Consider the following 53,606-nt stretch of genomic DNA (forward strand, 5'->3'; position numbering starts at 1 on the left):
AATGAGGTAATACATTTGCTAAACATTTATTTTGACTGGTTTTCACTTTGTCTTTATGTGGTATTGTGTGTAGATTGATGAGGTAAACATTTTATTTAATCAATTTTATAAACGTAACAAAATGTGACGAAAAGGGAAGGGGTCTGAATACTTTCCCGAATGCTCTGTATGATCTTACATTCAAAGTTTTCATGAGATTTCTGTTATTTGTAAGGTGGAAGCATAACGATCAATAGAGCCAACTATGGAAAGACCGATCATTGGATCTGCTCAGGTGGCATCTGGGTATATAATACCAACTGCTACACTGGGATATTATGTCTTCCAGGTAAGGCTTTTCTCTTGTGTCCATCTTCCCTTGAGATGTATTTATACAGTAGCCTACAATATCCTTATATGTATTAATGATGATTTTTTAAATGTGTACAAGTGTTGCTATATTAGTACCATTTTGTAATGATAACACAACTAACACAATTGAAAATGTATTACTTGGATGTTGGATGCTGTTGTGTGATAACCAGCAAGCAAAATAGCTTTGAAAAGATGAATAAAAGACGACTTTTAAATGTATTTTATAAATACAGCAAAAAAAGAAACAGCCCTTTTTCAGGATCCTGTCTTGCAAGGATAATTTGTAAAAATCCAAATAACTTCACAGATTTTCATTGTAAAGGGTTTAAACACTGTTTCCCATGCTTGTTTAATGAACAGTTGTGAAAACTTAGGACACTAAAGAGGCCTTTCTACGGACTCTGAAAAACACACACAAAAAGATGCACAGGGTCCCTGCTCATCTGTGTGAATGTGCCTTAGGCATGCTGCAAGGAGGCATGAGGACTGCAGATGTGACCAGGGCAATAAATTGCAATGTTCATACCGTGAGACGCCCAAGACAGCGCTACAGGGAGACAGGGCGGACAGCTGATCGACCTCGCAGTGGCAGACCATGTGTAACAACACCTGCACAGGATCGGTGCAGGATTACAACAACAACTGCCCGAGTTACACCAGGAATGCACAATCCCTTCATCAGTGCTCAGACAGTCTGCAATAGGTTGAGAGAGGCTGGACTGAGGGCTTGTAGGCCTATTGTATGGCAGGTCCTCACCAGACATCACCGGCAACAACGTCGCCTATGGGCACAAACCCAACGTCGCTGGACCAGACAGGACTGGCAAAAAGTGCTCTTCTCTTACGAGTCGTGGTTTTGTCTCACCAGGGGTGATGGTCGGATTCACGTTCATCGTCAAAGGAATGAGCGTTACACCGAGGCCTGTACTCTGGAGCGGGATCGATTTGGAGGTGTTGGGTCCGTCATAGTCTGGGGCGGTGTGTCACAGCATCATCGGACTGAGCTTGTTGTCATTGCAGGCAATCTCAACACTGTGCGTTACAGGGAAGACATCCTCCTCCCTCATGTGGTACCGTTCTTGCAGGCTCATCCTGACATGACCCTCCAGCACGACAATGCCACCAGCCATACTGCTCATTCTGTGCGTGATTTCCTGCAAGACAGGAATGTCAGTGTTCTGCCATGGCCAGCGAAGAGCCCGGATCTCAATTGAGCATGTCTGGGACCTGTTGAATCGGAGGGTGAGGGCTAGGGCCATTCCCCCCAGAAATGTCTGGGAACTTGCAGATACCTTGGTAGAAGAGTGGGTTAACATCTCACAGCAATAACTGGCAAATCTGGTGCAGTCTATGAGGAGGAGATGCACTGCAGCACTTAATGCAGCTGGTGGCCACACCAGATACTGACTGTTACTTTTGATTTTGACCCCCCTTTGTTCAGGGACACATTATTCCATTTCTGTTAGTCACATGTCTGTGGAACTTGTTCAGTTTATGTCTCAATTGTTGAATCTTATGTTCACACAAATATTTACACATGTTAAGTTTGCTGAAAATAAACGCAGTTGACAGTGAGAGGACGTTCCTTTTTTTTTGCTGAGTTTAGATATCAAATCATGGCCTCGGATGGCCAGCCCAATAATCAACTTCTGTGGACATTCAGACCATCCACATTTCAATCCATGATTAATGTCCATGGAGGTCACGTGTCAGTTCGTACACACTGGGTAACAGTCTGGCAGTTGTACATAGCAGCTCGTTTTTAAAATGTATCATAGGTGTCATGGCCACAACCAATGTGCAGTCTCTCCAACAACCTCTGTCTTCGGTGATCCATGTACGGCAATTTGGAAATATTTAGAAGTGAGGTACGAATGCAGCTATCCTGCCAGTGAGTCTCTTTTCTCCTACCAAAAATATCTGTAAGAACATTAACCTACATAATTCACAGTGACGGTATCATTGTTTCAGAAATAATTTGTATTTCAAAAGATCCTGCTGCAGAGACTCCACAACAGAAGCAGTCGGCCCCTCCAGCCACCTCCTCCTTTGATTTAATGTCTTTAATAGAGTTAATTAAAAATAGATATTTTTTTACAACAAAGGCACACAACTCATTGGAAATGGTTTCGGCATATTATTAAACCTTACAGGCATTTTATTCAAGTTCTACAAAAAGTAGTAGTTTGTAGCTGAGATGTTAGAGAACAATGTACAGAAAATAAAGACCATTAAAGTGTGGAAACACCCATCCACTACTTTCTTTATCAAACAAACAGAATAATTATGAACTGATTTTCATCCAAGTAAAATGTGTTGCCAAATATAATCATTTTAAACACAGCTATTGAAGAATTATTACATATTGATGCATATAGGCAGTATATTGTACTTTTAGTCCCTGAGTTTGCATAACGTGTAACACATTGTAAACATTTAAGTACTATAAATCAAACTATTTGCAGTGACTTCTTTAAAGTTGAAATGAAAAAACTACTTATTCTCAGTCGTCATTCATCTATAAAGGAACCCAACAGTTCTGAGATACAAATTAAATAAATGTTTAATACCTGACGAGAAACTCCTATTTTTTATTTTTTTATTTTACACCAAACAAACTCATATTATTGAGCTGTGCTGTGGTAGCCTGAGTCCCAGATGTCTTTGTACTGTCTTGCTAAGTCCAATGTCGTACAGTTGACAAGACAGCTTCCAATGTCATAGAGTTGGCAAGAGAGCTTCTAATGTCATAGAGTTGGCAAGAGAGCTTCTAATGTCATAGAGTTGGCAAGAGAGCTTCTAATGTCATAGAGTTGGCAAGAGAGCTTCTAATGTCATAGAGTTGGCAAGAGAGCTTCTAATGTCATAGAGTTGGCAAGACAGCTTCTAATGTCATAGAGTTGGCAAGAGAGCTTCTAATGTCATAGAGTTGGCAAGAGAGCTTCCAATGTCATAGAGTTGGCAAGACAGCTTCCAATGTCATAGAGTTGGCAAGAGAGCTTCCAATGTCATAGAGTTGGCAAGACAGCTTCCAATGTCATAGAGTTGGCTAGAGAGCTTCCAATGTCATAGAGTTGGCTAGAGAGTTTCCAATGTCATAGAGTTGGCAAGACAGCTTCCAATGTCATAGAGTTGGCTAGATAGCTTCTAATGTCATAGAGTTGGCAAGACAGCTTCTAATGTCATAGAGTTGGCTAGAGAGCTTCCAATGTCATAGAGTTGGCAAGACAGCTTCCAATGTCATAGAGTTGGCAAGAGAGCTTCTAATGTCATAGAGTTGGCAAGACAGCTTCTAATGTCATAGAGTTGGCAAGACAGCTTCCAATGTCATAGAGTTGGCAAGACAGCTTCCAATGTCATAGAGTTGGCAAGACAGTTTCTAATGTCATAGAGTTGGCAAGACAGCTTCTAATGTCATAGAGTTGGCAAGACAGCTTCCAATGTCATAGAGTTGGCTAGAGAGCTTCCAATGTCATAGAGTTGACAAGACAGCTTCCAATGTCATAGAGTTGGCTAGAGAGCTTCCAATGTCATAGAGTTGGCTAGAGAGTTTCCAATGTCATAGAGTTGGCAAGACAGCTTCCAATGTCATAGAGTTGGCTAGATAGCTTCCAATGTCATAGAGTTTAAAGACAGCTTCCAATGTCACAGAGTTGGCTAGAGAGCCTCCTATTTCATAGAGCTGGAAAGATAGCCTCGTCTGTAATTGAGTTGGCAAGAGAGCATCCACCAACCTGGGACTCAGGCTAGTGTTATGGCCAGATAGGCCTGAAACAGCCAGAGAGCTGTGGTCAGATAGGCTTGAAACAGCCAGAGTATTGTGCTGAAGCTGTATAGCCCTCTATGTGTTCCTCTACAGCCGAGTACAGGTCCTGGACCTGCTCCCTGAGAGGATGGAGCCACACCCACAAGGTGGCACCCATCACCAGGGACAGGTGCAGCAGCAGGAGCACACACACAGTCAGCCACAAGACACAGGGCTTCTAGAAACATCTTTAAAACATTAACCTGTACTGAAACACAGCAATAAAAAACATTTACTTCACAGTGGAGGTAACTGGGCCGTCAGGGGCATATTTGAGATTAATTTCATAGGTCATGGGGCCAATAGATAGAGGGAGATGGTCACTGTACTGCTGCATCAGACGGATCTGACACTCTGCCCCCACGGCCTCCAGCTCGTTCTGCAGCTCCTCACACACACACACACTGTTTTCACCTTCCTCGTGTATAAATTATTCATTTCGTAACTGAATTGAAACATCTGTACATTCTATTCACGGTTATTGGACCATTTCAGATGATGATTTGAGGTGATCAATGAACATGTAATAACTAATTTTCCTCATGCTTTCACAATCAGGCTTAGCACAGTAAAGAGGGTTTATTATGAGCCCCTGCTCCCTCACCTCTCTCTCCTCCTCCACTAGCCCCTCCTCCCTCCTTTAGCCCCTCCTTCCCTAGCCCCTCACCTCTCTCTTCCTCCACTAGCCCCTCCTCCTTTAGCCCCTCCTCCCTCGCCTCCTCCACTAGCCCTGCCTCCTACACTAGCCCGTCCTCCCTCACCTCTCTCCCCTCCTCCACTAGCCCCTCCTCCTCCACTAGCCCCCCCTCCCTCACCTCTCTCCCCTCTTCCACTAGCCCCTCCTCCTCCACTAGCAACTCCTCCCTCACCTATTTCTCCTCCTCCTCTTGCCCCTCCCCCCTCTCTCTCCTTCTCCTCGAGCACGTCCTCCTCCACTAGCCCCTCCTCCCTCATTTCCTCCTTTAGCCCCTCCTCCAGCCCTTCCTCCTCTAGCCTCTCCTCCAGCCTCTCCTTCTCTAGCCCCTCCTCCCTCACCCCTCTCCTTCAGCTGTGGTTTTTCCTGAGTCCCTCCTCCACCTCTCTCCTCCAGCTGTGGTTGGTCCTGAGTCCCTCCTCCACCTCTCTTCTTCAGCTGTGGTTGGTCCTGAGTCCCTCCATTAGTCCCTCCTCCACCTCTCTCCTCCAGCTGTGGTTGGTCCTGAGTCCCTCCTCCACCTCTCTTCTTCAGCTGTGGTTGGTCCTGAGTCCCTCCATTAGTCCCTCCTCCACCTCTCTCCTCCAGCTGTGGTTGGTCCTGAGTCCCTCCTCCACCTCTCTTCTTCAGCTGTGGTTGGTCCTGAGTCCCTCCATTAGTCCCTCCTCCACCTCTCTCCTCCAGCTGTGGTTGGTCCTGAGTCCCTCCTCCACCTCTCTCCTTCAGCTGTGGTCCTGAGTGTGACGGAGCTGCTCCTGAACTTGATTTTCTTCTCCCCATGAGAACTGCTTCTGCTGTGATGAGACAATCAGCTCCTCCTCCACTAGCACGTCCTCCAACACAGCCAACTGCACCAGGGTCTCGTCCAAGTCTTCTGACTGCTCTGACAATACATCCAGCTCCTCCTTTGCTTCTGGTACCTCTAGCAGCACACTCATGTGCTCCTCCTCTTCCACAAACACAGCCAACTGAGCCAGGGACTCCCCAAGGGAGTCCTCCTCAGCGCTGGGATCTAGGAGTCAGGGTATCCAGGGTTAAAGTGGAGGTACTGCCTCTAGTTTTCTGGTAGTGTTCTTCTCATTTTTCTCCATACTGAGGCCTGGTAAGAAAGGAAAAGCAACAAAGGGACTCTGTAATTAAGCTATAATAACAGTGCCTTAATAAATGAGCTCAGGATCGTCCGAATAAGAGGATAAAAAGGTATAATATCAACTAGATAAACTTCAAATATATTGATAGAGACAATAGACAGTAGACGGTGTCACTGGTGTAGAGAGGAGTAGACAGGAGGCAGTCACAGGTTTAGAACTGCTAAATTGATTTAAGAGCCATAGATCAAAGTGGGACGAAACCCAAACGCTGTTGTTCTCAAAAATATATCTTCATGAATTGAAAGGCATAGGGCGAACCCAAAGCGCAAAATATAAAGTACTCAGGGAATAGTAGGAGAGACAAGTAACATTTACAATGATCGACAAAGACAAATGGCAGAGGGAGTATGTATACAGTGATAGAGTAGGGATTGGAACCAGGTGTGTGTAATGATGACGAGACAAGTCCGGGGTTGATGAGTGAAGGGCGTTTGCCAGCAGTAGGTATGCAGCAGCTTGAAGGCCCGGCGACGAACACCTGAGCTGGACAGGAGGGGGAGCCAAAGGGAAGGCTGTAAGCTAAGGAATTCCATTTCTCTTTTCTTACCAATTCACTGCTGTCCAGTGAGTGTCCTGTCTTTAGTTATTATTGTCCTTCAAGCCAGAATTAACAGACATTCATTGGAAGTAGTTCCGAGAAGTAGGCCAACCCACAGGGTTGGTCATCGTAATTCCATTTAAAAGACGTGGCTTCGTTGCAGATGACACAACTGTCGTCCTTGACCTTTGCAGAGTCTTTCACCCTTTGTGACCCAGGCAGATTTGACTTAACGGTCACCCTGAACTCAGCCCACAACGCACCTGACTTGGATGTGTCACTGATATCACAACCGTTATCCTTTCCAGAGTCTTTTGACATTTTTGGGGGGCTGACTGATCTTCTCCTAATAAGTTCCTGCTTAAATTACAATTTAAGGAGTTTATTTTTGGGTATCTATACTTTACTATTTATATTTTTGACAACTTTTTACTCCATACATTTTCCCTGACACCCAAAAGTACTCGCTACATTTTGAATGCTGAGCACGACAGGAAAATGTTACAATTCACACACTTATCTCGAGAACATAACTGGTCATCCCTACTACCTCTGATCTAGGGGACTCACTAAACACTCATGCTTCCTTTGTAAATTATGTCTGAGTGTTGGACTGTGCCCCTGGCTATCCATACATTTTTTTTTTAAAGAAAATGGTTCAGTCTGGTTTGCTTAATATAAGAAATTGTATACTTTTTATTCTTAAGTACATTTTAGCATTTGCATTTACTTTTGATACTTAAGTATATTTAAAAGCAAATACTTTTAGACTTTAACTCAAGTAGTATTTCACTGGGTGACTTTCACTTTTACTTGACTCATTGTCTATTAAGGTATCTTTACTTTTATTCAAGTATGATAATTGGGTACCTTTCCCATTATTGACTGCAATTATATTTAGGATCTTTACTAATATCCCGTGCAGCAAAAGGTCAAATATATGTTTGTTGTGTGCCACCTAGTGAATAAAACATTGAACCTGACAATTTGATTTGACCCGGACACACAAATCCCGTTTACGAAGGCATAGAGTCTCGCGACGTTTGACGAGGATTTCTCGTTCGTCGGCCATTCTTGTGGCTCTTTGCAGTAGAAGGGCACGAAGAGAGCAGTGCCCAGTAAACCAAGGACTTGGCACTTTTCTCGTTCAACCATGCTGTCTCGGGTCGTTTTCGTTTCAGGTATGCAATGCCAGCCTTTTATACGTAAGATTGAGTTGAAATAGCAGTAGTAATGCCGCGAAGTGTGGCTGACTTGAATGTGAATCTGAAGGGTAAAGTCAGGGGAAGAAGGCCGCAGTCACATTGAATGAACAACATGCAAACCTAGCAAAGCTAACGACAGCTAGTAAATGTGACTTGCAAAATGTTATTAATTTGTCCAATTTGGGTAGGTATTGCACAGGGTTCGAAATAGTTAGCTAAATGTCAAGGTAAGTAATTGTTTTTGCGATATTAGTTAAATAACTAAAGTTAGCCACAAACGAACTGTCGTAAACCAGACGAGCCTCTGATCTCTGCCCTTGGCTAGCCAGGACATCTGACCCGCTTGTTTACAACTGCACTAGGGTCAGACCACATTTCTGTTTATTAAGACACTGGAGCCGAAGCGACATATGGCTCAGAAAACATACTTTAATCCGGGGAGGAGAAATGCGTTGCACTCTGAATCGCCCCATTATCCCAACTGTTACACTGAGAAGGTTGAACGACAGGTAGTTTAATTAAAATGACGTTTTTGACCTCATTCTAGCTAGCAGTAGCCATTATGGAATGAACAACAAAGGAACTGATTGGCTGACACTTCCAAATTGGCTGCTGATTAGGATCTGTGCTTATCTATTCAATATTTATATACATTTTTAATCAGATAGCATGCATTTTCAAAAAATACCAAATAATGTACGTTTTTGAAAAAGTCAGTTTACGTAAAGTACATCGTCGATTTTTTTCTTGTCTCCCTAGCAACTAGAGACTATTGAATTCTGGAAGCTTGCAAACAAGCTGTCATGGTAACGCTTGCGGATGTCATGGCAATTGCTCTTTACGGCCGACTAACGTTGGCTAGCTAAAGCTTGTCAGTGTGTACAGTTCACACGCACATTCTCTTTGTTTGATTGCATAAGTAAATGTCCATATTAATCTCTACCATTATGTTCAAAATTGAGCAACAGGTCACTCTTTCAAGCAGCCACAGTCTCCACATGTTTACTTTCATTGACTCTTTCGTGACGTTCAAAACATTTGTACATTTGTCTTTTCAATTCTATTGACTGTTCTTTTATCCTCTTCCAGCCAATGCTGTAAAAAGCAGTGGTCCCCTCGGAGCTGGGTATGCACCTCTTTATTATGACTTCTAACCTTTAACTGAAGCTAGATCATCTGCTTGTTTTACATGCAGGAAATCAATAAATGCCAATTCACAACACTAGATGTCATTTATGGTCCAGTAGTTTTATTATGATTTTGCAAACATTGGTATTTGATAAATATACATGTAAATGGAAATAAGGGTGACAAAATGATAATGGTCACTCTACGTTGAAGATCTACATGCCCGTCTTCTCTGTAGTTCCTATAATAAGTTGTCTGTCTGTGTCCTCCCAGGCTGGTCCAGCTGGCCCATCTCCACACATCCCCCAACAGCCAGGCCCCAGTCCCCGCTCTGCCAGAGAAGGGAGGCAAGACGCGCCACGGTATCATCCCTGAGGAGCTCTTCCAGATCCTGTACCCAAAGACTGGAGTTACAGGTCAGCAGGACTTCCCCAAACCTGGAGCAATGTTCAGATAGAAATATGACATGTAGAACAAACTTGCCTCATGTAGAATAATAACTATTTTATTCATTCCATTCTGTCGACATGATCAACGATTTTTGCCTGAATGTGGCCATAAACGTTCACTCCCCTCACCTTTCCTCTTCCTCTTCTTTCCCTTCTCTTCTCCCCTCATCTCCTCCCCTCATCTCCTCTTCTCCTCCCCTCATCTCCTCTTCTCCTCCCCTCATCTCCTCTTCTCCTCCCCTCATCTCCTCTTCTCCTCCCCTCATCTCCTCTTCTCTTCCCCTCATCTCCTCTTCTCCTCCCCTCATCTCCTCCCCTCTTCTCCTCCTTTCCTCTTTCCCTCATCTCTCTTTCTCCTCTTCTCTCTTTCTCCTCTTCTTCTCCTCTTCTCTACTCCTTTCCTTCTCACCTCCTCTTTTCCTCCTACCCTCATCTCCTCTTCCTCCCATCTACTCTTCCCTCACTCCTGTCCTGTTATCTCCAGGGCCCTACGTGCTGGGTGCTGGGCTGCTCACATACATCCTTTCCAAGGAGATCTACATCATCAACCACGAGACCTTTGCTGCTGCCTGCATGGGTACGGTCATCATCTATGGTGTCAGGAAGTTCGGCCCCGACGTCGCGGCTTTCGCTGACAAACTGAACGAGGTGGGGAATTTATTCTCCTGAGTATGTTTGGCTTATTTCATCATCACTTGCAGAAATTCTTATCATACATGTTGTGCTCTGGACTGCTTAAAAGATACACTGTGTCAACACACAGCCACGTTTCCACTGAATTTACAATTGAGGCTTTTTGCCCCTACCCTTAATGCCAGCCAGTCCTGAGACATTTTCATATGTTTGAGGAAATGGATCCGTACTGCAAACTGTCCATCACATGCTGTGTCCCTCCCGAGGCGCTTAGTCTCATAGCTGACCTGTGACCCTGACCTTCTGACATCGGCTGTGTGGGTTGTATTTTTTTTTTTTGCAGGAGAAAGTTCAGAAGGCTCAGGAAGTGAAGGACCTGGCCATGACCAGCTTGGCTCAGGCCATCCAGGATGAGAAGAAGGAGCAGTGGAGGGCAGAGGGACGACAGATGCTCTTCGACGCTAAGAGGGTGAGTGTGACCGAGGGGAGGCTAGAACGTGGGTCTCTTGTATGCATTCAAGACCGTGTTTGAATCTTGGGCAAAACCCAGGCTCGACCATACACACCCAAATTAGGTGAAATCAAGCCAATTAAAAAGCATTTTGATAAGAGACCTATTGAATATGGTCTTTAGTCTGCGTGACCACTCCTGGGACTGGTTTTCTGGACACAAGTTTAATTGAGGGTAGACCTGGATTAAAAGTCATTCTCAATGGTGATTATCTGTTTTAAAAGAGTCTTTTAGTCCAGGACTTTCTCTGGGTCTGAGAAACCTGACTCTAATAACCGGGGATGATTTTGACATGGTGTTCTAATGTTTTCAACTGTCCTCTTCTCCCGTCTTCCACTGTCCTCTTCTCCCGTCTTCCACTGTCCTCTTCTCCCGTCTTCCACTGTCCTCTTCTCCCGTCTTCCACTGTCCTCTTCTCCCGTCTTCCACTGTCCTCTTCTCCCGTCTTCCACTGTCCTCTTCTCCCGTCTTCCACTGTCCTCTTCTCCCGTCTTCCACTGTCCTCTTCTCCCGTCTTCCACTGTCCTCTTCGCCCGTCTTCCACCTCAGAACAACGTGGCCATGCTACTGGAGACCAACCGCAGGGAGAGGGTCCACATGGTGACCAACGATGTGAAGAAGAGGCTGGACTACCAGATCGCCCTGCAGACCCTTCACCGCCGCATGGAGCAGGAACACATGGTGAACTGGGTGGAGAAGAACGTAGTCACCAGCATCACCCCCCAGCAGGTGGGTTAAGGATGGGAGATGGATGGGGAACATTACATAGTGTGTGTGTGTGTGTGTGTGTGTGTGTGTGTGTGTGTAGTGGAGATTTTATACACAGTATGTCTGAGGTTCTGTTCTGGTTCTGTTCCACCTAGACACGCGTACGTATGTGTTGTGTCTCGGTGGAACAGAACCAGAACCTCGGAGACATACTGTGTATAAACTCTCCACTAGTGGTAGTCACTGTGCCCTGCCATGTTTCTAGTAGGTAGACGGCTTGTTCTCAATATGAACTTGGTAAATGTCGACCGGCGTCTGTTGTATTGACGGGCAATAGAATTACAGCTAAACCCTCTGAAATTTGGTTTATTTAGTATTTTTATTTTATTTTATTCTTGATTTAATTTGACCCTTGACCTTGCTCATGCCTTTCTGTCTGACTAACCCTGTTTTGTTTGTTCTGTGTTTCAGGAGAAAGCAAGTATTGCCAAGTGCATCACAGACCTGAAGGTTTTGGCTAAAGTCCAGCAGGCCAAGACCACTGCATAACTCTCCACTGTACTGTCTCTAGACCGTCGCCACTCAACCCCCAACTCGTCGATGGCCACTTTTCATTACAAATCAACTATTTCCTCTTTAACGATATGGTCTGTCTCTTTCCATGTAATGAGTGTATATATACATCGACTGATCATAAAAATAAAAGGTTAATTTTATTAACTAACCTTCTAGTTTGTCGTTATTAACCCGACTGAAAATGCTGTTGATAATATTTGTTGGTTCAAAGCGACAATCTGGGATTTGTTTCTTAGCAAAATGGCAGCAAGTTGTTATACCAGACACAGTTTGGACAGATTCTTATGCTGTACTGTAGGTGATATGCAATTTTTCCTAAACCGTTTTACAAGAGGTCTTATGTTTTACCTGTGTCTTGTTGTACGCTTATCTCACCACCTATAATCTCTTATCAACAGAACGGCAAGGCATTCCCAAACCTTTGGACTCATAACGTACAAAACTAGCTTTCCATCAAGCCTTTAATGACCCTTATAAAAACTAGGGCCTGTGATCCCATATGACGCCCTATGTAATGGGCCCCGGTCATAAGTAGTGTACTATAAAGTATGCCGTTTGGGACGCACATTATCTGTGGGCCTGGCCGTTCTCCGTCACTGCTGGGACCTGGTCAGGAGTGTGTAATGTTAACGATGGGAATGTGTTGGGACAGATATGACTACGTAATACAAGGACAGACACAAGCTCTGGTTATGTTGCCGTTCAACGTGAAATGTTCACCTCACTGAATACACCCTTGCAGGTGGACTTTGACCTTGGCGTTTCCAAGCAGGAAGTCAAGGATAATATTTGTCTTTTTTTTTTTGTTGTACCTTGCCAATTGTGTCAGATGCTTGTCTTGGAATATGTATGCCACTATTGGATTATAAGAGGCTTGCTCATGGAACAGTGAACTCAAGAGGACACAGGCTACATTCACAGGTAATAATATTGGACTTTATCTAAAGAAATGCTTAAGAGACTGTATATATGTACAGAGATGTCTGAGGTATAAAGATACAGTAATGTGGTAATGCGAGAGAGACCAAGACTCTGTATATATGTACGGAGATGTCTGAGGTATAAAGATACAGTAATGTAATGCGAGAGAGACCAAGACTCTGTATATATGTACGGAGATGTCTGAGGTATAAAGATACAGTAATGTAATGCGAGAGAGACCAAGACTCTGTATATATGTACGGAGATGTCTGAGGTATAAAGATACAGTAATGTGGTAATGCGAGAGAGACCAAGACAAAACAATAAGCTTTGGAATAAAGTTAATGTACAGTGCATTCGGAAAGTATTCAGACCCCTTCACTTATTCCACATTTTGTTACGTTAAAACCTTATAAATAGTTTTTTCTCTCTCGTCAATCTACCCAAATGCCAAAGCAAAAACAAGTTAAGACATTTTTGCAAATTAATAAAAATAAAAAACAGATATATCAAATGTACATAAGTATTCAGTCTTTACTCAGTACTTTGATGCACCTTTGGCAGTGATTTTTCTAAAATAGATTCAATTTTTTTCTCATCAATCTACACACAATACTCCATAATGACAAAGGGGATAACAGGTTTTTAGAAATGTTTGCAAATGTATTACAAATAAAAATCAGAAATACCTTATTTACTGAAGTGTTAAGACAATTTGCTATAAGATTTGAAATTGAGCTCAGGTGCATCCTGTTTCCATTGATCGACCTTGAGATGTTTTCTACAACTTGATTGGAGTCCACCTGTGGTAAATTCTATCGATTGGACATGATTTGGAAAGGCACAAACCTGTCTATATATGGTCACACAGTTGACAGTGCAGTTGACAGTCAGAGTGAAAACCAAGCCATGAGGTTGAAGGAATTGTCCGTAGAGCTCTGAGACAGGATTGTGTCAAGGCACAGATCTGGGGAAGGATACAAAAAAATGTCTGCAGGTCCCCAAGAACACAGTGGCCTTCATCGTTCCTAACTGGAAGAATCGGTAGAGAAGGGCCTTGTTCAGGGAGGTGACCAAGAACCCAATCGTCACTGATAGCACTAGAGTTCCTCTGTGGAGATGGTTGTCCTTCTGGAAGGTTCTCCCATCTTTTTAAAATGTACTTCCATATATATATTTTTTTACCCCTTTTTCTCCCCAATTTCGTGGTTTCCAATTGGTAGTTACAGTCTTGTCTCATCACTGCAACTCCCATACGGACTTGGGAGAGGCAAAGGTTGAGAGCCATGAGTACTCCGAAACACAACCCAACCAAGCTGCACTGCTTCTTGACACAATGCCCAGTTAACCCGGAAGCTAGCCTCACCAATGTATCAGAGTGAACACCGTGCAACCGTGTCAGCGTGCACTGCGCCCGCCACAGGAGTCGCTAGTGCCCGATGGGACATGACATCCCTCCCCTAACCCGGACGACGCTGGGCCAATTGTGCACTACCCCATGGGTCTCCCGGTCGGGGCCGACTGCGACAGAGCCTGGACTCAAACCCAGAATCTCTAGTGGCACAGCTAGCACTGCAATGTTGTGCCTTAGACCACTGCGCCACTTGGGAAGCCTAGGACAACCATCTCTGTAGCACTCCACCAATCAGGCCTTGATGGTAGAGTGGCCAGACGGAAGCCACCCCTCAGTAAAAGGCACATGACAGCCCGCTTGGAGTTTGGCAAAAGTCACCTAAAAGACTCTCAGATCATGAGAAACAAGATTATTTGGTCTGATGAAACCAAGATTGAACTCTTTGGCCTGAATGCCAAGCGTCACGCCTGGAGGAAACCTGGCACCATCCCTACGGTGAAGCATGGTGGTGGCAGCATCATGCTGTGGGGATGTTTTTCAGTAGCAGGGACTGAACGCCTAGTCAGGATCAAGGGAAAGATCAACGGAGCAAAGTACAGAGAGATCCTTGATGAAAACCTGCTCCAGACCTGAAAATAGCTGTGCAGCGACGCTCCCCATCCAACCTGACAGAGCTTGAGATGCGAAGAAGAATGGGAGCAAATCCACAAATACAGGTGGGCCAAGCTTGTATCGTCATACACTCGAGGCTGTAATCGCTGCCAAATGTGTTTCACCAAAGTACGGAGCAAAGGGTCTGAATACTTATGTAAATGTAACATTTCTGTTTATTTGTAATAAATTAGCTTACGTTTCTAAAACTGCTCTGTCATTATTTAGTATTGTGTGTAGATAGGTTTTTATTTATTTATCCTTTTTAAAAAGGCAAGTCGGTTAAGAATAAATTCTTATTTACAATGAAGGCCTAGGAACAGTGGGTTAACTGCCTTGTTCAGGGGCAGAACGGCAGATTTTTACCTTGTCAGCTCAGGGATTTGATCTAGCAACCTTTCGGTTACTAGTCCAACACTCTAACCACTAGGCTACCTGCTGCCCCTATACTCTAACCACTAGCATATATTATTATTATTATTATTAGGCTACCTGCTGCCCCTACGCTCTAACCACTAGGCTCCCTGCTGCCCCTACGCTCTAACCACTAGGCCACCTGCCACCCCAAAATTGATGAAGGAAGGGAAAAAAAAACTGTTTTTAATACATTTTAGAATGAGTCCTGTAATGTAACAAAATGTGGAAAAGTCTACGGGGTCTGAATACTTTCTGACTGTGGTGTATACTGCAGTCTGAATTTGTTTAGCTCTGTTACAGAATCAACATTTTTATAGTTATTACTGATATCTGTATTAGTAAATATTGATTTTGTGACCACATCTTTTTTTTGCCAGTAGGGAAATGGTTTTTATTATCACCTGGAAGGTAGTAAATGTGTTATGAACTGGTTGATATCTTACTGTGGTGTCAGCTACTGGTGGTGGTACCTGGCAAGGTGAGCTGGGACTAAGCCTACCTTTTTCTTTGGTCAGTTTCACATACATACAACCCTTTTTAAAGGAGGAAGACTGTCTGCTGACTGAATAGAACTGCTGACTGAATAGAACATTGAGGTGTGTCAGCTGCTGACTGAATAGAACTGCTGACTGAATAGAACATTGAGTTGTGTCAGCTACTGACTGAATATAACTGCTGACTGAATAGAACATTGAGGTGTGTCAGCTGCTGACTGAATATAACTGCTGACTGAATAGAACATTGAGGTGTGTCAGCTGCTGACTGAATAGAACTGCTGACTGAATAGAACTGCTGACTGAATAGAACATTGAGTTGTCAGCTGCTGACTGAATAGAACATTGAGGTGTGTCAGCTGCTGACTGAATAGAACATTGAGGTGTGTCAGCTGCTGACTGAATAGAACTGCTGACTGAATAGAACTGCTGACTGAATAGAACATTGAGGTGTGTCAGCTGCTGACTGAATAGAACATTGAGGTGTGTCAGCTGCTGACTGAATAGAACATTGAGGTGTGTCAGCTGCTGACTGAATAGAACATTGAGGTGTGTCAGCTGCTGACTGAATAGAACATTGAGGTGTGTCAGCTGCTGACTGAATAGAACATTGAGGTGTGTCAGCTGCTGACTGAATAGAACATGGAGGTATGTCAGCTGCTGACTGAATAGAACATTGAGGTATGTCAGCTGCTGACTGAATAGAACTGCTGACTGAATAGAACATTGAGGTATGTCAGCTGCTGACTGAATAGAACATTGAGGTGTGTCAGCTGCTGACTGAATAGAACATTGAGGTGTGTCAGCTGCTGACTGAATAGAACATTGAGGTGTGTCAGCTGCTGACTGAATAGAACATTGAGGTGTGTCAGCTACTGACTGAATATAACTGCTGACTGAATAGAACATTGAGGTGTGTCAGCTGCTGACTGAATAGAACTGCTGACTGAATAGAACATTGAGTTGTGTCAGCTACTGACTGAATATAACTGCTGACTGAATAGAACATTGAGGTGTGTCAGCTGCTGACTGAATAGAACATTGAGGTGTGTCAGCTGCTGACTGAATAGAACATTGAGGTGTGTCAGCTGCTGACTGAATAGAACATTGAGGTGTGTCAGCTGCTGACTGAATAGAACATTGAGGTGTGTCAGCTGCTGACTGAATAGAACATTGAGGTGTGTTTTGAGGTCTTGCCTTTTTTTTTACAAGCCTTTTATCAGTCTATTTGTATTGCTGTCCAAATGTTCTGCGACGGGAATGATTAGACCTGAAATATTACTTTGATTTCTAGGCCAACTATCAATGACAATCACTTCACATTTCAAGAATTACTTCATTCATGATTTGCTTTCTTGTCAACATGTTTGTCTGAGCTATTTCACCTTAAAAAACCCTTAACCATTCTCCTGTTGTATGGGATATGTACTGGTGTGTGAACAGAGGTGATAGCATGGTTTTATATTCTTTATCCTTGGTAGTGATTAACTAGTGTCTAACTAATGCAAAGTGTATGTGTAACTTCTTGGTTTCCTTTTTGACTAAGTCAGCCGAATTGGCACATTTCTGGATTCCTAATAACTGTTGGCTTGTAAGACTGATCACTCAGTCAGAAATAAAGGTGTGTGTGTGTGTGTGTGTGTGAGCTTCTATAGAACTAGAGCTGAATGATCATCGTTCTGTGACTCGTGGTACTTCTGTTTTCTATGGCTGGTTCCCTGTACATCTCTTTCCTCTCTTTCCTGACCTGTGATCAAAGCAGGCCACGGTCACACACCTGTTTCACCTGCTGATACACTACCATGACCTTTGCCCTTTGCAGATTGGTGACGTCACGATTCAAAAAAAGAAATAAAAAATGTTCAGGAATAATAGCGTGCCGTTTCCCTCTCAACCAAGGTACAGTATTACACCTGTATTCTCACCGTCTTGATTATTAAGTGGGTTGCTAGATCCGTTCAAGGAAAGACAGTAGTGATACGATCAGCCTCCTTATATATCATGGGCGTCCTCAGGAAACAGACTGTATATAAACTACACACTCCCTTTTGCTATATAAACGATACATTTATATTTGATTGGCAATCCTAACACTTCCTTTCAGTGTTAGTTGATCTAAACATTGCTAACGTACTGCGCTCTACAGATGCTTGTTGATCTAGTGTCAGATGGCAAACAAGTAATGTTGTATTGGCCTATGAGTACACTGCAGAGTTAGTAATGAGTGTGTGTTGCAGAGGGTTCCCTCAGGAGGATCCTCCCTCTCAGAGGTCCAGTATGACCAGACCCAGTGCCAAGTCCATATACAGTGAGTTCATAGTTCACACCTCCAATCATGTTTACCACTAAGCCTATTGGTTCAATTCAATATTTCAGTATGCGCTAAGTCAATTGGTTTAATTCAATCTTTCAGTAAACGCTAGGCCTAATGGTTAAATTCAATCTTTCAGTGCAAAGGAAGGAGTATTCTGAAACGATGAACAACCAACCTGACAACTTTCAGTACAGGGTGGAGGTAAGGTTAAATTCTGAACATTCAGATTGAAATGTATTGTGGTGGCTCTTGTATGATTATCTGTCATGTAGAATAAGAGTCATGTCTCCCTATAACTCCGCTTAACACTACCTGTCTCACATTCTATCCTAGCACCTGTTTACGTGCGAGTTGGACGGCCAGGAGGTGCGCAACTTGAATGACTGTGTGACCAGGCTGCAGAGGCTGGAGGCTAAGGGCCGTGTCTGGGGGCAGGAGGTGATCCTGGAGGTCCAGGGAGGATACCTTCAGCTCAACGACATCGAGACCAAGGTAGCCAACCTGTCACCTGTCTCTAGACAACGTACAACGTATCTATTGTTGTCTGTATGGAGACCAAGGTAGCCAACCTGTCACATGTCTCTAGACAACGTACAACGTATCTATTGTTGTCTGTATATGGAGACCAAGGTACTGTCTCTGTAATAGATGCACTGTCAGTTAACAGACATGTCAGTCTATCGTACGCCTGTGTCTGTATTGTTCCTGTCTGTGTCGAATGCTGGTGACAAACAACACTCATCCTGTGGAGGTCAAAGTTCAGTTCCCTTTATTCATATATGTACTATAGAGGGGGATGGGTTTGGAACACCATAATGATGTCCATTAGAAATACAGTGATATTGGGTATTGTATAACTTGTATTAGCTTGACCTCATCGGTGTCCAGGCCTCATCAGGCCTCATGACCTCATCGGTGTCCAGGCAATCTCATGAAGTCATGCTGTGTGACTTTTGCCACGTTCACACGCAAGGAAACTCTGACGTTTCCGACCTGCTAACGGACTGGTTGTAGTTTTACACGTGCTGCTTTCAACCAGCTGGCAAGTTTCAGAGTTCCGACTAGCACGTAAATGCGGCATAAGTTCTCTCTACAGGCAGAGTCAGTGCCTCTGGGAAGTGTAGTTCAGACCAAGGCTGTGTTGGACACCTGTGCCTACAACTACCTACTCACTTTCTCCCTACCCCTCTGTTTTCTCTACAGGCAGAGCTGGAGTATGTGCCTCTGGGAAGTGTAGTTCAGACCAAGGCTGTGTTGGACACTTGTGCCTACAACTCCCTGCTCACTGTTATGGTCCAGGAACGCAACAGATGCATCCCTCAAGTCTTTATGTTCCAGTGTGAGGAGGTTGGGGTGAGTGAGACAGATTCCTCCAGCCTAATGTCACTGCACATGGACAAGTTACAGATTTCACTATAACCTCAGCTAAAACCGACAAGATACAGATTTCACCATAATCTCAGCTAAAACCGACAAGATACAGATTTCACCATAATCTCAGCTAAAACCGACAAGATACAGATTTCACCATAATCTCAGCTAAAACCGACAAGATACAGATTTCACCATAATCTCAGCTAAAACCGACAAGATACAGATTTCACCATAATCTCAGCTAAAACCGACAAGAAACAGATTTCACCATAATCTCAGCTAAAACCGACAAGATACAGATTTCACCATAATCTCAGCTAAAACCGACAAGATACAGATTTCACCATAACCTCAGCTACAACCAACAAGTTAATAAACAGATACCCACTATCTAACTTTGGGGAAACATCAGTGAACGAGTGGATATAATATTTCTTAACCTTTTGGTTGGATCTTGGATAATCAGGGATGGAATTAGTAAAAAAATACATTTAAAAAATCACTCAGAATTCACCACTGTGAAAATAGCAAGAATTCAGCTCATAGTACCATTTATGTATTTAGTCATGTCAAAATGATTTCACATTGGGACCTGTGCTCCATGAGTTCCTCCTCAACCTCTATTTCATCCCCTGGATGTAGTGGTGTAGTGTATAAGTTATCCTGAGACCGAGTGGTGCTATCTGTCCCTCTAGGCAGAACAAATCAGAGACCTGGACAGGGCTGTCCAACACAGTGCTAATTCTCCACCTGTTGTCACCTAGCAGTGTCTTAATGAGACTAACCTGTGTAAATAGGAGATTGTTCTGTCTGTTCCTTTAGGCAGAGCATATCAGAGAAGACCTGGACAAGGCTGTCCAACACAACGCTAATGCTCCTCCTCCTGAACCTCGCAGAGAACCAAGCAGACACAAGTACGACATCAGAACACGCGCGCGCAAACACACACACACACACACACACACACACACACACACACACACACACACACACACACACACACACACACACACACACACACACACACACACACACACACACACACACACACACACACACACACGCCCTAAACCTCTCTCTTTCTCAGGAGTAATCTGGAGAACATCATCGGTCAACAGGCGAATGGGAATGGCTTCTGGCCCATTGGTCCTGCTCCTCCCATGATGCTGCAGGAGAGGGCCCCTCATCCCCCTGACCGCACCGCCCCGGTGTACAACAACAGAAATGGTAGGGACTATGGTCAGTCTTTAGCTTTGTCTGACAAGGCGTCAAATCTTTGATTCCTCCTGTCCTTGATTCCTCCTGTCCTTGATTCCTCCTTTCCTTGATTCCTCCTGTCCTTGATTCCTCCTGTCCTTGATTCCTCCTGTCCTTGATTCCTCCTGTCCTTGATTCCTCCTGTCCTTGATTCCTCCTGTCCTTGATTCCTCCTGTCCTTGATTCCTCCTGTCCTTGATTCCTCCTGTCCTTGATTCCTCCTGTCCTTGATTCCTCCTGTCCTGGATTCCTCCTGTCCTGGATTCCTCCTGTCCTGGATTCCTCCATTCTTTGACTCCCTTTGCATTAAAGGAGAGGTGCCAAGGTCTCTCCCTTCAGACCTTCTCCTCCAATGAGTTTGGAGAAGGTGGCAAGGATTTTCCTTTTATGCTTCACTACAACAATGGAGTTTAATGCCAGAAGTTGAGATCTGTCTTTATCCGTGTGTGTTTCCAGAGAGCTTCCCTCCCCCTCCAGTCTACAACCCACTACAGGAGCCCCTGCACAGTCCGGAGGTATACGGAGGGTCACAGCAGTACGGAGCTAGAGACCAAGAGCCTCGCCAACCCCAGCCTCAATACACTGACACAGAGAGGAATGTGGTCAGTACCGTGTCTGTTACACAACCCAACACCCTAACCCCTCACCGTGTAGTCAGTACTGTGTCTGTTACCCAACACAACTCACACAACCCACCCCCCAGCCTCCCTCACCCTCAGACCCAGCATCACCCTCAGACCCAGCATCACCCTCAGACCCAGCCTCACCCCCAGACCCAGCCTCACCCCCAGACCCAGCCTCACCCCCAGACCCAGCCTCACCCCCAGACCCAGCCTCACCCCCAGACCCAGCCTCACCCCCAGACCCAGCCTCACCCCCAGACCCAGCCTCACCCCCAGACCCAGCCTAACCCTCAGACCCAGCCTCACCCTCAGACCCTAGCCTGTTAAACCATACTTTAAGTGCATTGTTCTGTCTGGTTAAACCAGGCCATCTGTTCCCTAAGCTGTTATACCAGACTTGAAGTGCTATTCTGTTTGGTCTCCCGGCTACACATTTTAGAGTACATTTACAAGTGTTTCTCAGTCATTCGATGTTCGTACATTATTTGTCTGTGTAGGAAATTTTAAACCATGTGCTGAACGACGTGGAGCTCTTCATGGGGAAAGTAGCCGCTCCTAATGAAGAGAAGAACAACAAGAAGAAAAAGAAGAAAAGCTCAAAGCCAAACGGTGAATTAAGTCAAATTTATCTCCAATCAGCGTAGGAAACACTGATCCCAGATCTGTTTGTAGCCAGTTAGCCTGGTCCCAGACCTGTTTGTTGCCAGTTAGCCTGGTCCCAGACCTGTTTGTTGACAGTTAGCCTGGTCCCGATCTGTTTGTTGCCAGTTAGCCTGGTCCCAGACCTGTTTGTTGACAGTTAGCCTGGTCCCAGACCTGTTTGTTGACAGTTAGCCTGGTCCCAGACCTGTTTGTTGACAGTTAGCCTGGTCCCAGACCTGTTTGTTGACAGTTAGCCTGGTCCCAGACCTGTTTGTTGCCAGTTAGCCTGGTCCCAGACCTGTTTGTTGCCAGTTAGCCTGGTCCCAGACCTGTTTGTTGCCAGTTAGCCTGGTCCCAGACCTGTTTGTTGCCAGTTAGCCTGGTCCCGATCTGTTTGTTGCCAGTTAGCCTGGTCCCAGACCTGTTTGTTGACAGTTAGCCTGGTCCCGATCTGTTTGTTGCCAGTTAGCCTGGTCCCAGACCTGTTTGTAAACGGTTAGCCTGATCCCGATCTGTTTGTTGCCAGTTAGCCTGGTCCCAGACCTGTTTGTTGCCAGTTAGCCTGGTCCCAGACCTGTTTGTTGCCAGTTAGCCTGGTCCCAGACCTGTTTGTTGCCAGTTAGCCTGGTCCCAGACCTGTTTGTTGCCAGTTAGCCTGGTCCCAGATCTGTTTGTTGCCAGTTAGCCTGGTCCCAGACCTGTTTGTTGTCAGTTAGCCTGGTCCCAGACCTGTTTGTTGCCAGTTAGCCTGGTCCCCGATCTGTTTGTAGCCAGTTAGCCTGGTCCCAGACCTGTTTGTTGACAGTTAGCCTGGTCCCAGATCTGTTTGTTGTCAGTTAGCCTGGTCCCAGATCTGTTTGTAGCCAGTTAGCCTGGTCCCAGACCTGTTTGTAGCCAGTTAGCCTGGTCCCAGACCTGTTTGTTGCCAGTTAGCCTGGTCCCAGACCTGTTTGTTGCCAGTTAGCCTGGTCACAGATCTGTTTGTGCTCTTGCCAGTTAGCCTGGTCCCAGATCTGTTTGTGCTCTTGCCAACTTCATTACAGTTAATGTCAAGCCAAACATGACAATGAGTGACGGGAAATTAACATGGGGCCAGGAAACACTAGGGTAAAGGACTGATACTAGTGTAAAGGACTGATACTAGGGTAAAGGACTGATACTAGGGTAAAGGACTGATGCTAGGGTAAAGGACTGATGCTAGGGTAAAGGACTGATGCTAGGGTAAAGGACTGATGCTAGGGTAAAGGACTGATGCTAGTGTAAAGGACTGATGCTAGGGTAAAGGACTGATGCTAGGGTAAAGGACTGATGCTAGGGTAAAGGACTGATGCTAGGGTAAAGGACTGATGCTAGTGTAAAGGACTGATGCTAGGGTAAAGGACTGATGCTAGGGTAAAGGACTGATGCTAGGGTAAAGGACTGATACTAGGGTAAAGGACTCATGAAAGTCTATCGGTAAATAGCCCTCCCAATTTACCTACCTCATCCCCATACTGTTTTTATTTATTTACTTTTCTGCTCTTTTGCACACCAGTATCTCTACCTGCACATCACCATCTGATAATTTATCACTCCAGTGTTAATCTGCTAAATTGTAATTATTCGCCTACCTCCTCATGCCTTTTGCACACAATGTATATAGACTCTTTTTTCTACTGTGTTATTGAATTGTTAATTGTTTACTCCATTTGTAACTCTGTGTTGTTGTCTGTTCACACTGCAAAGCTTTATCTTGGCCAGGTTGCAGTTGTAAATGAGAACTTGTTCTCAACTAGCCTACCTGGTTAAATAAAGGTGAAATAAAAATGTAAAAAATGCATCAGGCTATAGGTGAACACCACAACTGACTTAATGTTGAGGCCAGGAAACACTAGGGTAAAGGACTGATACTAGTGTAAAGGACTGATACTAGTGTAAAGGACTGATACTAGGGTAAAGGACTGATACTAGTGTAAAGGACTGATACTAGTGTAAAGGACTGATACTAGGGTAAAGGACTGATACTAGTGTAAAGGACTGATACTAGTGTAAAGGACTGATACTAGTGTAAAGGACTGATACTAGTGTAAAGGACTGATACTAGTGTAAAGGACTGATACTAGTGTAAAGGACTGATACTAGTGTAAAGGACTGATACTAGTGTAAAGGACTGATACTAGTGTAAAGGACTGATACTAGTGTAAAGGACTGATACTAGGGTAAAGGACTGATACTAGTGTAAAGGACTGATACTAGTGTAAAGGACTGATACTAGTGTAAAGGACTGATACTAGTGTAAATGACTGATACTAGTGTAAAGGACTGATACTAGTGTAAAGGACTGATACTAGTGTAAAGGACTGATACTAGTGTAAAGGACTGATACTAGTGTAAAGGACTGATACTAGTGTAAAGGACTGATACTAGGGTAAAGGACTGATACTAGTGTAAAGGACTGATGCTAGGGTAAAGGACTGATGCTAGGGTAAAGGACTGATACTAGGGTAAATGACTGATGCTAGGGTAAAGGACTGATGCTAGGGTAAAGGACCGATACTAGGGTAAATGACCGACGCTAGGGTAAAGGACCGATGCTAGGGTAAAGGACTGATACTAGGGTAAAGGACTGATACTAGTGTAAAGGACTGATACTAGTGTAAAGGACTGATACTAGGGTAAAGGACTGATACTAGTGTAAAGGACTGATACTAGGGTAAAGGACTGATACTAGTGTAAAGGACTGATACTAGTGTAAAGGACTGATGCTAGGGTAAAGGACTGATGCTAGGGTAAAGGACTGATGCTAGGGTAAAGGACTGATACTAGGGTAAAGGACTGATACTAGGGTAAAGGACTGATACTAGTGTAAAGGACTGATACTAGGGTAAAGGACTGATACTAGGGTAAAGGACTGATGCTAGGGTAAAGGACTGATGCTAGGGTAAAGGACTGATACTAGGGTAAAGGACTGATACTAGGGTAAAGGACTGATACTAGGGTAAAGGACTGATACTAGGGTAAAGGACTGATACTAGGGTAAAGGACTGATACTAGGGTAAAGGACTGATACTAGGGTAAAGGACTGATACTAGGGTAAAGGACTGATACTAGGGTAAAGGACTGATACTAGTGTAAAGGACTGATACTAGGGTAAAGGACTGATACTAGGGTAAAGGACTGATGCTAGTGTAAAGGACTGATGCTAGTGTAAAGGACTGATGCTAGGGTAAAGGACTGATGCTAGGGTAAAGGACTGATACTAGGGTAAAGGACTGATACTAGGGTAAAGGACTGATACTAGTGTAAAGGACTGATACTAGTGTAAAGGACTGATACTAGGGTAAAGGACTGATACTAGGGTAAAGGACTGATACTAGGGTAAAGGACTGATACTAGGGTAAAGGACTGATACTAGGGTAAAGGACTGATACTAGGGTAAAGGACTGATACTAGGGTAAAGGACTGATACTAGGGTAAAGGACTGATACTAGTGTAAAGGACTGATACTAGTGTAAAGGACTGATACTAGTGTAAAGGACTGATACTAGTGTAAAGGACTGATACTAGGGTAAAGGACTGATACTAGGGTAAAGGACTGATACTAGGGTAAAGGACTGATACTAGGGTAAAGGACTGATACTAGGGTAAAGGACTGATACTAGGGTAAAGGACTGATACTAGGGTAAAGGACTGATACTAGGGTAAAGGACTGATACTAGGGTAAAGGACTGATGCTAGGGTAAAGGACTGATGCTAGTGTAAAGGACTGATACTAGGGTAAAGGACTGATACTAGGGTAAAGGACTGATACTATGGTAAAGGACTGATACTATGGTAAAGGACTGATACTATGGTAAAGGACTGATACTATGGTAAAGGACTGATACTATGGTAAAGGACTGATACTATGGTAAAGGACTGATACTATGGTAAAGGACTGATACTAGGTAAAGGACTGATACTATGGTAAAGGACTGATACTAGGGTAAAGGACTGATACTAGGAAAGGACTGATACTAGGTAAAGGACTGATACTAGGTAAAGGACTGATACTAGGGTAAAGGACTGATACTAGTGTAAAGGACTGATACTAGTGTAAAGGACTGATACTAGTGTAAAGGACTGATACTAGGGTAAAGGACTGATACTAGGGTAAAGGACTGATACTAGGGTAAAGGACTGATACTAGGGTAAAGGACTGATACTAGGGTAAAGGACTGATGCTAGGGTAAAGGACTGATGCTAGTGTAAAGGACTGATGCTAGTGTAAAGGACTGATGCTAGGGTAAAGGACTGATGCTAGGGTAAAGGACTGATGCTAGGGTAAAGGACTGATGCTAGGGTAAAGGACTGATGCTAGGGTAAAGGACTGATGCTAGGGTAAAGGACTGATGCTAGGGTAAATGACTGATACTAGGGTAAAGGACTGATACTAGTGTAAAGGACTGATGCTAGTGTAAAGGACTGATGCTAGGGTAAAGGTCTGATGCTAGGGTAAAGGACTGATGCTAGGGTAAAGGACTGATGCTAGGGTAAAGGACTGATGCTAGGGTAAAGGACTGATGCTAGGGTAAAGGACTGATGCTAGGGTAAAGGACTGATGCTAGGGTAAAGGACTGATGCTAGGGTAAAGGACTGATGCTAGGGTAAAGGACTGATGCTAGGGTAAAGGACTGATGCTAGGGTAAAGGACTGATGCTAGGGTAAAGGACTGATGCTAGGGTAAAGGACTGATACTAGGGTAAAGGACTGATACTAGGGTAAAGGACTGATACTAGTGTAAAGGACTGATACTAGTGTAAAGGACTGATACTAGTGTAAAGGACTGATACTAGTGTAAAGGACTGATACTAGGGTAAAGGACTGATACTAGGGTAAAGGACTGATACTAGTGTAAAGGACTGATACTAGTGTAAAGGACTGATACTAGTGTAAAGGACTGATACTAGGGTAAAGGACTGATACTATGGTAAAGGACTGATACTATGGTAAAGGACTGATACTATGGTAAAGGACTGATACTATGGTAAAGGACTGATACTATGGTAAAGGACTGATACTATGGTAAAGGACTGATACTAGGGTAAAGGACTGATACTAGGGTAAAGGACTGATACTAGGGTAAAGGACTGATACTAGGGTAAAGGACTGATACTAGTGTAAAGGACTGATACTAGTGTAAAGGACTGATACTAGGGTAAAGGACTGATACTAGTGTAAAGGACTGATACTAGTGTAAAGGACTGATACTAGGGTAAAGGACTGATACTAGGGTAAAGGACTGATACTAGGGTAAAGGACTGATACTAGGGTAAAGGACTGATGCTAGTGTAAAGGACTGATGCTAGGGTAAAGGACTGATGCTAGGGTAAAGGACTGATGCTAGGGTAAAGGACTGATGCTAGGGTAAAGGACTGATGCTAGGGTAAAGGACTGATGCTAGGGTAAAGGACTGATGCTAGGGTAAAGGACTGATGCTAGGGTAAAGGACTGATGCTAGGGTAAAGGACTGATACTAGGGTAAAGGACTGATACTAGGGTAAAGGACTGATACTAGTGTAAAGGACTGATACTAGTGTAAAGGACTGATACTATGGTAAAGGACTGATACTAGGTAAAGGACTGATACTAGGGTAAAGGACTGATACTAGTGTAAAGGACTGATACTAGTGTAAAGGACTGATACTAGTGTAAAGGACTGATACTAGGGTAAAGGACTGATGCTAGGTAAAGGACTGATGCTAGGGTAAAGGACTGATGCTAGTGTAAAGGACTGATGCTAGTGTAAAGGACTGATGCTAGGGTAAAGGACTGATGCTAGGGTAAAGGACTGATGCTAGGTAAAGGACTGATGCTAGGGTAAAGGACTGATGCTAGGGTAAAGGACTGATACTAGTGTAATTGACTGATACTAGTGTAAAGGACTGATACTAGTGTAAAGGACTGATACTAGTGTAAAGGACTGATGCTAGGGTAAAGGACTGATGCTAGGGTAAAGGACTGATACTAGTGTAAAGGACTGATACTAGGGTAAAGGACTGATGCTAGGGTAAAGGACTGATGCTAGGGTAAAGGACTGATGCTAGGGTAAAGGACTGATGCTAGGGTAAAGGACTGATGCTAGGGTAAAGGACTGATGCTAGGGTAAAGGACTGATGCTAGGGTAAAGGACTGATGCTAGGGTAAAGGACTGATGCTAGGGTAAAGGACTGATGCTAGGGTAAAGGACTGATGCTAGGGTAAAGGACTGATGCTAGGGTAAAGGACTGATGCTAGGGTAAAGGACTGATGCTAGGGTAAAGGACTGATACTCTGCAGAAAGATTTATAACAGATTTGCTTGGGTTTCTATACTGGAAAATAATAATTTGTCTATTTCTGTAGCTGCCAACTTGCCACATTGGGAGGAGTTTGTTGTCTGTCTTCAGAAAATCAAGTATGGATTCAACCTGCTGGTATGTTTACCTCCTATCAAAAATCATACGATGTCAGAAGTTCACTTGAACTAAGTGTTAATTTAATTAACCTCAGGTTTTCTATAATTTCATATCATTAATCAGACATAATGGTATTATCATATTACCTGAAAATAAAGTATGCCGTTGAATTACTCTGTTCAACTCAGGGGTTTCGTTTCCTGGGGTGTGTTTGGGGAAACTCTGCTTTACAGTACCGATTGCAACACAGCCCATTATTGCTGAACTCTTTTAAAAGTGGAATGTGTGCCTCATTGGTTCTTGTGCTGAGTAAGCACCGTCGTCATTGGTCCTTTTCTGTTACAGGGCAAGCTGAATGGAGAGATCCAGAACCCTAGCGCTGCAGACTTTGTCCACATTCTCTTCTCCACTCTGGGCATGGTGAGCATCTTGTCTGTAGCACCAAGCAGCCATGACTAAGAAGGATATGGGACCCGTTGCCTAGGCTACTCCTGTACTGACTCATTTTGCCTTTTAATTCAAGAGTAGAGTAGGCTAGAATCCTTAATTGAAACCATAACAAAGCTGATACCCCTCCTCTGTTTTGGTTAAAAGCTGAGGGATGTGGGTCTGGAGAAATACAACCACTATCAGATTAATAGATAGAGCTATGGATGCAAGGACTGACCATCCATGATATCAACATTATAGGTTTAGCCATGTTATGAGGCTATACAGGACTGACCATCCATGATATCAACATTATAGTTTTAACCATGTTATGAGGATATACAGGACTGACCATCCATGATATCAACATTAGAGTTATAACCATGTTATGAGGCTATATAGGACCATCCATGATTTCAACATTATAGTTTTAACCATGTTATGAGGCTATATAGGACCATCCATGATTTCAACATTATAGTTTTAACCATGTTATGAGGCTATACTTTGTTTGTTTACATGTACATTATTTACAAACATTGGAGTAAGACAAGCTTGTATTTTGGGTTCTGATGGGGGACAACAGTTGAACTAAGCTCATGAGGCATTTATAAATAATATTCTTCAAGAATGAATGGGAAAATCTCATTTAATTCCTAAGATCCAAAAATGGATGTAGGATACTGTCCGGTAAACCTGTCCCACAGTGTTTAGATATTTGTATGACTCATTCCTCCCTCCTGTCATTGTCTCTATTCCAGTTGATGTGCCACTACTCCCCTGACCTGCCCCCCTCTGTCCTGGCCCCCCTGCTAACAGAGCCAGCACTCATCTTGCTTAGCCAGGTGGTCACCCCAGAGGAGGACCAGAAATGGAGGGCCCTGGGAGACTCCTGGAACATCCCCAGGTAAACTACCCTTAGTACCCCATAACCACTCCCTGAGTGCCCCTATTCCCCTACCTGACTACTCCTAACAACTAACTAACACAACCAGTTCTGGAGCGCCCTGCTAGCTGGTAGACAGCTGGAACATACCCAGGTATCCCTTCAACTAGCTCTGGAGACCCCTCTGCTTTCCTAGGTAGCTCTATTCCAACCCTAAGTATCATCCCTTTCCTTAGGACCTCTAACAAACAAACTAACGAGGTACCCCTATCTCTTTCCTTAGTACTCCTAACTAACTCACTAACTAGGTAACCCTATCTCTTTCCTTAGTACCCCTAACTAACTAACTAGGTACCCCTATCTCTTTCCGTAGTACCCCTAACTAACTAACTAGGTACCCCTATACCTTTCCTTAGTACCCCTAACTAACTCACTAACTAGGTAACCCTATCTCTTTCCGTAGTACCCCTAACTAACTAACTAGGTACCCCTATCTCTTTCCGTAGTACCCCTAACTAACTAACTAGGTACCCCTATCTCTTTCCGTAGTACAACTAACTAACTAACTAACTAACTAACTAACTAACTAACTAACTAACTAACTAACTAACTAACTAACTAGGTACCCCTATCTCTTTCCTTAGTACCCCTAACTAACTAACTAACTAGGTACCCCTATCTCTTTCCTTAGTACCCCTAACTAACTAACTAACTGGACCAGCTGTGAAGGCTCCTGGGTGACAGCCGTAGCATATCCATGTATGGCTGCCCTTAGACACCCCTCCAAATGTAGTGGATTTGGCTACTTCAGCCACACCTGTTGCTGACAGGTGTATATAATCGAGCACACAGCCATGCAATCTCCATAGACAAACATTGGCAGTATAATCGCTTTACTGAAGAGCTCAGTGACTTTGAATGTTGCACTGTCATTGGATACCACCTTTCCAACAAGTCAGTTAAATCAAGTGCTGTTATAGTGAAGTGGAAATGTCTAGGAGCAAGAGCGGCTCAGTTGCAAAGTGGTAGGCCAAACAATCTTACAGAACGGGACCACCGAGTGCTATAGTCTGTCCTCGGTTGCAACACTCACTACCGAGTTCCAAACTGCCTCTGGAAGAAACGTCAACACAAGAACTGTTCGTTGGGAGCTTCATGAAATGGGTTTCCATGGTCGAGGAGCCGCACACATTCCTAAGATCACCAAGTGCAATGCCAAGCATTGACTGGAGTGGTGTAAAGCTTGCTGCCAATGGAGAGGTGGAAATGCATTCCCTGGAGTGATGAATCACGCTTCCACATCTGTCAATCCGACGGACGAATCTGGATTTGGCGGATGCCAGGAGAACGCTACCTGCACGAATGTATTGTGCCACCTGTAAGTTCGGTTGAGGACGAATTGCCCAACATCAATGCCCGACCTCACTAATGCTCTAGAGGCTGAATGGAAGCAAGTCCATGCAGCAATGTCCCAACATCTAGTGGAAAACCTTCCCAGAAGTTTGGAGGCTGTTATAGCAGCAGAGGGGGGACCAACTACATATTAATGCCCATGATTTTTGAATGAGATGTTTGACGAGCAGGTGTCCACATACCTTTGGTCATGTAGTGTATATTGGGTTGGTTTACTTGTTAGGAACTGTATATAACCAGTCCTGGGTTCAATTAGTATCCACTTTCTGTCAGACCTGGGTTAAAATAGTATTTGTTTTCTATCAAATACAATGAATGGTTGATTTAAACATGCCTTGTTTGCTGGAGTCAGCGACTAGACAGCGAGATGATTTGTTTTCAGTAGGAGGAGTTTCCTGTGTTTGTTGTACCAGGTCCAAATGGCCAGACGGTCACATGATCCCGCCCTACAATCCAGAGTTCTATGATGGTTGGCAGCTGCCACAGCCTGTCCCACCGGCAGCCAATCAGGGACTGAGCAGGAGCAACAGCCAACACATCCCCCTGAGAAAGGAAATGATGCAACAGATGCCTGATGAGGTAACAATAATAACATCTAATAAAATGCCATATGGATTTCAATCATTTGTTAAAGCAGTGAAGGTCCCCAATCCTCATTTGAGATACAATATTTGCATTTAACTCACATTTTTTTGCACCAATCTCCAACATTCAAAGTTATGTACACTTATCTAAAATTAGGATTCAGCCATAAGAAGCCATGTTAAATATCATTATCTAATGGTGACCCCTCTGTTCTCTCAGGGCAGGCAGTTGAGCAGGAGCAACAGCCAATACATGCAACGGCCTGAGGAGGTGAGACTGACGAGGACAGAAGCGTCAGAATCCATCAAAACATTCATTCAAACTGTTTCTTTATTACGTTATGTTTCTCATGATTTATTGTCATTGACAGCTCATGATGAACTCTCCACCATCTTTACGGTAAGCTACAGGCATCACTTAAAGCAGCTACGTTGTTTTGATGATGATATCCTCAGTAATTCAATAGTGGGTAAAAGCATTGTATTACTTTTTTTTCGTCATTGTCCTTTTGCGTTGCTATTACATTGTCATACAACGCTATTACGTTCCTAAAACATTGCTGCTATGTTGCTATTACATTGATGTTACATTATGTTTCTCTGTCTCCTCTGTAGCCCCAGTGAGCTGGCCCCAGTGAGGATGCGTGTGATCTATGACTTTATGGCCAGGAACCCCCAGGAGCTGAGCATTATGAAGGGAGAGGTTGTCCAGGTGGGTTAGGGTTGAACGCCCAGGAGCTGAGCATTATGAAGGGAGAGGTGGGTTGGGAGTTGAACCCCCAGAAGCTGAGCATTATGAAGGGAGAGGTGGGTTGGGGTTGAACCCCCAGGAGCTGAGCATTATGAAGGGAGAGGGGGGTTAGGGTTGAACCCCCAGGAGCTGAGCATTATGAAGGGAGAGGTGGGTTGGGGTTGAACCCCCAGGAGCTGAGCATTATGAAGGTAGAGGTTGTCCAGGTGGGTTAGGGTTGAACCCCCAGGAGCTGAGCATTATGAAGGGAGAGGTGGGTTGGGGTTGAACCCCCAGGAGCTGAGCATTATGAAGGGAGAGGTGGGTTGGGGTTGAACCCCCAGGAGCTGAGCATTATGAAGGGAGAGGTGGGTTGGGGTTGAACCCCCAGGAGCTGAGCATTATGAAGGGAGAGTTGGGTTGGGGTTGAACCCCCAGGAGCTGAGCATTATGAAGGGAGGGGTGGGTTGGGGTTGAACCACCAGGAGCTGAGCATTATGAAGGGAGAGGTGGGTTGGGGTTGAACCACCAGGAGCTGAGCATTATGAAGGGAGAGGTGGGTTAGGGTTGAACCCCCAGGAGCTGAGCATTATGAAGGGAGAGCTTGTCCAGGTGGGTTAGGGTTGAACCCCCAGGAGCTGAGCATTATGAAGGGAGAGCTTGTCCAGGTGGGTTAGGGTTGAACCCCCAGGAGCTGAGCATTATGAAGGGAGAGCTTGTCCAGGTGGGTTAGGGTTGAACCCCCAGGAGCTGAGCATTATGAAGGGAGAGCTTGTCCAGGTGGGTTAGGGTTGAACCACCAGGAGCTGAGCATTATGAAGCGAGCGGAAGGTCAGGTGAGTGTCTGACTGTTAGGATTAATCCCATGGCTCATATAAGGAACACAGGCCATTGACAAATGTCCTCCATCTCACTGACTGAATATGGATTAAAAAAAGAATAGCAGTGAATGTCAACCAAACCAGAATCAAAATAACAAAATGGATATAAATGGTTTGCAACATTAGGAAAATATATCTGTGAAAATAAACACATGTTGATCTACAGAAGTGATTTAAAGTTGTAAATTGTGTGTTTCTAGGTCGTAGACAAGTCGGGGCAGTGGTGGAGGATCCGTAATGAACGTGGCGAGGAGGGTCACGTTGCTAAGAACGTTCTAGAGCCTCTGGATGGAGGGAGACCCTGGGATGAGGGCCAGGAGGTGCGCTCCCCTCCACCCCTCAACATGCAGTCCAGACCTGCAGAGGTGAAAGCCTGGCTGGAATACAAGGCCTTCTCCAAAATGTAAGAATTTACATGGACAACAAACTCTGATCTTTCCTCCTTGGTGGCTCTGCTTACTAGCACTGTAAAACTGACTCAGGGACCGGTCATCAACATGTCATGGAACGCCACAGAGTCCACAGAGTCCACAGAGTCCACAGAGTCCACAGAGTCCACAGAGTCCACAGAGTCCACAGAGTCCACAGATTGGAGGATGGAAAACATTGTGCTAAACAACCTTGTTGTGATGGTGTTGTGGTGTCTTCTATGCTTATGAGAGCTTTTATGTTGTCATTAGAACGGTTCGTAGCCTGAGCGTGCTGAACGGAGCCCTGCTACTGGGGATGTCCAAAGATGAGATGAGGACGGTGTGTCCAGAGGAAGGAGGAAGAGTCTTCTTCCAGCTGCAGGCCATCAAGTCCTCCATAGCCGTGAGTGACAGTAGCATAGATGCACACGCACACACAACTCGGATCACGCAACCTAAAATGATAGCTGATCTACTAAGAGTTTGGGTACTTTTCTGCCTTTTTTTCCCCTATCACTGACGAATTCAAGCTGAACGAAATGCATTGTCTGTGAGACAGAGATAAACAACCAGTCAGTTTTTTTTTCTCTCTCTCTCATTGTCTGCAGCTTGCCAGTGAGTCCAATGGATATGGTCCTTATAACGGTCGTTAGACTGACTCTTCACAAGTAACAACCAAGAGCCAACTGAGGGAGAAGAATAACTCAACTATTTAACCTTTCATTTTAATCATATATTATTTTTGTCCATTCATAGACGGGTTGGTGGTTTAGCAACAAAGCCGATGTGTGAGTAACTATGTGTCAAAACACAGATTGGTTTTGACTGTTGACAACATGTAAACTGTATTATTTCTCTAAATGTTTTATTGATTATACATAAACACATTTGCACAATCAGCACTTTTTTGGTTATCTTTGAACTTCCAAGATCATTGCAGACATCTGAGCGCTCCCCTTTCTTTTGCTGGGGTAGTCACCGTGTGAGTCACTGGGTAGTCACCGTGTGAGTCACCGTGTGAGTCACAGTATGAGTCACCGTATGAGTCACCGGGTAATCACCGGGTAGTCACCGTGTAGTCACCGTGTGAGTCACCTCAAAGCCAGTTCCACTCCTGCTTTTAGTCTACCCCTCTAATCAGGGACTGATTTAGACCTGGGACACCAGGTGGGTGCAATTAATTATCAGGTAGAACAGAACCAGCAGTACTCCGGTCCTCCGGGTTCGGATTTGAATACCAGTACCCTTGCTTTATTCTCTTTTGGACGAATCAGAACCATTGGTGGTTCCTCAGGTTCCTCAGTTATGAGGCTTGCATCTAATTATTGTATAAAATAAATGAGTAAAAATGAAACTTTGTGAAATGATGTAATGTGATATTTAGTCTTCTAAATGAGAGAATTGTTTTCATAAGTAAACTGGTGCACACAAAGCGGCCACGCCCAAGTGAATAGACATTGGTTGGAAATGATGAACCAACCTCTTTTCTACATTTCTATAAAAGCCCTGTGACGAAAACTCACCTCAGTTCCAAAAAACGGGAGGACTTGTTCTCCAAGTTGAAAAGGGCTAATTTCAACTATACAGGCCAGGAAACGAGAGCTTGCTCCACACGTGAAATGGTATGAACTCTGAACTATTGATCACCTAAAGAAGAAGTGCATACTAAACTAGCGTATATCAGACTGCAGCTGAACATATGCGCAAATCTAGTACAAGAACACTGACCGACGCGGACGAATCTCCAGAGTGAGGTTAACCTTTTAACCTCTCACACGACAACCCAGAAGAATCTACAAAGGACAACGGCGACATTGACTGGGCGCTCCAGAGCCTCACATCACCAGCTCAACTATCAAAGCCAGCTTCACGTAAATGCAATGCATCACTTTTCTGAATGAGCGATCGTTAGTGGCATATGTATTTATGTGAGAATAGCTTCTCAGGTCCAATAGAGACCCATGGTCCTTAGTCTTCCTTCCAAAACCCCTTTCTCTTCTCTCTGAATCTATTGTGTTATAACTAAGCTGCTTTTGTTTAGTCCACTAGGGACGGTATTTACTGTATAATGTTATTATGTATTGTATATTCTGTAATTGTTTAATTAGTTAGTAAATAAATAATTGAGGCAATTGGTGTATGGATGATTCATAGTAGAGGCTGGGTTCGTTCAGATGAAACTGACGGAAGTTAATAATAAGAACTCATTAATAGAAGACTAAGAGTTCAGCAAATTATGACTCTGTAAACCAACATTTTCCGTGGTGCCCCGACTTCCTAGTTAATTCAATTTACATGATTAATTTAATTACGTAATAATAATGACAAAGAATTGATTTGATGAAATAACAGTCTTCACATTTAATGATAAGTCAGAGACACGGCACTACCCACTGCATTTACACTTCTAAAGTCTATTAATGGTGACAAAATTGTCCAATGCTGTAAAAGTTTTTAAAAAAAATCTAAAATGAATTTGCTTGCAGATTATTAAAATCAAAATCAAAACATAGTCAAATAATACCCCTTAACATAAATGACAGCTTAATGTATTTTTATATTTTTACTACATTGAACAAATAAATAACTGCTTGTGTTGCCTTTATGTCACCGGTGTTCCCTATATTTTAATGACAATTCAGGCTTTCCAAAAATGTAATATGACTCATTAATTTGCATATAGACCCCTTGACTTTTTACACATTTAGTTACATTACAGACATTCTAAAATGGATTAAATATATTTTTTTTCCGGTCATCAATCTACACACAACACCCCATAATCACATAGGGAAAACAGGTTTTTAGATAAAATTTTAAAATGAAATATCACATTTACATAAGTATTCTGACGCTTTACTCAGTACTTTGTTGAAGCACATTTGGCAGCGATTACAGCCTTGAGTTTTCTTGGGTATGACGCTACAAGCTTGGCACACCTGTATTTGGGGAGTTTCTCCCTTACTGATGCTAGCATTGGATGTGCTTGTGGAAGCAGAAAAAAACTCACCTAAATGTATATGTCACGTTCTGACCTTAGTTCCTCTGTTTTGTCTTTGTTTTAGTATGGTCAGGGCATGAGTTGGGGTGGGCAGTCTATGTTCGTTTTTCTATAATTTGGGATTTCTGTGTTTGGCCTGGTATGGTTCTCAATCAGAGGCAGCTGTCAATCGTTGTCCCTGATTGAGAACCATACTGAGGTAGCCTGGTTGTCCCTGATTGAGAACCATACATAGGTAGCCTGGTTGTCCCTGATTGAGAACCATACTCAGGTAGCCTGGTTGTCCCTGATTGAGAACCATACTTAGGTAGCCTGGTTGTCCCTGATTGAGAACCATACTCAGGTAGCCTGGTTGTCCCTGATTGAGAACCATACTCAGGTAGCCTGGTTGTCCCTGATTGAGAACCATACTCAGGTAGCCTGGTTGTCCCTGATTGAGAACCATACTCATGTAGCCTGGTTGTCCCTGATTGAGAACCATACTTCGGTAGCCTGGTTGTCCCTGATTGAGAACCATACTCAGGTAGCCTGGTTGTCCCCGATTGAGAACCATACTCAGGTAGCCTGGTTGTCCCTGATTGAGAACCATACTTAGGTAGCCTGGTTGTCCCTGATTGAGAACCATACTTAGGTAGCCTGGTTTCAGTTTTGAGTTGTGGGTGTTTATTTTCCGTGGCAGTGTTTGTTCCACACGGGACTGTTTCGTTTGTTATTTTGTATTTTAGTGTTCAGGCAAATATGTACTTACCATGCTGTGCATTGGTCCTCCGATCCTTCCTACTACTCCTCCTACTATAGCCCCGTATAGCCCCGTATAGCCCCGTACAGCCCGTATAGCCCCATACAGTATAGCCCCGTACAGCTCCGTACAGTATAGCCGTACAGTTGCTTTATCTGGACGTGCAGTCGCTGTACTCATAATATACAGGAGAACAATTGCCTTCTGGCGAGGATAGCCGTGTTGCAAGCCCAGCTTCAGACGCAATCGTTAGGCAAGGGTAATTTAAGTGTAGGATAGGATGAAACAGCGTCTGTGCCACCAGTAAGTACAGATAGTAGTATAAATCCCCTGCACGGTCCCTGCAGCTGGACAACTTTCTCATGGCTTGTAAATCAGCGTGTAAATCAGCTAGAAAGATGTGTCGACATTGAGTAATTGTCTCTGGCTCAGCTATCCCCATTGAGACAGTGTCTGTGCCTCGATCTAGGTTGGGCAAAACTAAACATGGGGGTGTCCACTTTAGCAATCTCACTGGAATAAAAGACCTCCTCCATTCCTGTCATTATTGAAAGAGATTGTGGTACCTCACATCTCAAAATAGGGCTAGTTAATGTTAGATCCCTTACTTCCAAGGCAGTTATAGTCAACAAACTAATCACTGATCATAATCTTGATGTGATTGGCCTGACTGAAACATGGCTTAAGCCTGATGAATTTACTGTGTTAAATGAGGCCTCTCCTCCTGGTTACACTAGTGACCATATCCCCCGTGCATCCCGCAAAGGTGGAGGTGTTGCTAACATTTACGATAGCAAATTTCAATTTACAAAAAACAACAACTGCGTTTTCGTCTTTTGAGCTTCTAGTCATGAAATCTATGCAGCCTACTCAATCACTTTCTATAGCTACTGTTTACAGGCCACCTGGGCCGTATACTCACTGGGTTCCCTGAATTCCTATCGGATCTGGCAGTCATGGCAGATAATATTCAAATTTTTTGCTGACTTTAATATTCAGAAGGGAAAGTCCGCAGACCCACTTCAAAAGGCTTTCGGAGCCATCGTCGACTCAGTGGGTTTTGTCTAACATGTCTCTGGACCAACTCACTGACACAGTCATACTCTGGACCTAGTTTTGCCCCATGGAATAAATGTGGATCTTAATGTTTCTCCTCATAATCCTAGATTATCGGACCACCATTTTATTACGTTTGCAATCACAACAAATAATCTGCTCAGACCCCAACCAAGGATCATCAAAAGTCGTGCTACACATTCTGGGACAACTCAAAGATTTCTAGATGCCCTTCCAGACTCCCTCCACCTACCCAAGGACGTCAGAGTACAAAAATCAGTTAACCACCTAACTGAAGAACTCGTAATACCCTAGATGCAGTCGCATCCCTAAAAACAAAAGAACATTTGTCATAAGAAACTAGCTCCCTGGTATACAGAAAATGCCCGAGCCCTGAAGCAAGCTTCCAGAAAAATAACGGAAATGGAGCTACACCAAACTGGAAGTCGTCCGACTAGCTTGGAAAGACAGTACCGTGCAGTATCGAAGATCCCTCACTGCTGCTCAATCATCCTAGGTTTCCAACTTAATTGTGTAATATTAGAACAATCCCAAATGTATTTTCGATACTGTCGCAAAGCTAACTAAAAAGCAGCATTCCCCAAGATAGGATGGCTTTTCACTTCAGCAGTAATAAATTCATGACCTTCTTTGACGAAACGATCATGATCATTAGAAAGCAAATTACGGACTCCTCTTTAAATCTGGGTATTTCTGCAAAGCTAAGTTGTCCTAAGTCAGCACAACACTGCCAGGACCTAGGATCAAGGGAGACACTCAAGTTTTTTGATACTGTATCTCTTGACACATTGATGAAAATAGTCATGGCCTCTAAACCTTCCAGCTGCATACTGGACCCTGTTCCAACTAAACTACTGAAAGAGCTGCATCCTGTGCTTGGCCCTCCTATATTGAACATAATAAATGTCTCTCTATCCACCGGATGTGTGCCAAACTCCCTAAAAGTGGCAGTAATAAAGCCTCTCTTGAAAAAGCCAAACCTTGACCCAGAACATATAAAAAACAATCGGTCTATATCGAATCTCTAAATTATTTGAAAAAGTTGTTGAGCAGCAACTTACTGCTTTCCTGAAGACAAACAATGTATATAGCACTGAGACTGCACTTGTGAAGGTGGTAAATTACCTTTTAATGGCATCAGACCGAGGCTCTGCATCTGTCCTCGTGCTCCTACTCCTTAGTGCTACTTTTCATACATCGATCACCACATTCTTTAGGAAAGATTGGAAACCCCAATTGGTCTACACGGACAAGTTCTGGCCTGGTTTAGATCTTATCTGTCGGAAAGATATCAGCTTGTCTCTGTGGATGGTTTGTCTTCTGACAAATCAACTGTAAATTTCAGTCTTCCACAAGGCTCCGTGTTTTAGGACCACTGTTGTTTTCACTATATTTTTTACCTCTTGGTGATACCATTCGGAAACATAATGTTAACTTTCACTGCTATGCGGACAACACACAGCTGTATATTTCGATGAAACATGGTGAAGCCTCAAAATTGCCCTCCCTGGAAGCCTGTGTTGAAGATATAAGGAAGTCTACTTTCAAACTCAAACTCAAAACAGAGATGCATGTTCAAGGTCCCAAGAAACAAAGAGATCTTCTGTTAAATCTGACAAGTAATCATGATGGTTGTACAGTCGTCTCAAATAAAGCTGTGAAGGACCTCGGCGTTACTCTGGACCCTGATCTCTCATTTGACGAACATATCAAGACTGTTTCAAGGACAGCTTTTTTCCATTTATGTAACGCAGTTACTCTGGACCCTGATCTCTCTTTCTGCTGCTCCAGTTTCAAATGTTGTGCCTGCGGCTATGGATCCCTGACCTGTTCACCAGACGTGCTATCTTGTCCCAGACCTGCTGTTTTCAACTCTCTAGAGACAGCAGGTGCGGTAGAAATACTCTGAATGATTGGCTATGAAAAGCCAACTGATATTTACTCCTGAGGTGCTGACCTGTTGCACACTCGACAACCACTGTGATTATTATTATTTGACCCTGCTGGTCATCTATGAACATTTGAACATCTTGGCAATGTTCTGTTATAATCTCCACCTGGCACAGCCAGAAGAGGACTGGCCATCCCTCATAGCCTGGTTCCTCTCTAGGTTTCTTCCTAGGTTCTGGCCTTTCTAGGGAGTTTTTCCTAGCCTTTTAGACCAGCTACATCTACAGTCTCTAATATATTATGATAGACCTGCTAGATCTACTGTCTCATTTATATCATGACAAACCAAGTATATCTTCTGTCTCAATTATATTATGACAGACCAGTGTCGTGTCTCTACTATCATTAACTGAAGACTGATAGTTTTTTTTATCAAAGATTCTCTGTAATTAGTTATTACGCGATCAACTGATTAATCACGTAACTAATTAACTAGGAAGTCAGGGCACCAAGGAAAAATATTCAGATTACAAAGTTATCATTTCCTAAAATAACTTTTCAGATATTTTATCTGATCAATTAGTCTTCGAATTAATTAATTATTTACTTTACCTCACTTTAGTCTCATTCCAAACGTCGTAAATGGTTGGTTATCTGCACGAATCCAGTCTTCACTATGAGTCATCCATACATCAATTGTCTCAAATCATGTATTTATTACTAAGTAAATGCATAAACAAACAAACAAACAAGGTAAATATAATGATAGGAGATAGTGCCCTTGTGGGCTAAAACCGGCATGGCGGCTTGTTCGACCAAAGGGGAAGTGGGGGTCGACTAAGAAGTCACTACAAAGTGATAATTATAACAATTGAAATGCTAATCCTTTGCACATGAACGCTCACTCAATCGGGAACAATTGCAATCAATATATATATTTACGCTCAGTGTGTCGTCTTGATCGCTGGTGAAACATTAATTTCTTTTGTAGAATTGTCTGTCTCTCTCCCTCTCTCTCTTGGTTAGAGGGGATTGTTCAGAGTGACATTCTTCATAGAATGGATGTTTCGGCGGTTGTCGTTCTTCGCGTTCAATGATGCCGAATTCCTAGCTGCAGACTAGTAATCAAAATCAAAGACTTGTTCTTATTCTGTCGGTATCGATAGTCTAAGAGTTTAACCACGTGGTATGGTTAAAAGATTCAGCAATGGTCCACAACCTTTGTCCTCCTAATGGAGAAAAACATGGTCTGCAACCTTTACCCATCTTGTAATTGAGGTAAGCTCGGTTTGCTGATCGAAAACCCGAGTGGGGGATTTATTCGGAAGGGCCAAAGAGGGCTGTCCCAGGATGTCTGACCCTAACTGGGCTCAGGGGCGGTCCTCTGATTTAGTTCAAATCAAAAGGGAATTGTATTTTTCTTCATTAAACAGTCCAAAATCATATTACACAATTATACAAACAGTATCATACTCACTCATCTAAAACAACAATTTGATGTAAACCTAATATCTATTATATAAACAGCGTTATGGTAATGTGGCCACACCATCTCTCATGAGCTTCCCCAAGTTGTGACAAATGGACCAGTTCGTAGCTGGAATCTTCACCAATCTTTTATTCTTTCTCCGGAACATGACATTTGTTCGTACCTCAAGTTCTGTGAGGTGGAAGGATTTCCATTGTTCTCCATGAAAATCTACTCTCTCTCTACTGTGTGGCCATGTGGCAGGGTCTTCTCAGGAATGTACGATGTCTCTCTGACCACAGCAACCTAGTTGAAGAAGGCATGGGGGAGGCAGGGAGAGGGGGATGGGCTTGCTATACCGAAAGAGGCCAACGTCATGACACCAGCTATATCTACTGTCTCAATTATATTATGACAGACTAGCTAGATCTACTGTCTCTACTATATTATGACATACAAGCAAGATCTATTATCTCTATTATATTATGACAGACCAGCGATATCTACACTCTCTATTGTAATATAATAGACCAGTTAGATCTACTGTCTCTATTATATTATGACAGACCAGCTAGATCTACTGTCTCTCTAATATTATGACAGAACAGCTAGAAGTACTGTCTCTATTATATTATGACAGACGAGCTGGAGCTACTTTCTCTATTATATTATGAAAGACCATCGATATCTACACTTTCTATTGTAATATGATAGACCAGTTAGATCTACTGTCTCTATTATATTATGACAGACGAGCTGGAGCTACTTTCTCTATTATATTATGAAAGACCATCAATATCTACACTTTCTATTGTAATATGATAGACCAGTTAGATCTACTGTCTCTATTATATTATGACAGACCAGCTAGATCTACTGTCTTAATTATATTATGACAGACCAGCTAGATTTACTGTCTCTATTATAATATGACAGACCAGTTTGATCTACTCGCTCTATTATATTATGACAGACCTGATAGATCTACTGTCTATTATATTATGACAGACCAGCGAGATCTACCTTCTCTATTGTAATATAATAGACCAGCTAGATCTACTGTCTCTATTATATTATGACAGACCAGCTATAACTACTGTCTTAATTATATTATGACAGACCAGCTAGATTTACTGTCTCTATTATATTATGAAAGACCAGCTAGAAGTACTGATACTATTATATTATGACAGACCAGCTAGATCTACTGTCTCAATTATATTCGACAGACTAGTTAGAGCTACTGTCTATTTTATATTATGACAGACCAGCTAGATCTACTGTCTCTATTATAACATGACATACCAGCCAGATCTACTCTCTATTATATTATGACAGACCAGCGACATCTACCCTCTCTATTGTAATATAATAGACCAGTTAGATCTACTGTCTCTATTATATTATGACAGACCAGCTAGATCTACTGTCTCTATTATATTATGACAGACCAGCTAGATCTACTGTCTTTATTATATTATGACAGACCAGCTAGATCTACTGTCTCTATTAAATTATGACAGACCAGCCATATCAACTGTCTCTATTATATTATGACAGACCAGCTAGATCTACTGTCTCTATTATATTATGACAGACCAGCAAGATCTACTGTCTCTATTATATTATGACAGACCAGCGATATCTTCCCTCTCAATTGTAATATGATAGACCAGTTAGATCTACTGTCTTTATTATAATATGACAGACCAGTTCGATCTACTCGCTCTATTATATTATGACAGACCAGCTAGATCTACTGTCTCTATTATAATATGACAGACCAGTTCGATCTACTCGCTCTATTATATTATGACAGACCAGCTATATCTACTGTCTCTATTATATTGTGACAGACCAGTTAGATTTACTGTCTCTATTATATTATGACAGACCAGCTAGATCTACTGTCTCTATTATATTTTGACAGACCTGCTAGATCTACTGTCTCTATTATATTATGACAGACCAGCGAGATCTACCTTCTCTTTTGTAATATAATAGACCAGCTAGATCTACTGTCTCTATTAAATTATGACAGACCAGCTATATCAACTGTCTCTGTTATATTATGACAGACCAGCTAGATCTACTGTCTCTATTATATTATGACAGACCAGCTCGATCTACTGTCTCTATTATATTATGACAGACCAGCAAGATCTACTGTCGCTATTATAATATGAGAGACCAGCTCGATATACTGTCTCTATTATATTATGACAGACCAGCGAGATCTACTGTCTTTATTATATTTTGACATACCTGCTAGATCTACTGTCTCTATTATATTATGACAGACCAGCGAGATCTACCTTCTCTATTGTAATATAATAGACCATTTAGATCTACTGTCCCTCTTATATTATGACAGACCAGCAACATCTACTGTCTCTATTAAATTATGACAGACCAGCTATATCAACTGTCTCTGTTATATTATGACAGACCAGCTAGATCTACTGTCTCTATTATATTATGACAGACCAGCGAGATCTACTGTCTCTATTATATTATGACAGACCAGCAAGATCTACTGTCACTATTATAATATGACAGACCAGCTCGATCAACTGTCTCTATGATATTATGACAGACCAGCTAGACCTACTGTCTCTATTATCATATGAGAGACCAGCGAGATCTACTGTCTCTATTATATTATGACAGACCAGCGAGATCTACCCTGTCTATTGTAATATAATTGACCAGTAAGATCTACTGTGTCTATTATATTATGACAAACCAGCTAGATCTACTGTCTCAATTATATTACGAAAGACCAGCTAGAAGTACTGTCTCTATTATATTATGACAGACCAGCTAGAAGTACTGTCTCTATTATATTATGACAGACGAGCTGGAGCTACTTTCTCTATTATATTATGAAAGACCATCGATATCTACACTTTCTATTGTAATATGATAGACCAGTTAGATCTACTGTCTCTATTATATTATGACAGACGAGCTGGAGCTACTTTCTCTATTATATTATGAAAGACCATCAATATCTACACTTTCTATTGTAATATGATAGACCAGTTAGATCTACTGTCTCTATTATATTATGACAGACCAGCTAGATCTACTGTCTTAATTATATTATGACAGACCAGCTAGATTTACTGTCTCTATTATAATATGACAGAGCAGTTTGATCTACTCGCTCTATTATATTATGACAGACCTGATAGATCTACTGTCTATTATATTATGACAGACCAGCGAGATCTACCTTCTCTATTGTAATATAATAGACCAGCTAGATCTACTGTCTCTATTATATTATGACAGACCAGCTATAACTACTGTCTTAATTATATTATGACAGACCAGCTAGATTTACTGTCTCTATTATATTACGAAAGACCAGCTAGAAGTACTGATACTATTATATTATGACAGACCAGCTAGATCTACTGTCTCAATTATATTTGACAGACTAGTTAGAGCTACTGTCTATTTTATACTATGACAGACCAGCTAGATCTACTGTCTCTATTATAACATGACATACCAGCCAGATCTACTCTCTATTATATTATGACAGACCAGCGACATCTACCCTCTCTATTGTAATATAATAGACCAGTTAGATCTACTGTCTCTATTATATTATGACAGACCAGCTAGATCTACTGTCTCTATTATATTATGACAGACCAGCTAGATCTACTGTCTTTATTATATTATGACAGACCAGCTAGATCTACTGTCTCTATTAAATTATGACAGACCAGCTATATCAACTGTCTCTATTATATTATGACAGACCAGCTAGATCTACTGTCTCTATTATATTATGACAGACCAGCAAGATCTACTGTCTCTATTATATTATGACAGACCAGCGATATCTTCCCTCTCAATTGTAATATGATAGACCAGTTAGATCTACTGTCTTTATTATAATATGACAGACCAGTTCGATCTACTCGCTCTATTATATTATGACAGACTAGCTAGATCTACTGTCTCTATTATAATATGACAGACCAGTTCGATCTACTCGCTCTATTATATTATGACAGACCAGCTATATCTACTGTCTCTATTATATTGTGACAGACCAGTTAGATTTACTGTCTCTATTATATTATGACAGACCAGCTAGATCTACTGTCTCTATTATATTTTGACAGACCTGCTAGATCTACTGTCTCTATTATATTATGACAGACCAGCGAGATCTACCTTCTCTTTTGTAATATAATAGACCAGCTAGATCTACTGTCTCTATTAAATTATGACAGACCAGCTATATCAACTGTCTCTGTTATATTATGACAGACCAGCTAGATCTACTGTCTCTATTATATTATGACAGACCAGCTCGATCTACTGTCTCTATTATATTATGACAGACCAGCAAGATCTACTGTCGCTATTATAATATGAGAGACCAGCTCGATATACTGTCTCTATTATATTATGACAGACCAGCGAGATCTACTGTCTTTATTATATTTTGACATACCTGCTAGATCTACTGTCTCTATTATATTATGACAGACCAGCGAGATCTACCTTCTCTATTGTAATATAATAGACCATTTAGATCTACTGTCCCTCTTATATTATGACAGACCAGCAACATCTACTGTCTCTATTAAATTATGACAGACCAGCTATATCAACTGTCTCTGTTATATTATGACAGACCAGCTAGATCTACTGTCTCTATTATATTATGACAGACCAGCGAGATCTACTGTCTCTATTATATTATGACAGACCAGCAAGATCTACTGTCACTATTATAATATGACAGACCAGCTCGATCAACTGTCTCTATGATATTATGACAGACCAGCTAGACCTACTGTCTCTATTATCATATGAGAGACCAGCGAGATCTACTGTCTCTATTATATTATGACAGACCAGCGAGATCTACCCTGTCTATTGTAATATAATTGACCAGTAAGATCTACTGTGTCTATTATATTATGACAAACCAGCTAGATCTACTGTCTCAATTATATTACGAAAGACCAGCTAGAAGTACTGTCTCTATTATATTATGACAGACCAGCTAGAAGTACTGTCTCTATTATATTATGACAGACGAGCTGGAGCTACTTTCTCTATTATATTATGAAAGACCATCGATATCTACACTTTCTATTGTAATATGATAGACCAGTTAGATCTACTGTCTCTATTATATTATGACAGACGAGCTGGAGCTACTTTCTCTATTATATTATGAAAGACCATCAATATCTACACTTTCTATTGTAATATGATAGACCAGTTAGATCTACTGTCTCTATTATATTATGACAGACCAGCTAGATCTACTGTCTTAATTATATTATGACAGACCAGCTAGATTTACTGTCTCTATTATAATATGACAGAGCAGTTTGATCTACTCGCTCTATTATATTATGACAGACCTGATAGATCTACTGTCTATTATATTATGACAGACCAGCGAGATCTACCTTCTCTATTGTAATATAATAGACCAGCTAGATCTACTGTCTCTATTATATTATGACAGACCAGCTATAACTACTGTCTTAATTATATTATGACAGACCAGCTAGATTTACTGTCTCTATTATATTACGAAAGACCAGCTAGAAGTACTGATACTATTATATTATGACAGACCAGCTAGATCTACTGTCTCAATTATATTTGACAGACTAGTTAGAGCTACTGTCTATTTTATACTATGACAGACCAGCTAGATCTACTGTCTCTATTATAACATGACATACCAGCCAGATCTACTCTCTATTATATTATGACAGACCAGCGACATCTACCCTCTCTATTGTAATATAATAGACCAGTTAGATCTACTGTCTCTATTATATTATGACAGACCAGCTAGATCTACTGTCTCTATTATATTATGACAGACCAGCTAGATCTACTGTCTTTATTATATTATGACAGACCAGCTAGATCTACTGTCTCTATTAAATTATGACAGACCAGCTATATCAACTGTCTCTATTATATTATGACAGACCAGCTAGATCTACTGTCTCTATTATATTATGACAGACCAGCAAGATCTACTGTCTCTATTATATTATGACAGACCAGCGATATCTTCCCTCTCAATTGTAATATGATAGACCAGTTAGATCTACTGTCTTTATTATAATATGACAGACCAGTTCGATCTACTCGCTCTATTATATTATGACAGACTAGCTAGATCTACTGTCTCTATTATAATATGACAGACCAGTTCGATCTACTCGCTCTATTATATTATGACAGACCAGCTATATCTACTGTCTCTATTATATTGTGACAGACCAGTTAGATTTACTGTCTCTATTATATTATGACAGACCAGCTAGATCTACTGTCTCTATTATATTTTGACAGACCTGCTAGATCTACTGTCTCTATTATATTATGACAGACCAGCGAGATCTACCTTCTCTTTTGTAATATAATAGACCAGCTAGATCTACTGTCTCTATTAAATTATGACAGACCAGCTATATCAACTGTCTCTGTTATATTATGACAGACCAGCTATATCAACTGTCTCTATTATATTATGACAGACCAGCGAGATCTACTGTCTTTATTATATTTTGACATACCTGCTAGATCTACTGTCTCTATTATATTATGACAGACCAGCGAGATCTACCTTCTCTATTGTAATATAATAGACCATTTAGATCTACTGTCCCTCTTATATTATGACAGACCAGCAACATCTACTGTCTCTATTAAATTATGACAGACCAGCTATATCAACTGTCTCTGTTATATTATGACAGACCAGCTAGATCTACTGTCTCTATTATATTATGACAGACCAGCGAGATCTACTGTCTCTATTATATTATGACAGACCAGCAAGATCTACTGTCACTATTATAATATGACAGACCAGCTCGATCAACTGTCTCTATTATATTATGACAGACCAGCTAGACCTACTGTCTCTATTATCATATGAGAGACCAGCTAGATCTACTGTCTCTATTATATTATGACAGACCAGCGAGATCTACCCTGTCTATTGTAATATAATTGACCAGTAAGATCTACTGTGTCTATTATATTATGACAGACCAGCGAGATCTACTGTCTCAATTATATTATGACAGACCAGCGAGATCTACTGTCTCTATTATATCATGACAGACCAGCTATATCTACTGTCTCTATTACATTATGACAGACCAGCTGTATTTACTGTCTCTAGTATATTTTGACAGACCAGCTAGATCTACTGTCTCTCTTATATTATGACAGACCAGCTAGATCTACTGTCTCTATTACATTATGACAGACCAGCTGGATCTACTGTCTCTATTACATTATGACAGACCAGCTATATTTACTGTCTCTAGTATATTTTGACAGACCGCCTCGATTTACTGTCTCTATTATAACATGACATACCAGCCAGATCGACTGTCTCTATTATATTATGACATACCAGCGACATCTACCCTCTCTATTGTAATATAATAGACCAGCAAGATCTATTGTCTCTATTATATTATGACAGACAAGCTAGATCTACTGTCTCTATTATATTTTGACAGACCTGCTAGATCTACTGTCTCTATTATATTATGACAGACCAGCGAGATCTACCTTCTCTATTGTAATATAATAGACCAGCTCGATCTACTGTCTCTATTAAATTATGACAGACCAGCTAGATCTACTGTCTCTATTATATTATGACAGACCAGCTCGATCTACTGTCTCTATTATATTATGACAGACCAGCGAGATCTACTGTCTCTATTATATTTTGACATACCTGCTAGATCTACTGTCTCTATTATATTATGACAGACCATCGAGATCTACCTTCTCTATTGTAATATAATAGACCATTTAGATCTACTGTCCCTCTTATATTATGACAGACCAGCAAGATCTACTGTCTCTATTAAATTATGACAGACCAGCTATATCAACTGTCTCTGTTATATTATGACAGACCAGCTAGATCTACTGTCTCTATTATATTATGACAGACCAGCTAGATCTACTGTCTCTATTATATTATGACAGACCAGCGAGATCTACTGTCTCTATTATATTATGACAGACCAGCAAGATCTACTGTCACTATTATAATATGACAGACCAGCTCGATCAACTGTCTCTATTATATTATGACAGACCAGCTAGACCTACTGTCTCTATTATCATATGAGAGACCAGCTAGATCTACTGTCTCTATTATATTATGACAGACCAGCGAGATCTACCCTGTCTATTGTAATATAATTGACCAGTAAGATCTACTGTCTCTATTATATTATGACAGACCAGCTAGATCTACTGTCTCAATTATATTATGACAGACCAGCGAGATCTACTGTCTCTATTATATCATGACAGACCAGCTATATCTACTGTCTCTATTACATTATGACAGACCAGCTGTATTTACTGTCTCTAGTATATTTTGACAGACCAGCTAGATCTACTGTCTCTCTTATATTATGACAGACCAGCTAGATCTACTGTCTCTATTACATTATGACAGACCAGCTGGATCTACTGTCTCTATTACATTATGACAGACCAGCTATATTTACTGTCTCTAGTATATTTTGACAGACCGCCTCGATTTACTGTCTCTATTATAACATGACATACCAGCCAGATCGACTGTCTCTATTATATTATGACATACCAGCGACATCTACCCTCTCTATTGTAATATAATAGACCAGCAAGATCTATTGTCTCTATTATATTATGACAGACAAGCTAGATCTGTCTCTATTATATTTTGACAGACCTGCTAGATCTACTGTCTCTATTATATTATGACAGACCAGCGAGATCTACCTTCTCTATTGTAATATAATAGACCAGCTAGATCTACCGTCTCTATTAAATTATGACAGACCAGCTAGATCTACTGTCTCTATTATATTATGACAGACCAGCTCGATCTACTGTCTCTATTATATTATGACAGACCAGCGAGATCTACTGTCTCTATTATACTCTGACAGACCAGCTCGATCTACTGTCTCTATTATACTATGACAAACCAGCTAGATCTACTGTTTCTATTATACTATGAAAGACCAGCTAGATCTACTGTCTCTATTATATTATGACGGACCAGCTAGATCTACTGTCTCTATTATATTTTGATCGACCTGCTAGATCTCCTGTCTCTATTATACTATGACAGACGAGCTAGATTGACCTCTACATCTGCATTTCTCGCTGTTTGGGGTTTTAGACTGGGTTTCAGTATAGCACTTTGTGACATCAGCTGATGTAAGAAAGGCTTTATAAATACATTCATTGATTGATTGATATTTTTTTGTCTTCGCTTCCTGCATTTGGTTATTCATGCCACCATTGTGACAGTCTTTTATAGATGCTGGGCACTGGAGAGGTCTGTGCTGTCCTCCGCAGTCGCTGCACGAGCCCTGGTCCCCTGAAGTGCTCTGATGACTGCTGTCGGCTCTGTCCTTTGAAGTTAGTCGTTTATCTATAGCTCTTCCTTTGCTAACATACTCCACTTTTTTAATTTTTTAAAATTTAACCTTGATTTGACTAGACGGCCTACCAAAATGCAAAAGGCCTCGTGCGGGGATTGGGGCTGGGATTAAAAATAAAAATAAATTGAATAACAATATAGGACAAAACATACATCACGACAAGAGAGACATCACAACACTACATAGAGAGACCTGCATGGCAGCAACACATGACAACACAGCATGGTAGCAACACAACATGACAACAACATGGTAGCAGCACTAAACAGGCTACAAACATTGTTGGTCACAGACAAAATCACAAAGGGCAAGAAGGTAGAGACAACAATACATTGCGCATAACAGCCACAACTGTCAGTAAGAGTGTCCATGATTGAGTATTTAAATTAATAAGAGTTTGAGATGAAACTGTCCAGTTTAAGTGTTTGTTGCAGCTCGTTCCAGTTGCTCGCTGCAGCTCGTTCCAGTTGCAAGCTGCAGCTCGTTCCAGTTGCTAGCTGCAAGCTCGTTCCAGTTGCTAGCTGCAGCTCGTTCCAGTTTGAGTGTTTGTTGCAGCTCGTTCCAGTTGCTAGCTGCAGCTCGTTCCAGTTGCTAGCTGCAGCTCGTTCCAGTTGCTAGCTGCAGCTCGTTCCAGTTGCTAGCTGCAGCGAACTAAAAAGACAAGCTGAGGATGTGTGTGCTTTAGGGACCTTTAACAGAATGTGACTGGCAGGTCAACCAGGTCAAAGACCCCTCAGAGACACCAATACTCCTTAGTCGGCCCACAAGACTGGAATGGTCTAGACAATAAGCTCTGTGTCTGCTCAACACATGCCAGTCTTTTTTCATCCACTTTCTGATTAAGAGGTTGGAACCCATTGAACTGTCTGCAGACTTTGGGATGAACATTTTCTCTCTTCCCTGTGCCTTGCCCTTGTCTGGGCACACACCTTATCTGTCATAAATACCTGTTGAACTCTGTGACAGCTAGACTAGGCTTACATAGTATCTGAGCGCCATTCTGTGTGAAAACATTTACATTTACATTACATTTAAGTCATTTAGCAGACGCTCTTATCCAGAGCGACTTACAAATTGGTGCATACACCTTATGACATCCAGTGGAACAGCCACTTGCATCTAAATCTAAACGATGACCTATGTGTGACAGAAAGGCCCAGTACAGTCAAAAACTTGATTTCCTGTGCTTTATATATATATTTCCACGCTACGAGGTTGGAGAATATTGTGAAAATTTGATAAGAGCTTTCTGAAAATACCACCTGGAACTTCAGCCTGTAGTAGTGGGATGGAGTGTTGGCCTGCCTGGTGACATCACCATGCAGTAAATTAGTTGACCAATAAGAGAGTTCCAAGTTTCCCTTTCCCACTCCCAGTGTCCTAGAAAAATTCTTGCTTCATAAACTTTAGCTAAAAAGCTATTTTTGGTCATTTGTTTTACCATTTTAATTGAAAACAATCACAGTAAGGTACTTATTTGTTACCCAGAAATGATTTGACGTTGAGACAAAAATGACTTTATTGGACCTTTAACAGAACAAATAAATATTTTCCACAGACTTGTAAACTTTGACTGGGATTCAAACTGATTGAGCCGACGTTTGCAGAACATTAACGCTAAAATCTGCATTGTCGACAACCCCGCGATCAGATTGAGTCCCGGCCTTAGAAATTTCTAAATGAATCACACACTTCAACAACTGCAATGAATTCCTACGTCTCAGAGACATTTATTTCAGACATAAACACAGAAATATAAATAAACAGTTCTCTTCAACAGGACATAGTGAACCAAATCAGAACGTTGGGAAAAGAAATGAACACATCAGTCACACAGTTAGTTTACCACGGGCAAACACACGTCTGAAAAGAGACCCTTATGATACGTCACTACCGGTAATACAAAGCCAATATAGCGTTTTGGCACAAGTTGAGTGCGTTCACCTTTCATTTGAGATTTATGGAAATACGGACAAATCTATCATTATTGATTGTAAAAATCTGTTATTATTGATTGTAAGACAGAACGTGATGCGGTATCTCCATCTAAAGTAGACGATGCGAACATGGACCTTTATTTTTTATTTTTTTGCAGGACACTGACCCCAGTTCAGATATAATGTTCACAGAGTGGTGTAATATGCAACGATATGGTATAAGATAGGATAGTCACTATTATGAAAGTCCATTGTCAGGTTGAATCTGAGCCAAAAGATAAGTTACCGTAGCAACAGCTCAAAGTGTGTTAATGCCCCCCAAAAAACTAGCCTGAAATCAAGAACCTGTTTTGTGCCAACATTCCACTCCAAAAATGTTGTTTGGTGTGGTAAGGAGTGGAATGTTGGCACAGACTGGAATTCTCCAGGTTAGTATAAAACCATAAAGGTTTAAGAAATATT

General features: G+C 42.1%; 2 protein-coding genes and 1 long non-coding RNA gene across 7 annotated transcripts; 2 read left to right on the forward strand and 1 right to left on the reverse strand.

Moving 5' to 3' along the window:
- The first annotated feature begins 7,563 nt into the window (after window positions 1-7,563).
- On the forward strand, window positions 7,564-11,900 carry LOC118360642 (ATP synthase F(0) complex subunit B1, mitochondrial). The gene is made up of 7 exons (XM_035739900.2): window positions 7,564-7,723; window positions 8,837-8,873; window positions 9,149-9,291; window positions 9,809-9,972; window positions 10,301-10,426; window positions 11,018-11,197; window positions 11,648-11,900. Exons 1-7 carry the CDS (start codon window positions 7,696-7,698, stop codon window positions 11,723-11,725), a joined length of 756 nt encoding a protein of 251 aa, XP_035595793.2. The 5' UTR covers window positions 7,564-7,695; the 3' UTR covers window positions 11,726-11,900.
- A 513-nt stretch (window positions 11,901-12,413) lies between these two features.
- Window positions 12,414-35,679, forward strand: eps8l3b (EPS8-like 3b). Its single transcript, XM_052484639.1, has 20 exons — window positions 12,414-12,673; window positions 17,412-17,488; window positions 17,827-17,897; window positions 18,040-18,104; window positions 18,237-18,395; window positions 19,107-19,256; window positions 20,100-20,191; window positions 20,365-20,504; window positions 20,991-21,136; window positions 21,655-21,766; window positions 28,162-28,232; window positions 28,560-28,634; window positions 29,405-29,550; window positions 31,356-31,521; window positions 31,747-31,797; window positions 31,898-31,926; window positions 32,142-32,238; window positions 33,338-33,540; window positions 33,818-33,950; window positions 34,156-35,679. The coding sequence occupies exons 2-20, from the start codon at window positions 17,448-17,450 to the stop codon at window positions 34,198-34,200; spliced, it is 1,992 nt and encodes a 663-aa protein (XP_052340599.1). The 5' UTR covers window positions 12,414-12,673; window positions 17,412-17,447; the 3' UTR covers window positions 34,201-35,679.
- Window positions 21,818-22,780, reverse strand: LOC127913149 (uncharacterized). 5 transcript variants are annotated; one of them, XR_008084903.1, is made up of 4 exons: window positions 22,715-22,780; window positions 22,343-22,528; window positions 22,067-22,159; window positions 21,818-21,881 (listed from the first exon to the last, which is right to left on the reverse strand). It is a non-coding gene; the product is annotated as an uncharacterized LOC127913149 (long non-coding RNA). The 5 variants fall into 5 exon arrangements; XR_008084899.1 differs by having other exon boundaries at window positions 22,684-22,777; XR_008084900.1 differs by having other exon boundaries at window positions 22,343-22,497; window positions 22,591-22,777.
- Window positions 35,680-53,606: the final 17,927 nt, after the last annotated feature.

The sequence above is a fragment of the Oncorhynchus keta genome, chromosome 28, assembly GCF_023373465.1.
Source record: "Oncorhynchus keta strain PuntledgeMale-10-30-2019 chromosome 28, Oket_V2, whole genome shotgun sequence".
NCBI classification, from domain to species: Eukaryota; Metazoa; Chordata; class Actinopteri; order Salmoniformes; family Salmonidae; genus Oncorhynchus; species Oncorhynchus keta.

Bases quoted from the DNA above. Each gene is read 5' to 3' on its own strand.
- LOC118360642 (XM_035739900.2), top strand. From the start codon at position 7,696: ATGCTGTCTCGGGTCGTTTTCGTTTCAG. The intron at 8,874-9,148 runs GTATGCACCTCT...GTGTCCTCCCAG, and splicing joins AGTGGTCCCCTCGGAGCTGG to GCTGGTCCAGCTGGCCCATC. The intron at 9,292-9,808 runs GTCAGCAGGACT...TGTTATCTCCAG, and splicing joins CCCAAAGACTGGAGTTACAG to GGCCCTACGTGCTGGGTGCT.
- eps8l3b (XM_052484639.1), top strand. From the start codon at position 17,448: ATGTTCAGGAATAATAGCGTGCCGTTTCCCTCTCAACCAAG. The intron at 21,767-28,161 runs GTGAATTAAGTC...CTATTTCTGTAG, and splicing joins GAAAAGCTCAAAGCCAAACG to CTGCCAACTTGCCACATTGG. The intron at 31,927-32,141 runs GTAAGCTACAGG...TCTCCTCTGTAG, and splicing joins AACTCTCCACCATCTTTACG to CCCCAGTGAGCTGGCCCCAG.